The sequence below is a fragment of the Nomascus leucogenys genome, chromosome 5 (genome assembly GCF_006542625.1).
Source record: "Nomascus leucogenys isolate Asia chromosome 5, Asia_NLE_v1, whole genome shotgun sequence".
Taxonomy (NCBI): Eukaryota; Metazoa; Chordata; class Mammalia; order Primates; family Hylobatidae; genus Nomascus; species Nomascus leucogenys.
The window spans coordinates 59,765,665-59,826,612 of record NC_044385.1 but is presented as its reverse complement, the minus strand read 5'-3'; the positions used below and the strand labels follow the sequence as shown (position 1 = coordinate 59,826,612).

The window sequence follows — 60,948 nt, the reverse complement described above, 5'->3', positions numbered from 1 at the left end:
ATATTTTCTTTTAAGTTTTTTGAGAGAAAGAGGTGTTTATTTTTAGCATTTATAGGTAAGTTCAAAAATAGTGTATTTAAAACTTAATGTATTAGTTCCAATTACCATTGTGGTAATGTAAACCACAATGGTTTCCTTGTGGGGCATTAGTTTTCCAAATCATGTTAGACTTAATAAAAGACATTAAAATGCACAATTCCATCAACATACAAAGATATCTCTCTATAATCCCTGCAGAATGCCTTCAAAGAGTTCTTACATAGCTGTTGCTAACAACATTCTTAGAGTTACAGAACGTAGGTGACTTTTGAGGTTGCTAGGAATTTAATTATTTTCACTAGGAAAACATCAAATAAGACTGTGAGAGGTGATAACATACTATCTAAAATAATAGAAAAGGGTGGGTTTTTAGAGGGTCATTACAAAACAAGAAGATGTTTAGACCTTTTTGCTATGATTCTAGAAAGCAAACTGTTAAAATTTAAAAATCAAATTCTATAAAAATGTTAAAAATAGCATTAATACTGAATTTGTTTATCCATCTCATTTATTTGCAAGGTTTTACAATTTTGGACCATTCCTACTGTGAAACTCCACCTTATGCAGCATTTTTTAACTTTAAGGAAAATGATTATAGTATTTTTCTAGTATGTGATTTCAGTCGTACTGGTTGTTGAAGCAAGTTTTTATATGTTTGTAACTTAGCATTTCTTGCATCTCTCCCCATTACATGAAGTTTATCCTTGCACTTAACATTACTGCATTAATAATAGCTTATTACATGTGTTTTGCTAATTTTTGCTTTCAGTTTTTATTCTAGTTTAATTCTGAGATGCTTTGTTGTATATATAAGAAGTAATGTTAGAGTTTTATTGGTTCTTTACTCAGTATTATTATAAAATACAAAAATCAACATTAGCCTGAACAGATCCATCACTTGGATTCTTCTGCATATCAAAATATTTTCTAATAACTTAAATCTTAAAAAATTATTCCAATTTTATAAAATAAAAAATTTATCTAAAGTTTATTTTAATTTTTCTGACCACTTGCTGCCTGTGGATGGTTCAACTTTTTTAATATTCAAAAGCTCTTTAGTATTTGCGTGCCTAACAGTGCATGGCACACAGTAGTCACTTGGCAAATGCTTTTTAAAAATGCTTGATACAGGAAAACTCATTTTTACATTGATTGGTTTTAAATTTTGGTGATTACTGACAGTTTCAAAAGATTTCTAATTATTAATTTAAGTAATTTTTCTATTTCTCAGATGTTCATTTAGTTTAGCAACTCTTTTTCTAAATGTGATTTTATGGACACATCGAAGTTAAAACAATATTTCTAAGATTTTGTTTTTACATGATAGAATATTGTATCTCCTCAGAATGTTGTTGCATTATTTTCCCAAATAAAGTAGTCCTTTTTGCATCACTAAGGCAATGCTTGTCTACTCTGAATTTTAACTCTAATCAAACAATCATAATACTTATGCTAATTACTCAGAGAGCAAAGACAGTTTGATAAACTTCTTTATTATTTCATTTTTAGGCTCTATATAATTCTTCCTGTTTTCCCTTTATCCACTTAGCCAAATGCCCAGTAGTCATTTTATACTTGGAAGGTTTCAGGTACCCTCTCGAATTCTTCTAATTATTTTTCTCTTAGTTTTTTTTTTTAACTAGGTCTTTAAATATATGTGTGACTCTATACTTAGTCCTTCAGCTCCTCCATCAACAAATGATTCCCTAGTTATTTTCTTTGTGACAAAATACATGTGTTTCATCCTTAGAAACTAACAAGTGTACTTTCCTTCATACATGAACCTATTTACAATTTGTCATTGAATTGCAGTGGTTTAAATGGGCACACATTTGATTTCATTGCATTTGAGAACACATTTATTTTTATAACGTTTGAGTGCTCCTCAATTTTAATATTGAAACACCAATACTTACTGAAGGCATATTAATTATGGAAATGTGAGTGTGTCCTGTGTATTCATCAAACGGGCCTGAAGAAGTGAATGCAGCAGTATTTTCCAACCTCTAATCACAAGACTAATTTAACATCAGCCTGTCATTAAGTTCTTGTTGAATGAGTGAACTTCGTATTTGTTCGGCTTTGCTATTTTTATTGATTTCACTATATAACATTTTTCTAAAAACTTCCAACTCTTCACCTGTTTAAAGTGAGGGTTGTGTTGAAGAATGTACAGTAAGATTACAAAGTCAAGGAAGAAGAAAACATTTCAATAAGTGCTGTGTAGTCACCTTTCTTGTTGGGGCTATGGCGAGGGGAGGCAATAAATAATGCTCCTCTTCCCCTTTTGAGTTCAGAACATAGGAGTCAGACATACAGACATCAACATAGCTGCTTTATTACTCACATGTCATGACTAATAGGAGGATACGGCTCAGATGAGCAGCCAGAGTGGGCTTCTGAATACTTCAGATTAGTTTAATTCCCAGATTAGGCACTCACCCATACAGTGGTAAGTGGAGAAAACAGATGCTTAACACCTATCTCAGGAGCAGGCAGCTTACTGCAGAGCAGCAGACTTGAATTCGTATCACTGTGGGCAGACACATATTTTCTTTTTTGGGGGGGGATGGAGTCTCGCTCTGTCGCCCAGCCTGGATGGAGTGCAGAGGCACAATCTCGCCTCACTGCAAGCTCAGCCTCCCGGGTTTACGCCATTCTCCCGCCTCAGCCTCCTGAACAGCTGGGACTACAGGCTCCCGCCACCACGCCTGGCTAATTTTTTTTTTTTTTTTTTTTTGTATTTTTAGTAGAGGCAGGGTTTCACCATGTTAGCCAGGATGGTCTCGATCTCCTGACCTCGTGATCCGCCCGCCTTGGCCTCCCAAAGTGCTGGGATTACAGGCGTGAGCCACCGCGCCTGGCCAGCAGACACATATTTTCAAAGTGACACAGAGCCAAGCAAGCACACGCAATGTACTTCACACAAATTCACCCATTAGGTAACTCTTCCCTCCCCTCCAAAGAAAGATAGAGTGTAAGTTCTCACTTGGAAACTTGAGGCCAGGGAAATGAAGGTTCTCATATCATTTCTGTGTGGATTTAAATCATGATAGAAATTAAGCCAATGTCTTTGTATGTACCAACTATCAAAAACAGGTTGGATGGAAGTATACTAGAGGCCGGGCGCGGTGGCTGACGCTTGTAATCCCAGCACTTTGGGAGGCCGAGGCGGGCGGATCACGAGGTCAGGAGATCGAGACCACGGTGAAACCCTGTCTCTACTAAAAATACAAAAAAAATTATCTGGGCACGGTGGCGGGCGCCTGTAGTCCCAGCTACTCGGAGAGCTCAGCAGGAGAATGGCGTGAACCCGGGAGGCGGAGCTTGCAGTGAGCCGAGATTGTGCCACTGCACTCCACCCTGGACGACAGAGTGAGACTCCGTCTCAAAAAAAAAAAAAAAGAAGTATACTAGACAATAAAGAGAAATGTGTCTTATGTTTTCAATTTTGCTGTGAATAACCCACAATGTGGATAATTCTTTTGTGGATTGACTTTAGTAAACCAACTCTTATCTGGCTAAATATATAGTTCTGTTAAAGAAACACTTTCTCAAATTCAGCTTGCCTGGTTCAGCTGAAGTTTTCCTCCTTCAAGTTCCCTTTTCTGTAAAATATTTTTGTTTTTTACAAAATAAATTGAGTATAGTGACTGCTACTAACAAAAGATGTATTAACAGTTGTTAATTTTTATTCATAACTTTAGAAATCATAACTTAGCTAGAGAACTACCTTTTATGTCTCTTACCTAAACGTGATTGAGCTACATGACAGTTTTACACATGCATTTTCCCTGAGTTATATTTAAAAATCTGTACATTTTTCCTGAATATGCAGGAAGTAGCTGGCATAAACTTCAGGTTCAATAAGAAGACTTAAAGCCCCTTCTTGGGTTGGAGCTAATGGGCTTAATGACCATAGACAAGCTGTAATCTCTCTGAGACTGTGTTGCCTTGTACGTAAAATTACAAAGTTTCACTAAATGACTTTCATAACTGAAAATCTTTTTAGAAGAATACAATTTTTATTTATAAAAAGCTACATGAAGGAATTATACATATACACACGTATTTTATGTGTATATATATACATATTTCATAGGTATACATATAAAATACATATACATATATGTATATTACATACAAGTCATGTAAAAATGTACCTTTTACATAGTGTTCATTAATGATAATATAACATTCTTTCAATAAAGGCTTCTCCCTTTATCTGGTATTGAGTTATTACTTTTTTTTTTTTGAGATGGAGTCTTGCTCTGTCGCCCAGGCTGGAGTGCAGTGGCGCCATCTCTGCTTATTGCAAGCTCCGCCTCCCGGGTTCACGCCATTCTCCTGCCTCAGCCTCCTGAGTAGCTAGGACTACAGGCTCCTGCACCACGCCCTAATTTTTTGTATTTTTAGTAGAGACGGGGTTTCACCATGTTAGCTAGGATGGTCTCGATTTCCTGACCTCGTGATCCGCCCGCCTCGGCCTCCCAAAGTGCTGGGATTACAGGCGTGAACCACCACGCCTGGTAGAGTTATTACTTTTATAAAACCTTTCTTGTAATGCCATTGTCATGTCATTAATTTTATAAGGCCTGTCTATAATGTTATAATCACAGAAACGTTATGGAAAACTGTCTCTCAAAATATTGGGAAAGCTACTAGTCAAAAATTTGTAAAGGCATTATATATCATATTGTCATTATCACAATTTCAGATTCTTTTCTGGGCATTCAGTGAGGGAATACCTTTTGTACCAAAGATTTAAATAAAACACTCAATGGGAGACACTTGCAATATAATTTGAAGTATCCCCACAATTTCATAATTAAGTGGATAACTATAGTTAAGCAGATGTTTCAAAAATTTGTTCTAATTTCAGAAAAGCATGAAAGAGCTATATGCAAATATAGAGCTACATATTGTTTCTTTGTTTCTAATTCTAACAGGTCATGAAACAAACCAAGTTTGTAAGCTGGTTCTAATATATATTCTTTTTTCAAGTAAAATTTCCAAAATCTTTTTTTATATGAATAAAAATGTTAGTTGTAATACAGATAGAATAATATGATTACTTAATATTTTACCGGTAGAATTTTCACATATTATGACCGTACCACTTTCTTCAGGTACATATTTAAGATTCTGTCCTGAAAAGTTAATAACATGGAATGTATCTAAAATTTTAATTTTCTAAAGGAGGAGAATGGAAAGTTTATTTTAAGGAGAAATCGACTAAAATGAAAAAACAGATTAAATTCTTATAAAGGGCAGAGTTTTGCTAAGAATTAGAAAAGAATGCATTTGTTGCAAACTATGACTCGAATTGCTTAACCTTTGTAACTAGTAAAAGAAAACCTCACCCTTCTGAAAGATGTATATTCAGTAGACCAAGATTAATTGTATCTTTTATCAGACTAATGTCAACAGCATTGCACATGTATATTCTCTTTTATCTAAACTTAAAATAAGTAGGAATTTTATTTTATTTATGTAGTTAATTTTTCTATTTAGGCAATCCTCAAGTTAGGTCTTGTCTCTACAAGTAGGAGAGATCACATTGTGTAAGTGATGTATCATTTCCATGATAATTTCTCTTGTTTAACTTAAACATTATAAATATTTGTCTTATTTCAGATGCAGCAAGGGTTGATAGAAAATAAAACTAGAGAAGTAGAAGAAGGTATGTTGCCAAAATGTGTTAACTAAATTTAGATTGATTCCAGAAATAAACTATAAATAGCAAATGGCTTTCCTCTCCATTGTCTGGTTCATAAATGCTACAGTATTTTTTCTTATGCACATTTAAAGATAGAAACACATACTCATAATGAAGAGAATACTTTTGCCTCATTAATTTATCATGTTGCATAGCTGTAAAAAGGTCTCGAAAAGTCTAAGTATCTCTTTTGTTCTGGCTCTACATAGTCTTCATTTCTGCCATCCCTATGGGACTGTCAGCCAGCAAAGTCATCATCAACTTCTTAGTCATAGTAGTAACTTAAGGCCAAAAGACCAGGGTCATCTGGTAATACTTAGCCAAGCAATTACAGTTCAAAAACAGTTACTTGACAGATGACATTCTAAATCTCCAATTATTTACTTTGTCATTGGTTTACTTTTGTGCTCAGGAAATGCTCTAAGTTGCTTGGCATGCAGTGAAAGCATCTACATCAATTTGGTTCTTGTCGTTATTCAGCCTTGTCTCTTGCCACATACCCTACTCTACCCTTGTGCTCTAGCATCCAGCCAAACTAGACTACATAGATTTCCACAGTGCTCTTGCTCATCTCTTTGCATTTGCTTCTGCTCTCTACGTGTCATACTTTTTCTTTGTCCTCCAGGTATCAACCTACATAGTGCCTCCACCAAAAAGCCTGCAATATTGCAATATTGACCCAAAACTGGGATAGGTGTCCCTTCTGTGTGTTCCAATAGCGTCGTGTTGTATACCTGTCATGTTATCTACGATTCTGTAAGGAAGTTGCCTGTTTGTTTTTTCAAGTTGTAGCATATGATTTTTTTAGGAGTGAACTGATCATCTTCATCTTGTAATGCCAGTGCTTATTGTCACGTGGTTGCTGAATACAGGAATGAAGGGTGAGAAAACTAGAAGCTCTGGTACTTAACCACAGTGACAGTCAATTCAAAGCACACCTCTGGGCAGATTATATTTAATATTAAATAGTAATTTTGTATTGTGGTCATACATACATATTTTTCCTTCCTATTAACACAGATAAATTTCTCAACTTTTTTTTAACTGACTTACACTTCGCTAACTGTGAAATATTTTAGGTAAAGAACATCATTCTTTCATTTTCTTTCCCGGTGCTGCTGAATTTGAATCTGAGTCCTCTATATGGAATCTGTCCTCTTCTGCAGGATCTACTGATGAGTTACATCTAAATCAAGTTTGAAAAGCATCAAGAGAATATGCAACAATTTTTTTTTTTGAGATAGAGTTTCACTCGTTTTGACCAGGCTGGAGTGCAATGGCCCGATCTCAGCTCACTGCAACCTCTGCCTCCCGGGCTCAAGTGATTCTCCTGCCTCAATCTCCCAAATAGCTGGGATTATAGGCGAGTGCCACCACACCCAGCTAATTTTGTATTTTTAGTAGAGACAGAGTTTCACTATGTTGGTCAGGCTGGTCTCAAACTCCTGACCTCAGGTGATCCTCCAGCCTCGGCTTCCCAAAGTGTTGGGATCACAGGCGTGAGCCACCCACTGTGCCCAGCCAAAAATATGCAACAATTTTAAGAAAAATTACATAATGCATTCAGACCCATGGATTACATTTAGTTCTTGTGTCTCTTAGACTTCGTCTGGAGCAGTTCTTCAGTTTTCCCTTGACCTTATGACCTTGAAGCTTTCAAAGAGTAAAGTCCAGTAATGTAGAATGTTCGACAACTGGGTTTATCTGATGTTTCATTGTGATTAGATTTAGATTATACTTAAAAAAAAATTCAACTTTTAGTTCCAGGGAGTACATGTGCAGCTTCGTTACATGAGTATATATTGCATCATGCTGAGGTCTGGGGTACAAAGAGATTTTACATTTTTGGTAAAGTGTGTTACACAAGTGATCCTGTAATCATCTCATTGCATCTTACCATGTGCCCTACAATTTTGATTTGTCCTGTTAATTAATATCTTGTGGGAAGGTAATTTGAGACTATGTAAATATCTCCCTTCCTCATAAAACCTTCAATTTATTCATTTACTTGTATCAATATGGATTCATGGATTATTTTCTCCAATAGTTTATAATTTGTTAATTTTTAAAAAACTTATTTTTCTTTTAAGAACTGTTCTACTTTGACAATTTCAGACTTTTTAATACAATGTCATGACTTCTCTACTTCTTGGGAGCACTTCCAGCATCAATAGTGGCATTCTGTATGGGCCCTGTGGTGTTATTTGACTCCACAGTATTGCATTAAAAACAATGAAATATATGCAAGAACCATAAATCATCACTTTTTCCCATGAGACACAATTCCTTGGATGGATGAACTGCTCATGTGGAGATGATTAGCATCACAAAGCATTTTAAGGAAATACTTGCAACAGTTCTGCTTACTGCAGTAGCAACAGGTGGCTATGAAATCATTCCAGTAGTACAGTGTACCCTATAGTTAATTTTATGCAGTTATGATTTAATGCTGCATCTCTATGTTTGTTTACCTTTCTCTTGGCTGTGAATGGTGCCACATACCTTGTGTAAATTTTAATAAATCATAATTTTTTATAATAGATTATATATATATATTATGGTAGTAATGATGAAATAGATGAGTATCTACATATATATTATGCATTCATGACATAACTTTTTCTTAACTTATTTATTTCTAGGCTATGCAGTTCATCTATAAGCTGTTCCAAATTGTCACAAATCTCCAAAAATTTTGTCTATTTATTGAAATAAAAAGCTGCTTATAAGTAGACTCATGCAGTTCAAACCATGTTGTTCAAGGGTCAACTATATTTGTAATTCCCTTTTCTGACAAAACCTGGCTCCCTTCATCCTTAGTATACAGTAAGTCCTCACTTAACATGATCAATAGGTCTTCTTGGAAACTAAGTGAAAGATGTGAAACGAAATCAGTTTTATTGTAGGCTAACTGATATAAGCAAGAGATCTGTTCCTATGACATATTCCTGGCCAAAAAACATCACCAAACATGTCAATACAGACCAAAAACACTTGTAATATTAAATATTAAAATGAATGCTAGCTCTGCATACATTTAAGGAAGAGTAACAGATATCATTTATCCAATTTTTGGTGAATCAGTGAGTGATGGCGTTCGTAGTGGTGGTGAGTTAAATCAAGAAATGAATACTGGCAAGGTGCAATTTGTAAGAATCACCTCCTACCTCCATGCAGTTAGAACCAATCACAAATATGGCAGGTTCATGAAGCACTTTTGTACCAAATCGTTGTGTATTGCAACATCTGTATGATTATCATGGACTTTACAAATTTTTATTTTACAGTAATTTGCATTCATTCATTTGTTCTTTGTTCAACATGCTTATTCCAGTTCAGGGTGGCAGATGACTGGAACCTATCTAGTGGCTCAGGGCCCCAGGTGGGAACCAACTCTGGACATGCTATTGCACGGTACACTCACACACACCCACACTCACTCAGACTGGGACCATTTAGACATGTCAGTTAACCTAATGTGCCCAGCTTTGGGATGTGGGAGGAAACCAGAGTACTTGGAGAAAACCCAGGAAGACATGGGGAAAACGTGTAAACTCCATACACACAGTGGCTTTGGCCAGTATATTTTTGTCATCAATGTTATAACGAAATGACATTATTCCAGGACTTGCTGTATTTATTCATTTCATCTCCTGTGTGTAACCAATCTCTTGTGTCCTTGCCCCTACGTAGGTATACTCTTCACTCCCACTTGGGACTCTTGCACCTTTCATTGGTTGCCTCCACCAATTGTCCTTCCAAATGGATGCCATCTTCACCCCATCCTTCCTCAAACACCCTGTGCCAGGCTGCCCTCTTAGGCAGATGACTTATCCTTATCCCCCTAAGATGCTGAAGACCCATGTTCCATCCGTCTGTGGGTGGCTCCTGATATTGTTCAGTCTTTGATACCTCAATTTCTTTTGTCCACCTTGCAGGAATGCTCTCAACTGTCTTCCAGCACTGTGCAGGGTGACACTCTGACACTTAGGCCCTTCGCATTTCATTCATGCCACAATCCCTAACTCTGGGTCAACACAATTCCCTGTTTTGTCCCCATACTTGTGAGCTGAAATGTTCAGGAAGATAAAGGAGGAAAGAACTTCCTATACATTTTATAGTCAAAACGCTGAGTTTACAAAGCAAGGGTTTTGACTAGAATTGCACTGAATGTATAATTTAGAAAGAGAAGGTGTAATATTGTTTCCCCAAACTATTAACATTTTAACAGTCTATCTTATTAACTCTCAAAGTTTAAGAAATTTCTCATATAGGTTGTGCATATATTTTTTAGATTCCTAAATATCTGATACCTTTTCTATCTACTCAGAAAGCTGAGATGCGAGGATCACTTGAGCCAAGGAACTCGAGGCTTCAGTGAGCTATGATTTCACCATTTCCTTCCAGTGTTACAGAGCAAGACGCTGTCAAAAAAAAAAAAAAAAAAAAAAAAAAGCCAGGCACGGTGGCTCACGCCTGTAATCCCAGCACTTTGGGAGGTGAAGGCAGGTGGATCACCAGATGTCAGGAGTTTGAAACCGGCCCGGTCAACATGGTGAAACCCTGCCTCCACTAAAAACACAAAAAGAAGCAGGGCCACCATGATGGCAGTGTAATCCCAGCTACTTGGGAGGCTGAGGCAGGAGAATTGCTTGAACCTGAGGGGGTTGGGGTTGGGGGTGGAGGTTGCAATGAGCTGAGATAGCACCACTGCACTCCAGCCTGGGCAACAAAGTGAGACTCCATTTAAAAAAAAAAACATATAATCATTTCAGTAGATGATGAAAACAATACAATTCAACATACCTTTATGATAAAAACTCAACAAAATGTGCGAGAAGGAACATATCTCAGCATAATAATATGATAAACCCATATCAGCATATATGATAAACCCACAGCTAACATCATGATCAATGCAGAAAAGTTAAAAGCTCTTCCTCTAAGATCTGGAACAAGTGTGGTTACTTTTACCACTCTCATTCATCATAGTGCTGGAAGTCCTAGCTACAGCAATTAGACAGGAAAATGCAATAAAAGGCACCCAAATTGGAAAAAAAGGAAGTCTAATTGTCTCTGTTTGCAGCTGATATGATCATATATAGAGAAAGAACCCTAAAAATTCCACCAAAAAACCTACTAGATAAATTTAGTAAAGTTGCAAGATACAATACCAACATACAAAAATGAGTAGCACACCCATGCACCAATAGTGAAACACCTATGAAAGAAATCAAGAAAGCTATTTCATTACAAAAAAATGATACCTAAGGACAAACAACCAAAAAGGTGAAAGATCCCACAATGAAAACCACAAAACATAGATGAACGATAGTAAAGGAGACACAAGTAAATGGAAAGATATCCCACATTCATGCACTAGAAGAATATTGTTAAAATATCTATATCACCCAGTGTGATCTACAGGATCAATGCAACCCATGTTAAATTACAAAAGACATTCTTCACAGAAATAGAAAAAAAAAACTAAAACTCACAGAGAAATGCAACATACCTCAGATAGACAAAAAAATCTTGAATAAAAAGAAAAAATCTGGAGGCATCACACTACTTGATTTCAAAATACACTACAAATGTATAGTAACCAAAACAGCATGGTGCTGGCAAAAAAAAAAAAAAAAAAAAAAAGAGTGAGGGAGCAACAGACAGACATAGACAAATGACAGACAAATAAAACAGAATAGAGAACTCAGAAATAAATTTACACATTTATAGTCAACTCCTTTTTGACAAAGGCACCAGGAACACACATTCAGGAAGGACAATCTCTTCAATAAACTGTGCTAGGAAAACCCAACACCCACATGTAGAAGAATCAATCTAGACCGTTATCTCACCATATACAAAAATTAACTCAAAATAAAGATAACTTCAGTGTAGGCCCTGAAACTATGAGACTACTAGAAAAGAAAAAATAAGATAAATGCTTCATGAAATTGATTAGGACAAGGAATTTTTAAATAGACAACAAAAGCACAAGCAACAAAAGCAAAAATAGACAAATGGAATTGCATTAAACTTAAAAGCTTCTGCAAAGCAGAGGAAGCAATCAGTAGAATGAAGAAACAATCTAGAGAATGGAAGAAAGTATTTACAAGATATGCATCAGGCAAGGGGTTAATACACACAATAGATAAAGAACACAAACTACTCAAAAGCAAAAATACATATAACCTGATTTAAAAATCAGAAAAAGATCTACCCAAAACCTTTGTCCCCCACCATTATTTCCCCACCTTCTTTTCCTGACAGCCTTCAGCTCTCCTTGTCATCACCCTTTTTCTTCATCTACCCCAAAACTTTTCCCCACCATCTTTCTGCAAAGCCTTCTTTACTCTCCTGCTCACCATCCTTTTCCCCATCCATCTACCCAAAAGTTTTTCCCCACCATCATTTCCCCCTCTCCCTGGCCACCTTCTTTTTCCATCTCTGGCTCTCATCACCCTCTTTTGCTCCTCCATCTACCCAAAAACATTTCCCCCATCTTTTCCCAAAGCCTTCTCCCGACTCCTGCTGCTCACCACCCTCTTTTCCCCTCCATCTTCCCAAAAACTGTTTTCCCCATGTCTTCCCCCCCTTGCTGCTCTCTTTCCCTTCTCCATCTATTCAAAAACATTTCCCCACTGTCTTTTTGCAAAGCCTTCTCCCAACTCCTGCTCACCATCCTCTTTTCCTCCATCTACCCCCGAAATGTTTCCCCACCATCTTTTTACAAAGCCTCCCCCCCAACTTCCCACTTGCCATCTTCTTTCCCCTAACCTGCTTGTCACCCTCTTTTCCCCTCCATCTACCCCTTTTTCCTCACCATCTTTTCTTTCTCCACAGTCTTTGTTTTCTGTCCACCATCTTTTTGCAAAACCTTGTCTCCCTCCCACTCGCCAACCTCTTGGGTAGAACAGGGACAAGTAAACTCAAAATCCCACTTGATTTTGCTATTCATAAGCTCCTTATCTCCCACCTTCCCACCAAGTCATTCTAGATTTGAGAGGAGTCATTAGACTCTTATTTAAGTGGCCGTTTCTGCCAGGATGGGGAATAAGTCAGTTAACATCAGTTGAACCAGCCCCCAATATTTCAACTTAGGTTCTTTTCATTTTTCCCTAAGTGTCAGCTGGTCTGAGAAATAAGCAGAAAGAGTACAAAGAGAGAAATTTTACAGCTGGGCCTCCGGGGGTGTCATCACATACTGGTAGGACCGTGATGGTGACCCTGAGCCGCAAAACCAGCAAGTTTTTATTAGGGATTTCAAAAGGGGAGGGATGCACGAATAGGGAGTGGGTCACAGAGATCACATGCTTCAAAGGGCAATAAAAGATCACAAGGCAAAAGGGCAGAGCAGGATCACAAGGCAAGGGTGAAATTAGAATTACTGATGAGGGTCCATGTCCCTCTGGGCATGCATTGTCTTGATAAACATCTTAAAAAGAAACTGGGTTGGTGAGCAGACAACCGGTCTGACTAGAATTCACCAGGCTGGAATTTCCCAACCCTAGTAAGTCTGAGGACAAGCTGGAGACCAGGGCGTATTTCATCCCTTATCTCAACCGCATGAGACAGACACTCCCAGAGTGGTCGTCTATAGGCCTACCCCTGGGAATGCATTCCTTCCCCAGGGTTATCAATTATTAATATTCCTTGCTGGGAAAAGAATTCAGTGATATTTCTCCTACTCACACGTCCATCTATAGGCTCTCTGTGAGAAGAAAAATACGGCTCTATTTTGCCCAACCCCACAGGCAGTCACACCTTATGGTTATCTTTCCTTGTTTCCTGAAAATCACTGTTATTTTGTTCTTTTTCAGGGTGCCCTGATTTCATATTGTTCAAACACGCATGTTTTACAATTTGTACAGTTAACACAATCATCACAGGGTCCTGAGGTGACATATATCCTCAGTTTACGAAGATGATGGGATTAAGAGATTAAAGACAGGCATAGGAAATTATAAGAGTATTGATTGGGGAAGTGATAAATGTCCATGAAATCTTCACAATTTATGTTCAGAGACTGCAGTAAAGACAGGCATATGAAATTACTAGTATTAGTAATTAATTTTGGGAGCTAATAAATGTCCATGAAATCTTCACAATTTATGTTCTTCTGCCGCGGCTTCAGCTGGTCCCTCCGTTCAGGGTCCCTGACTTCCCACAAGTTAATTTGTTCCACCTTCTGCTGAAGTGTTTCTCACTTTGTCACCACATATTCACTGCCAATCTGGTTTCCTCAGTGGCATCCTAAAATTAATCTATAGGCAAGTTTCAACTCACTCTCATTTTCAAACCAAAAATTATTAGACCCAAAGCTAAAGAGCACCTTGTGTCAACACATAAACTGGAAGAACAACAAACTAAGAAAAAAAAACTCTTCTTGGCATTTTCCCTCATTACCTAATTTCCAATTGACCTGCATATTTCTTATTGCTCTCCTTTTCCCTTCCCATTTCTCCCTCTTAAGCCTTGCCACTGAGAGATGATACGTCAGTTTGTTAGAAAATTGTCAGCAGCAGCAAGATGTCCATTTATTTTAAGTTGCTTTAGTCTTGTTTGAGTTTTAAGATAAAGCCTATTTCCAGGGCATATTTTCTTTCTTGTGTTGTTTTACACTAATTAGGAAAAAAAAAGAAATAACCCTGTGTAGAAAAAAAATTGAAAAGGTTTTACTTTTAACAAATTCCCAAATATTTTCCAAAGTGCATTTAAAAAAGCTGTGCCCTTTAATGGTTCTTTAACAGTATCAATATTGAAAATAAAATCTTAGACAATTAAGTTATTTCAAAATAACTTAATCTGCACTTGCATTCAGGGAATGCTTGAGCTTCCAAATATAAACAATTGACCCTTACCTATGTCAATGTTAAAACAAATATGTTGAAAAGAAAGTTGACTGATCTATACCTTGTCCAGTGCTTCAATATTTGCATCATGGGAAAGCAATTTTTCTGCCAGTGATGTGCTCTCACTATACACAGCATATCGGAGAGCAGTGTTGTTATAGATATCCTTAAGGTTTGGATTGGCTCCATGTTCCAGCAGAATAATGGCACAAGCCTCTTCTCGGCAATGTACAGCCTGTGCGTGTTAGATGAAGAAATAGATTGTAAATTCTAAGAATTCAAAATACACATTCTACAGGTTTCACCAATTAGTTATATTTAAATGAGATCAATTTATTTTAATTCTGTATGTGTAAATCAAATCCATGTCATGCTGAGAGTTGGCTACTATATACCTATATCAAAGGCACACTCTTTTCTTTGTCACAGATATCAATCTGGCATTTTCTGTTCACCAGGAGAGTGACCACTTCCACATGGCCACTGGCACAGGCCAAATGTAGAGCAGTTCTACAAGAATAAGAGGACTTTTTAGGAAACTGTAGTGCAATATCTCAAAACATACAATCATTCATGTAATTGTAAACATTGAATAGCATGTTTTTCCTCTGCCTTCAAAAAAATACTTATTTTTTTTTAAAGGAAAGTACAATACTTATTAGCTCTTATTGCTCACTACTTTAATGAAAACAGCAGCCTATCTGAATAGAACGAGCTTGGTCTTTGGATTCATTTCAACTAGGGCTTGACTCCTACTTTAAACCCTGTCACTTACCAACTATTGCTTAGCCTTTCTGTGCCTCAACTTCCTCATTAATAAAGATGACAATAGTAGCTTTCCCAAAGGACACCATCGTGATGCTTAAATGAGGAACTATGTATTTAGAATAGTTCCTACAACAACTCAACAATTGTAATAATTGTAAGATGTGTGTTTTTTGAGACAAGATCTCACTCTTTTGCCCAGGCTGAAATGCAATGGTGTAATTCTACCTCACTGTCGCCTGGAACTCCTGGGCTCAAGTGATTCTCCATCCCCAGCCTCCTGAGTAGCTGGGACTACAGATGTGCACCAGCATGCCCAGCTATTTATTTAAAAATTTTTGTAGAGTAAGAATTTCACTCTGTTGTCCAGGCTGGTCTCAAACTCTGGCATCAAGCAATCCTCTCCCCTCAGCCTCCCAAAGTTCTGGGATTATAGGTGTGAGCCACTGCACCCAGCCAGATATTATAATTACTACTATTACTACTACTTAACAAAAACATTTTAATTAAGTAAAATGATACAATTTACCTACTTTGTAGGATGACTTAACGAGTAGTTCACATTTTAACACCTCTGATATTCGAATGCCATTTATGATTCATGATTTATTACAACTATAATTGGTAGCATTTAAAAATTATCTTATTGATATATAAAATTATGGGGCATCACACAATCCATGAGACCTTACATTAAGTAGAATATGGTATACTCAGCAGGTCTAAGGCAGTTCTAGGCAGATAAGTGGCACTTAAATACATTTTAGTTCTTAAAGGTACCATGGGGAAAGAGCACTAAAATAACAATAACACATATTTTAAAAAAATTAATTCTTTGATTTTCAAACAACTTGAAGCCAAAGGAAACTCATGATTCAAATGAATACATATGGCTCATTATATTCAATACCTATATTTACAGAATATATGCAAATAAGACTCTCCAATGATTAATATTAGTATTTAAGACCGATAAACTTTTGAAAGGGCAGTTAAAGATTATCTTCTACTATTTTCTTTTTTTTTTTTTTTTTTTTATTATACTTTAGGGTTTTAGGGTACATGTGCACAATGTGCAGGTTTGTTACATATGTATCCATGTGCCATGTTGATTTCCTGCACCCATTAACTCATCATTTAGCATTAGGTGTATCTCCTAATGCTGTCCCTCCCCCCTCCCCCCACCCCACAACAGTCCCCAGAGTGTGATGTTCCCCTTCCTGTGTCCATGAGTTCTCATTGTTCAATTCCCACCTATGAGAGAGAACATGCGGTGTTTGGTTTTTTGTCCTTGAGATAGTTTACTGAGAATGATGTTTTCCAGTTTCATCCATGTCCCTACAAAGGACACGAACTCATCATTTTTTATGGCTGCATAGTATTCCATGGTGTATATGTGCCACATTTTCTTAATCCAGTCTATCGTTGTTGGACATTTGGGTTGGTTCCAACTCTTTGCTATTGTGAATAGTGTCGCAATAAACATACGTGTGCATGTGTCTTTATAGCAGCATGATTTATAGTCCTTTGGGTATATACCCAGTAATGGGATGGCTGGGTCAAATGGTATTTCTAGTTCGAGATCCCTGAGGAATCGCCACACTGACTTCCACAATGGTTGAACTAGTTTACAGTCCCACCAACAGTGTAAAAGTGTTCCTATTTCTCCACATCCTCTCCAGCACCTGTTGTTTCCTGATTTTTTAATGATGGCCATTCTAACTGGTGTGAGATGGTATCTCACTGTGGTTTTGATTTGCATTTCTCTGATGGCCAGTGATGATGAGCATTTCTTCATGTGTTTTCTGGCTGCATAAATGTCTTCTTTTGAGAATGTCTGTTCATGTCCTCTGCCCACTTTTTGATGGGGTTGTTTGTTTTTTTCTTGTAAATTTGTTTGAGTTCATTGTAGATTCTGGATATTAGCCCTTTGTCAGATGAGTAGGTTGCAAAAATTTTCTCCCATTCTGTAGGTTGCCTGTTCATTCTGATGATAGTTTCTTTTGCTGTGCAGAAGCTCTTTAGTTTAATGAGATCCCATTTGTCGATTTTGGCCTTTTGTTGCCATTGCTTTTGGTGTTTTAGACATGAAGTCCTTGCCCACGCCTATGTCCTGAATGGTATTGCCTAGGTTTTCTTGTAGGATTTTAATGGTTTTAGGTCTAACATATAAGTCTTTAATCCATCTTGAATTAATTTTTGTATAAGGTGTAAGGAAGGGATCCAGTTTCAGCTTTCTACATTGGCTAGCCAGTTTTCCCAGCACCATTTATTAAATAGGGAATCCTTTCCCCATTTCTTGTTTTTGTCGGGTTTGTCAAAGATCAGATAGTTGTAGCTATGCAGCATCATTTCTGAGGGCTCTGTTCTGTTCCATTGATCTATGTCTCTGTTGTGGTACCAGTACCATGCTGTTTTGGTTACTGTAGCCTTGTAGTATAGTTTAAAGTCAGGTAGCGTGATGCCTCCAGCTTTGTTCTTTTGGCTTAGGATTGACTTGGCGATGCGGGCTCTTTTTTGGTTCCATATGAACTTTAAAGTAGTTTTTTCCAATTCTGTGAAGAAAGTCATTGGTAGCTTGATGGGGATGGCATTGAATCTATAAATTACCTTGGGCAGTATGGCCATTTTCACGATATTGATTCTTCCAACCCATGAGCATGGAATGTTCTTCCATTTGTTTGTATCCTCTTTTATTTCATTGAGCAGTGGTTTGTAGTTCTCCTTGAAGAGGTCCTTCACATCCCTTGTAAGTTGGATTCCTAGGTATTTTATTCTCTTTGAAGCAATTGTGAATGGGAGATCACTCATGATTTGGCTCTCTGTTTGTCTGTGATTGGTGTACAAGAATGCTTGTGATTTTTGTACATTAATTTTGTATCCTGAGACTTCGCTGAAGTTGCTAATCAGCTTAAGGAGATTTTGGGCTGAGACAATGGGGTTTTCTAGATATACAATCATGTCATCTGCAAACAGGGACAATTTGACTTCCTCTTTTCCTAATTGAATACCTTTTATTTCCTTCTCCTGCCTGATTGCTCTGGCCAGAACTTCCAGCACTATGTTGAATAGGAGTGGTGAGAGAGGGCATCCCTGTCTTGTGCCAGTTTTCAGAGGGAATGCTTCCAGTTTTTGCCCATTCAGTATGATATTGGCTGTGGGTTTGTCGTAGATAGCTCTTATTATTTTGAGATACGTCCCATCAATATCTTCTACTATTTTCTAACGTCAGAAATGCTTTTGTTTGAAAGGTGGGAGATAAAGTTTCAATGAGATTAAGTCCCGATATTCTCATTTTAAATCTCTCAGCTTGTGCAGGCAGGGAGGTAAACATGAAGTTTTTAAGGATGGAAGAGTCCTGAGAGAATACATCTGCTACGTAACAGGTACTCAGGTTATGTTTGATGAATAAATGGAATAAAAGAATGGATAAATACAGTTGGGGAGTTCAGTATTTTTAAATAAACTCCTATAAAGCAATGTTTTTGCAATAGTAATTATTTGTATGTGTTATTTTTATTTTTAAAAAATACAATTAAAATGAAATGATTAATCTATCATTGTTTGCATAAGTGGAATAAATTTACATATAAGAAAAACATATGTACGTAATAAAATATATACATAATAAAATCAGGAAACACAGATAAAAACTTTCCATTTTCACTTCTGAATAGGCTAAAAGTTCAAAGAAGATAATAACACACATGATAATAATGATGATAAAAAATAGCGAGAAATTATTTTTTTCTGTGCAAGATTTATATTCTTCTTTTCTGAAAGATTATTCCATTAATAATAAACCTATACTAGAAGTTTTGTACATGCTAACTGCAGCAATCACAGATAAGAAAAACAAAAAAAAAAACTCTGCTTAAAATACAAATGCTTAGAAATTACAAATTTTATCATATTTTTACATATTCTTTGCTAAAACAAGATCACAGTATGTTTGTGTGTATGTATAATCAAACTAATTTTTTTTCCTCGCTGGCTATAACAAAATATATCTTCGCACATCAACGCACTTCTGTATCTATTGTCACCTTCAATGGTCACACATTATTCCATTTCATGGATGCAACTGAAATTTATTTATAGGATCCATTCCGTGGGTTCTTTCTAAAATAAGTGCTGCGAAAAATAAAGTGCATGTTTCTCTATTTCCTAGGGGTATTTTAGTATAATGGAACTCATGGGTAAAGGGCATACATTTTTAAACATAGTACTTTATCTATTTGAAAAGTAATCAGCAACTTAAACTTTAAGCAGCAGTACAAAACATCCTCACAAATATTGTGGATAGAAAACAGTTTCATTCTTCTTTTAAATTCTTATACCAGAAATGCGAAGGATTTTTTCTTATGTGCATAAGTAACTTGTAGATCTGGAAAAAAGTACTTTGCCTGCTTTTAGAGTTTTTGATTATTTGATTTGAAAGAATTCCCTGTAAAATGAAGATGTACTTTTCATCTAATGTGTATATATACATGTAACTTTTCATCTAATGTGTATAAATAACTGATACATATAACACATCATATCTGTAACATATGTTATATTTATCAGTAAAATATATATCATATGATATATAATAAAGAATATAGGCCGGGCACGGTGGCTCAGGCCTGTAATCACAGCACTTTGGGAGGCCAAGGCAGGCAGACAACTTTAGGTCAGGGGTTCCAGACCAGCCTGGCCAACATGGTGAAACTCCCTCTCTACTAAAAATACAAAAATTAGCCAGGCGTGCTGGCACGTGCCTGTAATCCCAGTTACTTGGGAGGCTGAGGTAGGAGAATTGCCTGAACCCAGGAGGCAGAGGTTGCAGTGAGCCAAGATTGTGCCATTGCACTCCTGCCTGGGCAAAGAAGCGAGACTCTGACTCAATATATGATGAATTCCCTGTAAAATGAAAACATACTTTTCATCTGAATATATATATTATATAGTAAATATTTTTCAAGTATGTTCTTTTATTTTGTTAATTTTTTTCTGAAATACAGGCAGTTTTAATTTTTAGTTTACTAAATAAATCTTCATAATGTCTGCTTGTGACATCATTCTTAGGCCTTTGTAAACATAAAATGTACCTGGAAAATAAGTGTTTGTATTTTCTTCTGGTACTTTTCTCATTTGCATATATAAAAATTTCAATCTGTATTCCAATCTGTATGTTTGTGACATGAAATTTCATTAGTTTTCTTCAAACAGCAGACATTTTTTCATTAATAATTCATCCTCCTCATCAGTTCTTATGTATATCTTACATAACTTCAGTGCTTCTGGGTTTCCTATTCTGTTCCATGCCTTTATCTGTCTTTTCAGCTGTTGGTAAACAACTGTAGAAATAGTACATTTTGATATCTAGAGAAGCAGGTGTTTTTTCACTCCATTATGAAATTTTTTAAAACGTCATCACAGTAGTAAAAGACAGCAGGTATCATGCAAAAATGTTAAAAGCTTGATATTTTCATTCGGTTTATGTAAAATTGACAAACAGAAAGAGCTCACATTTTGAGAAAAATGTCTCTTCCCATTCAAGAACACAGAACCCACCTCCCACTTCCAAGTTTCTCTCTAAGAACCTTCAGTGAAGAACCTAGCTACAGAGGTGGATACGCATGTAAAACGGACAGTTTAATGAGAACTTTTTGCCTACTGAAAATAACTCACGGTATTTTTGATAGGGGAATGAGTTATCTAATTAGGCACCTCCTATAATGTATATAATACTATATTTTAAACGTGCACATTAAAAATAACAACATCGTATATGCTTAACTTTATGAGTTAAATCACTCAAATTCTCCACCAACTGCTCCAGCCAGGAAATTATGAGGGATGGAAAGCAGCTGAGGCCTGATGTGGCTCCGCGGCTCCGAGGGTGCCCGGCGCCCTCCAAGGCCCCGTCCCATGGGTTGCGGGGAAGCCGGGCCTGGGGAACCCCCCCCTCACCCTGGGCTGACCCCAGCGACCTGTGCTGCTTGTCCCGGGCGTCCAGGTCTCCGCTCCTGCGCTCCAGGCCGCGCTCCACCTCCAGCCCTTGACAGCCGCCCTGTGGATCTTCCGCAGTTCCGCGTCCCGGATTCGGTACCCGGAACCGCGTAGACGTGGTCTATGGAGCCCGGGGCCGTCTGGCCCCCGCGGCTCCCGAAGCCGAAGAACTTCTTCGTGGTGGTGACTTCTCAGACCCCCAAGCACCGGCTCCTGAGCGGGGGCTGCTCTCTGTCACCTTTTCACTGCCCCCCACCGCCGACCCAGCCCCAAATCCCGGATCCAACCCCAAATCCCCGATCCAATCCCCAAATCCCCTATCCAGCCCCCTTATCCCCGATCCAACCCAAAATCCGCAATCCAACCCCAAATCCCCAGTCCAATCCCCAATCCGCGATCCCAAATCTGCGATCTAACCTGGAATCCGCTATCCAGCCCGGTCCACCACAGCCTTCAGCAGCGACAATCGGTCTCTGACCTCTCTGACAGAGTGAGCCTTGAAAGCCCTTGGGCGCGCGCCTGCACCGCGGTGGCCGTCCAGCTCCCGGAAGCCTCAGAGGACAGGACAGACGTGCCCAGGTGGGGACTGAGGCTCCACAACACGGCTCAGCTGTGGCTGCAAACCGTGTGTCCAGCCCAGAGCCAGGCCATCGAACTCCCACTCCCCTCTCGCCGACCAGTACTGTCTCCTCCATTGCTTCACCAGGGTCTTGGGGCCTTGGGACATCTTTGGGATCTCTGGTCTCCCCAATTCCTCCCCCTGCAGCTCCAGGCCCCCAGCCTCAGCTCACATACCCCTAAGGACAGGGCGTTCACTCTGCTAGAAGCACCTCTGGCTGCTGGGTGCATCTGCTGGGTCGATCAGGCAGGCCCCACCCAGACAGCATCCACTTCAGCATCCCCTCTCTGTCCGCAATGTCAATGCATACCCCAGCTGAGCCCAGCCCAGCTCTCAGTGCCCAGGACCCCTGAGGCTCAGATGGGCAGCTCAGCAGGGGCACATGGAGCTCCCTCCTGCAGCCCCCCAGGATGGGACCCACCTGGGGAGCATGTGGGTGGGGGTCCCATCTCCAAGATCCAGAGGGGTGCAGGTGGGATGTGCCCCTGCTGCAGCATGGCCCTCTCCCAACCCCAGCCTGTCCTAACCCTCAGTGACCCCGCACCCTAGAGTCAGCACTGTGCTCTGCCCTCAGTGGAGTCCAGTGGAGCCTGGACACAGTTGACCCCCTCCGTGTTGAGGTCACCCTCGGCTGTCCCATGTCAGGGTCCCCTCATCTGCTCCCTTGTGCAGTGGTTCCTAGAGATCACTCTCAGAGGCATCAGGTGCATGGCCTAAGGTCCGCGCCAGTGCCCCTGGTGCAAGTGCCTGCTGTCCAGTCCACACTGGCCGCTCTGGCTGGCTGCAGTAACAGAAGCCTCACTCCCTCTGGCCCCCACTCCCCTCTCCCACACAGGCTGGCCACTGGGCTGGGGCACGTGGGCTGCCTGCCCTGTGCTAAAAAGGGAACCCCAGACATTCTGGGTTTAATAATACAATCCTGCCCCACAAGGCCCTCCCCATTTTCTGGGCACACCCCAAACATCTTCCATGGGAGAAATTGGTCACATGAGCCCAGGCATCCAGGAGCCCCAGGTCTGATGCCTAGGGAGGGAAGGGCTTGCCAAGGCTCTTCCCCCAGTTCCCAGGACCCCTGCCAGCACCCCACTGGCACAACTCCCCTCAGCACAGTGGGGGAGATGCTGTTGGGTGTCCATTGGGAGCCAGCCCCACGGGCCACAACGTACAGTAGCACTTTCCTGTAACCATGGCTATGCCATGGCCGTGAGTGACCAGGGCTGTTTTTGTCCAGGAGACACACTGTCCTGCCCCGTGCACTCACCCTCCTCTCTCCCTGCCTGCCCTACTCAGGCCTGGACTGGGGATCGTGAGCCACAGTGGCTCAGCCACCAGCCCTGCCAGCCGCCTGCCCCAAAGCATGCTCCCCAGGCCACCTAGACACGAGGAGCCCAAGAGAGCTCTTCCCCGGGCCATTGAACCACCCCTCAGCCTCCCTCCACCCTGCCCTGCACTTGGAGAGGCTCTGTGACCTACCCCCCACACAAGAACTCACAGGAACGCCCTTCTCTTTTTGGGAGAAAGTTCTGCTGGCATCAGGGACCACTGAGGGAAGCATGCACATGGAGAGCGCGACTCAGGTCCCCCATGACTGTGCCCCAGCAGCCCCACTGCCAGACACTTCTGAGCTGCCATGGGTGCCCGTTTCACAGGTAGGGAAACTGAGGCTCAGATCTGGGGAGCAGCAGTATGTGTGGGCCCACCCATCTTTCTCCACAAGCCCCAGGAGCCCAGCGGCAACAGTGGGGAGACCATGCCCTGCCTGCCCCCACCCTGCCACTGGCCTGCAGGCTCCCCCTGGGATGTGGCTGCCCACCTGCAAAGCTATGTCCTCGCCACCCAGGTCTGAGTCGTGCAGAGCTGGCTCCAGTGGCTGTAGGTGCCGCAGTTGCAGAGCCTCAGGTCTTCACACTCCCCATCTGTGCTGCCACAGCCAATGGCACTGAAGACAACTGTCCTCAGATGGGGCTGCTGGCCTAGGGGGTGCCACTGCCAAGGGTGAGCTGTCACCTTCCAGGGTGCTCAGGTTGGGGGAGCCTGGTGTGGCCCCAACCACAGCCCTCTCCAGCCCCTGCTGCCTGCAGCCCATCACAGGAAGCTTCCATAGGCAAGGCCCTTGGTCTGCCCCTCACCTTCCTGGTCTTCAATGTGGGGGCTGAGAGCCATCCTGAGATGGGAGCTGGAAGGAGCGCAGGACCCTAGGCCTCACTTGCATCAACCAACTGTGGTGAGCCAGCCCCTCTCCTCCCACAGCCTGCCTTGGGGCAAGGCCGCCACTACTCCCCTACCATGTCCAGTGGTGCGCCCCACAATAGGGGGCCCAGCTTGTCAGGGGAAGGACCTCTGAGGAATGGCCATGTCCTTGTCTCCAGAGGGCCAGGTGCTCGGCCTTTCTCCTGGGCCCAGGGTCAGAGCAGGGAAGAGTCCAGGGCACTGTATGGGCTTGACCTGAGGCTCACAGAGGATGCAGCCCCCACCCACTGGTGCCTGGGAGGCCAAGGAGCTGCTCCTGCAGGGGCGGTCAAACCCAGTCCTTCCACTGAAAAGCTGGGCTGCTGCAAGTCCTCCAAAGGCTCACGGGAGACTGGGAGAGATTCCACGGAGACTGGGCAGAAGCTGCACGCCACAGCTTCATCCAGCCCTGGCTTCTTCCACCAGAGGCTCAGTGAGGGCTCTGTGTCACCAAGAGTGTTGGCAGCTGATTGGGCTCCATGCAGCATGATGGCTTTGGTCTGAGCCCCAACACCAGCCTTGGCCTCCAGCCCCCTTGCCAGGCCTGCTCTGCCAGAGCTCCAGCCTCTCTACTCTTCCCTGGGGCGCCACATCCCAGGTGGGGTGGCAGGTTTGGTTTCCCCTGATGGAGAGCCGAGTGCTTCTCCATCAACAGTGGTATCAACAGGGACATCTGTCTCTGCTTCTAAGGCCACCTGCCCAACTGCTCTTCCTCTCCAAGGCTTGTTTTCCAAACAATTTGCTTAATATGATTCCTGGGTGAGTTGAACACAACTAATCTTGCTTACCCAGGTAATCCTGCTGCCTCCCAGCAGGTAGGGTTGGGAACAAGCCCAGGAAGAAGAAATGCCTTGGATGTGCGGATTCACTGCCCTGGCATCATCCTTTCTCTTGCAGAGCCAGAAACACCTTCAGAAATGGGGGCAATGGGAGCCCGGCCTCAGGACCTTCTCTGGACGAGGGGCATTGTTCTCTGAGTGCCCACGTGGGCAAAGAAAGTGCATGTGGATGCTGGTGGGCTGTGGAGCCCCCTCACTGCCCATGCCAGTGGGGTGCAAGGCCAACCTCATGGCACTGGAAAAGGCATGGATCTGGCAGGATCTCTGCTAAGGCTGTGCTCTTTGGACATGGGGCCAGCTGGGAACTTGTTCTCTGAAACGAGTGCTTGAACCTCATCCCTCACCTTCTGGGCTGAGGCCAGCCCCTCGCCCAGGGGAGCTGGGGAGCTGCCTCTGTTCCCTTCTGGCGCAGACCGGACTCCTTCAGCTGCTCCAAGTTGGCCCAGAGGCACGGGTCTGTCTTCCCTGGATGTCACAGCTTTTATAAGAAACAAGCTGGCCACTCACCATGGATGGAGCCAGGTTAAAGGGGACTTGCAGTCAGGCTATGCTGGGAGTGGGGCTCACAGCACTGGGGGTGCCAGGATGACAGGCGACTCAACCAGGCAAGTGGTCCCAGCCTTTCCCTTGACCCCCAGGCTGCAGGTCCCTCCAGGACAACCCTGGAGCATGTCCTCCCAGTGAACCTCATTAGAGGCATGTGCACTCCGAAAACACTTGGCAGAAGGACTTGCTGTGAGGGTTTTAGAGCCACTTCTGTGGATGCTGTGACCTTGAATCACTTTGGATCCTCCCAGCCTCCCTCCTACTGCTGATCCCCTAAATGAGGCTCCGCTCTGCTCTGGATACCATCCTTACCCCAGCTGGCAGCCTGGGCCTGGCCTGGGATGGGCTGCAGAACGGCTCCCCTGTGTCCTAAGCCCTAGAGCAGCAAGAAGGGCTGCTTTCTGGCCACCTCCTCCCTGTCCTCATCTAGGCCTGGGTCTGGGTGTGCTGCAGGCCAGGATTCAGGGCTTTACCCAGGCTGTGGGCAAGAGGGGTGATAAGAGCTGAGCACACCTATCTGAGCAACGGCATGAATTTCAGGGCACCTGGCTATGGGCCCTCAGGCACCTTGGAAAGAGTGGGAAGGGCCCTGGGGCACCCCAGTAGGCACCCCACAACCAATATGCAGCCACAGCGGTCAGTCCAATGGCCCCTGGAGAAACTGAGGGCCCAGGAGAAAGATTCAAGGTGGTTTATTGGGAAGCCAAGTCCTGTTTCCTGGGACCCTGTGGTGGGTACAAACTAAGATAGGGGCCCTAGCTTTATACTAGGACTAGATTTATGCTTCTCTGAAACACTCAGTCCCAGGACCAGCCCCCGGGAGGACTAAGCCCCTTCCAGTAACACTGAGCCCCTTCCAGGCTAGGCCCAGGTCCCAGGGCTCTGGGCTGCAGGGACAAGGCAGGCTGATGAAAGAGTCCCTGCCCTGGCAGGGGCGGGTGGCCAGGATACAGCCCACCTCGGTCCTTCCCTCCCCTCTTTCTCATGCCTCAGTTGCAGCCAAGGCCTTCTGCTTGGCCACCCCAGGCTGGATGCTGTGGACTCCTGGTCCCCTCCCCTCCTGCCCAGCCCGCAGCCAAGGCCAGACCCTCAGGTGAAGCAGAAGACTGGTCCCAGGGTCCCTCCCCAGAATTCCACCCCATGAGCCTTTCCACCCTCTCCAGAGGTACCCGGGCTTGACACTGTGCCCACTTGACCTATAGCAGTGGCTTCCCAGGGCAGACCCTCTGCGACACGGCCCTCAAACTCCTCTCCCATCTCTACTGCTGCCCCTCCCACAGCCTCCTTTCCCGCATTCTCGTGGTTTATGTCTCAGTCCATTGGCTGTGTTTCTCCAGCTCCTCCCACCTCACCTCTAGCCCCCTTCCTGCCTGACTTGGAGGCACCTATCATGTTCTGCAGCTCCCTGAGGAGGCTCTGGGGTCCCACGGTCCTGGAATCACTGAGTGCCAGGGGAGTGCAGGGTCCAGTGTGGGAATCACAGCCCAGTGCACATCAGGAGCACAGCCCCGCAGATGTGGGGATGGACCTGCTCACACCCCCAGCATCAGGCGAGGACACCCCCACATACTCACCCAAATACTCACATACCCCAAATACTCAAATCATCTGGGCCCTCCTGGGGACCTGATGGCCAGAGAGGTGGCCTGTCTGCCTTGAGCAACCCCTCCCAGTCACCCTGAGTTCTGGGCAGGAGTCCCTGGCCTCAGCCCCACTCACCCCAGGAGGATAAAATGAGGTGACACCCTCCTGGGACACTGCAGTGGTCAAGCCCCGTACCACGAGAATTAGTGGCTGCTGGGAGTCATGGCAGCTGGATGGTGCCTGGACGAACTCCCCAGAGATGGTCCTCGGATCTCCTTCCAGGGACCCCCACCCGATTTACGACCTGTGCTAAAGCTCATGATACCCCCTTTTCCAGAGGCTGAGGCCAGTAGCTCCTGGACACAAAGTCCATGCCCCTCCACCTCCAGGCAGAGGCTTAGTCACTGCACACAGGCTCCCCTACGATTATTCAGAAGCGTCAGAGGCTGACTTCAGCTCACCTGGAAGACCACAGGGGCCTCTTGTCTTGGCCCCTGGAAGGGACTGGGCCCTGGGGGTGGTGGTCAGGAAGGCATGTGGTGCTCTGCCCTTTACCTGAGAGGGCCTTCCATCCGCTCCTCCGAACGGCCCTGCTGCCTCCTGCCACCTTCTGTCCACCTAGCCTTTGCCATGGTGGTGCCCCCTGCCTAGTGCACCCCACCTCCCTTTCTCCAGTTAACTCCCCCATCAGCTCAAGTGACCCTTCCTCCAGGAAGACCCTGGCTGCCCCACCCTGGTTGTCCTTCCCGACTGCTGCCCCCATCACCCTTCAGATGCTCACAGGAGGCAATGGGGTTTGTCGTGTCCCCACTTTATCCAGAGGTCTGGCACACAACAGGGTCCCCATAAACACTTGCACCTCCCTGGCCCTAGCTGGTGAAGCAGGAAGCACAGCCCAAAGGGAGAGGAGGTCAGGGATCAGCCTCCAAGCAGGGCAGCACAGTTGATCACCAGCCGTTGTGATCCTCCACCAGCCTCCCGGCAGGAAAGGAAAGTCACACGTCACACCCAGTGCAGGCGCTGTGTGTGCACCTCGGGGACAAGGCTGTGTGGATGTCCTGGTGTCTGAGCTCTGCAGGGGGATCCTGCAGCACGTCTCCAAGAACAAAGGATGCCCTGCAGATTCCAGCCTGGGGACCACTCAGCAGGGGCTTCCCACCAAGGTGTCCAGAGTGAGGTCCAGGGCTGGACGGCCTGCTGTGACCGGCAAAGAGCAGCGCATGGACTCCCAGCCCAGGGTCCAGAGAGAAACAGGGAGGAAAACCCCTTGAGGGGTTTTGAGGGTGGTGCCTGAGCTGGGGACCTGGGGGTGGCTGGGCTGAGCCTCCTGGCCATAGGCTCAGGCTTCAGTGCACACTCTATTAAAACGTGGGACACATTAAAATGCAGTTTTCCCAGACACCCTAGCCTTCAAAGTGGGAGACGAGAGTGGCGCTGAGGCTTCCACCCCACGTGGGCTCACTGAATGTCACTCTGTGCTGAGCACTGGTCCAGATGCCAGGGACAGAGTAGGGACCGGAGGCCCACCCCTGCCCCATCTCCAGCATGGATCAGAAGCCACAAGCCTCGCCTCCACCCTTGGGGAAGGTGAAGATGAGGAATTTCCGTTATGTCTTCTCCTCAGCATTCCCTGCAGGGTTAGAGCCCTGTGGGGAATCCCAGGCCTCCTGAGGAGCTGGACGCTGGGCCAGGGAGGGAGGAGAGGTGGGAAGGGCCCCGAGCCCCACGAGCAGGAGGGAGCAAAGTGTCTCCCGGCCTGTGCGCTTAACTGCAGTTTCTTGCACTCCAAAAAGGTGTTTTTAGCAAGAGCTAGCACTGAAAACCCAATAAGCAAAGAGGCCAGGGACTCATCCCCGAAGCAGGCTGCACACACCCGGTTGAAATTGCCAACTCTCCTGGACACATCTGCACAGGCCCCATCGAGGCTGAGCTGGCATCTGCAGACCTTAACCACGAAGTGGCTTCACCTGTGGCGTCCCCCACAACCACTGCCTTCCTCCCTGCACGGTGACTGGAGCTGGGAGGTCATGGCCACAGGTTTGGCTTGGAAGGAAGACACTGGGCTAGGAGTGACCATCTCTCCAATGCAATGTGACAGCCTTACCCCGAACCCAATGAGACAGTTCCTTCCCCCAGTGGCCTCAGCTGAAGCTGATCTGTGTCCACCTGGATCCCTTGGGCGAGAAGCACGAGCTGTGTCCCTCCCGGACAACACAGGGTGGTTCATTCTCTGCCTGGAGGACACCCCAGGAGCCTGCCTGCAGGCACGTTAGCCAAGCGTCATTTATTTTATTCATTTTTAGAGACAGGGTCTCACTCTGTCATCCAGGCTGGAGTACAATGACACGATCATGGTTTACTGCTGGCATGACCTCCTGGGCTAAGCAAACTCCCTGCTTCAGCCTCGTGAGTAGCTGATACTACAGACATGCCCCACTGTGTCCGGAATTGGTGGGTTCTTGGTCTCGCTGACTTCAAGAACGAAGCTGTGGACGCTCGCGGTGAGTATTACAGCTCTTAATGGCATCGTGTCTGCAGTTTGTTCCTTCAGATGTTCAGATGTGTCCTGAGTTGTTCGTCCCTCCCGGTGGGTTCGTGGTCTCCCTGGCCTCAGGAATGAAGCTACAGACCTTCACGTTAGTGTTACAGCTCATAAATGTGGTGGGGACCCAAAGAGTGAGCACCAGCAAGATTTATTGCAAAGAACGAAAATACAAAGCTTCCTCAGGATGGAAGGGGACCCCAGGGGGTTGCAGTTGCTGGCTCCCGTGACCTGCTTTTATTCCCTTATCTGGCCCCACTCACATCCTACTGATTGGTCCATTTTACAGAGAGCTGAGTGGTCCATTTTACAGAGATCTGATTGGTCCATTTTACAGAGAGCTGATTGGCCTGTTTTGACGAAGTGCTGATTTGTGTGTTTACAAACCATTAGCTAGACACAGAGTGCTGATTGGTGTGTTTACAATTCTTTAGCTAGACACAAGAGTTCTCCAAGTTCCTACCCATTAGCTAGACACAGAGCCCGGCCCTGATTGGTGCCTTTACAAACCTTTAGCTAGACACAGAGTGCTGATTGGTGCTTTTACAATCCTTTAGACACAGAGCACTGATTGGTGCATTTACAATCCTTTAGCTAGACAGAAAAGTTCTCCAAGTCCCCACTCGTCCCAGAAGCCCAGCCAGCTTCACCTCTCACTGGCATTTGCAGCTGGACTTTGCGGCACCTAGCCCGGGCACTCCAGCAGCCCAGAGGGAGCTCATCCCCTGATCAAGCCTGGCAGGCGCTGGCCAGCTGCACTGAGTGCGAGGCCCACCCAGCCTGCACCCACTGGGAACCCGCATCTGCTTGCGAGGCGCTTGCGCACCCCAACTCCCACCCGGTGTCTCTCCCTTCACACCTCTCCGCCAGCAGAGGAAGCTGGCTCTGGCCTCGGCCAGCCCCAGAGAGGGGCCCCCACAGCACAGCAGTGGGCTGAAGGGCTCCTTGAGCACTGTCAGAGCAGACGGCGGGCCTAGGAGGCCCTGAGAGTGAGAGACGGCTGCTAGCACGTTGTGACCTCTCACCACCACACCCAACTCAGACCCAGCCAGCCCTCTCCACCCAAGTGCCCATTACCAACACCTCCAGCTGCAGAGCCCTGTCTGCCCCCCCACCCATTGTCCTCTACTCCATTCCTGGGGGGCCCAGGTGGTCTCTGCAACACAGACTGAGAAAGCTCGGCCCCAGAACCATGGCAGGTGTGGGGGCCCTGCTGTGCTCAGGATTCCCCAGTAAACACTGTTCTCCTGCTGCACTGGACCACGAGCAGGAAGAAGTCGCCCTCTAGAGTAGGGAGTCCAGGAAGAGGAGAATGGCCCCTTCTTTGGAGGCCACTGCTGTTTGCTGCCACCTCTGCTGCCCACCACCACCAGCAGTGCAGCCCCTGATAGCTCCCCGACCTCCCCCTTACTGCACCCCACCCCCCCTACTGCAACCCAGACAGCACCCCCAAACTGCCCCCCCGCCCACTGCCAGTATTGTAGCCCCAGATAGCTCACCCAACCCATCTCCCTACCACTGGTAAGGCACAATAGCGGACACAACCTGCCTCCCCATGCCCCCCCCCCACTCCAAGGGCAGTGTAGCCCCTTATAGGCAGCCAACCCGCCCCACTGCCTGCAATGCAACCCTGGATAGAGTCCCAAACCAGCACCCCCCGTGCTGCAGGCAGTGCACACACGGGCAGTGCAGCCCTAACAGCACCCAACCCCACACTCCGTGGCTGCCCAGATAACGCACCTACCTGGCTGCCTACCACTCTGGCTGAGCTGAAGTCTCTGTCACCACCAACCACAGCCTCCGTCACCATGAACCACAGCAAGGCGAGCCGCAGTGGTGCAGGCTCCAGCCTCCAGCATGCTCCCTCTTTGGTTCTCTAAGCCGAGCACAGAGCACTTGGTCCAGCAGACTCAGAAGAGTCTGGAATGCCGTGAGGCCTCCTCAGCATACCTTGTATACTGAGGTTATAGGAACGAGGTTCCTGGACTCTATGTTTGGATTGGATGGGAGAAAAATCTCTAGGCCTACTCTGATTGGACTTTATTTTCATGCTCTGATTGGTTGTTCTAAGACTTGCTCTCATCCAGTCAGAACATGATAATAAAGCTCAATCAGAGTAGGCCTAGAAGTTTTCTCTGATCCAATCAGAACTTGTAGTCCAGAAACCTCATTTGCATAACCTCAGTATGTATATAACGCTGAAGGCAGGCCATTCCCGGCTCTGCCTTGTCTTCCTGAGCAGCTGCTCCGCTCCTGGCATAGAGGATCAGGAGAGGGGATGCCACGTGCCACAGCTGGATGCTGGAGCCGCCCCACTGCTGCTCGCGTTGCTGTGGTTGGTGGTGGCAATGAAGACTGCAGTGTGGCTGGATTGGTAGGATCAGGGAAATAGTTTTGGGGTAGATGGAGGCGTAAGGGGGTGCTGAGTGCCAAAGGGAAAAGAAGATGACAGGGCAAGCAAGAGAAGGTGTTGCAAAAAGACAGTGGGGAAAAGATGGTGGGAAAAAAGTGGGTAGATGGAGGCAGAAAAACAGGGTGGCGAACAGGAGGGAGAGGTTTTGTGAAAAGATGGTGGGGAAAAGATGGTGGGTAAAAAGTTTTCCGGCTGGGTGCAGTGTCTCAGGCCTGTAATTCCAGCACTTTGGGAGGCCAAGATGGGCAGATCACCTGAGGTCAGCAGTTTGAGACCAGCCTGACCAACATGGAGAAGCAACCTTGTCTCCACTAAAAATACAACATTAGCCAGGCATGGTGGTGCATGCCTGTAATCCCAGCTACTCAGGAGGTTGAGGCAGGAGAATTGCTTGAAGCCGGGTGGCGGATGTTGTGAGCCGAGATTACGCCATTGCACTCCAGCCTGGGTAACGAGCAAAACTGCATCTCAAAAAAAAAGTTTTTGGGTAGATGGAGGGGGAAAAGAGGGTGGCAAGTGAGAGGAGGAAAGGGAGGATGGTGAGGGGGTGGAAACGGGGTGGAGCAGGAGGGAGAGAAGGTTTGCAAAAAGATGGTAAGGAAAAACACAGTGGGAAGAAAAAGACAGGTGGGGAGAAAGATTGTGGGTAGATGCAGGGGGGAAGAGGGTGGCAAGTGGGAGGAGAAAATAACGGGCTGAGAAAAGATGGTGCTGAGAGGGAGGGGGAAGAGAGGATGGTGAGTGGGAGGGAGAGAAGGTTTTGCAAAAGGATGGTGTGGAGAAAAGACTGGAGAGAAAAGTTTTTGGGTGCATGGAGGGGGATAAGAAGGTGGCAAGCAGGAGAAGGAAAAAGTGGGTGGCGAGCTGGAGGGAGAGAAGGTTTTGTGAAAAGACAGTGGGCAGAAAAGAAAGACCATGGAGAAAGAAAAGACAGTGAGGAAAAAGTTTTTGGGTAGATGGAGGGGAAAAAGAGGGTGGCAAGCAGGCTATGGGAAAGAAGAGGGTGAGCAGGAAATGGGGAAGGGTGGAAAAATTTGTGAAAAGTGAAAAGAGGGTGGGGAAAAATTTGGGGGGTAGATAGATAGGGAAAGAGAGGGGTGAGCAGGAGTGAGGAGAAAGCTTTGCAAAAAAAACGGTGGGAAAATGTTTTTGGATAGATGGAGAAGGGAAAGAGGGTGGCAAGGAGTACCGGGGAAAAGACAATGGGGAAAAGAGTGTTTGGGTAGTTGGAGGGGAAAAGAGTGTGGTGAGCAGCAGGAGTGGAGAGAAGGCTTTGGGAAAAGATGGGGGAAAGTGTTTTTGGGTAGATGGAGGAGCAAAAGAGGGTGATGAGAGCAGGAGGGGGAAAAAGAGGATGGCCAGGGAGAGGGGGAAATGATGTGGGGAAAAAACGGTGGGGAAAAGTTTTTGGGTAGATGCATGGGGAAAAGCATAATAATACCATCACCATTATTTGTGCAAGCCATTGGAGTGAAACTTTATCTGCATCGCTGTATTTAACGCTCATAAAAACCCTGTGAATTTGGTCTGATTATAATTTAAAGACAGGGAGGCTAAGGCTTAGAAATAAAGTACTTTGCCCTGTATTCTCGACTGCTTCTCTCAGGTGGAACTAGGGAAAATCAGCATGCAGAGATGTGACCTGTGGTCTGACTCAGCCTTGTGTGGTCTGGAGTTTGTTGCTGTGGTGTCTGACCGTACATGCAAAAAGGTGCACCCTGCCTTGTATCACATCAGATTTAATGCCCCTTGCTGGCATTGTTGCTGATAAACATTTTTTATTGTTCTTTAAGTAAGGGCATTTAGTGAGGAGGAGGCTCTTGGCATTGTCACTCACTTGGCTGTTTTTCTAGATGCCTGGAAACTCTGTTTTTATGTTAAGAAAAGTTTTAACTTTTTAAGAATTTAAGGAATTTTTGAGTAAGGAGATTATCCCCATGTGCACTTTAAAAGAGTGACCGGAGTGCTCTAACAGCTAGAGGACTTAAATGAGGATTTCCAGCTGGTTGTGGCAAGGTATTGGTGGTGTTGGCATAAAAATGCAATGTGTGCTTGCTGTATTAATAATTCATCCATATGCCCACTTCTCATTTTTATAGAAGGCTAAAGAAGTGCACATGTCCAATCAAGAATATTAAGAAAGAGTGAATTGGAGAAAGTAAAAAATTGAACATACAAGTATGTAAGAAAAAAGCTGTTCTCTCTCATAGGCTAAATGTGTTCTTAGAATGGAAAATGGCTTGTAACTAATGCTAGAGAAACAGAACAAACAATGTAGAATCACTGATGAAAGTTAGTTTTACTAATTTGTTTTATTTTATTTTTTGAAGGTGGAATCTTGCTCTGTCACCAGCCTGGAGTGCAGTGACATGATCTTGGCTCACTGCAACCTCCATCTCCCAGGTTCAAGTGGTACTCCTACCTCAGCCTCCTGAGTAGCTAGGACTATGGTGCATGCCATCACGCCCAGCTAATTTTTGTATTTTTAGTAGAGACGGGGTTTCACCATGTTGGCCAAGATGGTGTAAACCTCTTGACCTCGTGATCTGCCCGCCTTCACCTCCCAAAGTGCTGCAATTACAGGCGTGAGCCACCATTCCCAGCTGAAAATTTATTTTTAAAAGCCCTCAAGTCATGCCAAAACTGTTGTCTCTCTTTACCTATTTGTACAGCAGAAGAGAAACTGTCTTTAAAATCTGTCTGCCTGGATAAACTCAAGGGAGTCTCTACAGAAAGGTAAATGAGAAATCAAAATTTGTATGATGTAGGCGCACAGATGATTAATGTTCGCATTGAGCCTGATGTGGATGGATCTCCACAGTGTGTGCACGCCACAGGGCTGGACATGGACCATCCTGTTCTGTCAGGGCTTCTGATTCGCCCCCTTCACTTTAGAGATAAGCCTCCTGACGTTGTTTAGACTCACTGCCTCTTCTTCAGCCCTTCCTGCTCACACACATCAGTCTCTGGAACACTGCCTTCCATAACTTAGTTGTTTTCATGACAGTTTAATAATTAATTTTATTCCTGGATAAATGTTGTTCAGTGGGATTGCATATGCTCTTCTTGTTAATATAGATAGATGGATGAATCAACCTAATTACTCTACAAAAAGAAATGAAAAGCTTATTAAATAAATTCCCTTATTATACTATATATGTAAATGTACGTATAGTTTATTTTTTCTAATTTAAGAATAAGATATATACGTGCGTGTGTATATATGTATGTATGCTATAAACCTCTCATATTTAAATATGGATCACAGATCTCCCATAGTAGGAAAGTTCTTTCAACTTAATTTTATTTTATGTTAAGACTGTAGACCATTGTTATGTTATAGGTCTGTATCATAGCTAAGTTATATTTTTAAAAGTAAGCCAGTCTATGGCTGGCTGTTCTTAGCTGGCAAAGGCTGAAGCTAATTCCGAAGCACAGGGCATTTTTGTTAGCAGATTGTCCTGAGTGATGGAAATTGCACTTGGGATGAATGCCAGTTCATCTGGATTACCTGGAATTCCTTGGAGGCCCTGGTGGAAAGGATCAGCTGCTCTCTGAGAGTGTGAAACACTCTTACTCCCAGTAATTCTCTGTTGTGTGCTGGTGTGGGTCAAACATCTAAGACGCATCGTATTGACATTTGCTTTGACTCAGCTGCAGAGAACCCAAGCCCCAGTCCCACCAGCAAAACTTCTCTAGGTGGACAGCATATCTGAAATGGCATACAGGAAGGAAGGGATGACAAAGAGTCTCGAAGCTCTCACTAACGTCACAGCCTGCCTTTCCTCAGCTTCCTTGTTTTTAAAATAAGGGCTGGAGAGACATGGCAAATAAGGGCCCTTTCAGTATTAGCATTTCAGTCTTTTTCTGGAGGTATTAGGAGAGAATTAATGATTTATCACCACCTCCTTCATTACTCCTGTCTAACTCTGCTAGAAGTAAGGGAAAGCATCCTCTCTTTGTTTCAGCACATTCGCACAGGCTGGCTAATGAGATCCCACACCGAAGAAGCCTAGGACTTCCACGGACTCTCTGAAATCTAAGTCCTCATTTTTAACATACAGCTTTTAATACTAGCTTCATAAGTCCCAGATCCCTGCAAAGGTAAATATTTTATTTTCTATAACTATATTAAGAGAAACTGTTCTCTGAATCTGTGCATTGCTCCTGGCAGGAAGCAAATGTCAGCTCATTCCTGTGTAATTGATACGTGACATCTTAGTTTCAAGGTTTAGCCAAAGTACTTACTAATAGATTTTAGATGCAGATATGGAGCTTTTTTTCTCATCCTTCAGTGGGAAAATCAGAAGGATAGAACTCTGAAGTTGGGTTTTGATGCTCTTACGGTAGTTTCGGAGAGAGAAAGCTCAAAACAATGTTAAGAAAAAAATAGAATATATATATGAATTATGTTTTACTTATCTGTTTAATGAATGCAAATTTGTTGATTTGAGAGGTAAAGTGACTTTTAAATCATTTTTATAAAATTCCGTTAAACTGAGGATTATGTATGAAAGTACCAGAATGATGCATGGGGCACAGTCACTCAGCAAATGTTAATACCATTTTTTATAGCATGTATTTGAAGGGCAATTATTTGTAATAATCTCAGGAACATTTGTCTCTTCTTATGAGCTGCTGTCATGCAAATAAGGATAAGCAGACTGTCTTAACTAAATGTTGGCTAGTTTCACTCAGGGTTTTCTTAGACTAGGGTTTGGTGAAATCTAAGAGCTCTGAAGATGAATCATCCTGTTAAGGAGAAAATAGACTTGGCCCAGGTAGCCCGTTGCATTCTTTTTAGTCTGTTTTCCTTTAAATTCAGGTTTTTGAAAAGGCATAAACACTAATGTCATCAGGTGGTTTGGTCTTGAAGCTGTCCTTGTAAACTCTAGAAATCATGGGAAACGTGGGGCATGTAGTAGGTGTTCATTAGATTTGCTCATGCCATGAGCTCTTTAGAAGTAAAATATGCTTTACTCCTTTAAGGGATGGGCCCGCCTGTCTCGGTAGTTAGGAAAGCTCGGTAGTGGTTGTTATATTTTCACAAGAAGGTCTGCACAACAGAGCCTTATCTCCTGGCTTCGTAGCTGTGTCTCCTCTTGATAGTTTCCAAACAGCTTAAAATGCGGGGCTGTGTTAACTGCTGACAGGGTAGAGAAAAGATGTTTTTTGGTTTTTTTTTTGAGGTGGAGTCTTGCTCTGTCGCCCAGGCTGGAGTGCAGTGGCAGGATCTCGGCTCACTGCAAGCTCCGCCTCCCGGGTTCACGCCATTCTCCTGCCTCAGCCTCCTGAGTAGCTGGGACTACAGGTGCCCGCCACCACGCCCAGCTAATTTTTTGTATTTTTAGTAGAGACGGGGTTTCACCGTGTTAGCCAGGATGGTCTTGATCTCCTGACCTCGTGATCCGCCCGCCTTGGCCTCCCAAAGTGCTGGGATTACAGGCATGAGCCACTGCGCCCGGCCTAGAAAAGATGTTTAACTAGGCCAGGGTGACGACTGTCACAGTTTATATTCTCGGTAAAGTTTTAATTATGAAAAAGGATTTGTGAAGTTGGTCAAGCCGTAGCCAATCTGGTGTGCCTTGAAAGACTTTTCGTATGTATGGTTCTGTCTGAGAAGAGGGGCATCTTAGGATGGGATGTAGGTCCAGGACTCCACAGGCCTGCTATTGAAGCCAGCCTGGCAAACTGGGCAATGGCAAACTTTGCTGCAGCCCTCCACCTTGTTTAACTTCCTTGGGAGTGTGACCTGTAACCAGGTGGCAATGTTCTGTTTTAGCCTCTGCCATTTTACGGTGGTGACCTGGGTTCATTCCTGACATAGGGAATGAGTCCTTTCTGGTTTGATATCTGCTTGAGCTTTGCCATTTCTTGAATCTCTTTCCCTCCATGAATGACCTTGAATTTTGCTTTCTCTGAACATCTGGGAGGTTATTGTTGGTAAAGCTCAAAAGCCAGAAATACAGGCCACGTGGCGTGACTAAAGTTAGGTAATAAGGAGTTTAAAAGGATTTTCTTAAAGAGTGCTCAGCTTAATTAAAAGTGAATATCCAAGTTACAGGTATGTTTAAAAGGCCTTTATGTTTTTCTCTTCCTGGATCTTGTTTTGCTGGAGAAAGGTTTTTCCTCAGTCAACGGAATTATTTTTCTCCATTTTGCCTTGCCACTTTTAATGCACGTATGAGAGGCCCTAAGATAATTTCTCATGGCCTGGGACTCCTTGGAAAAAACAGAAATGTTGCCATGGATTCCACTGTGGGAGAGACCTCTATTTTCCTCATGGAGCCCTAGGATTTCAAGGAGGAAGAATCCCTCTCAAAAGTCTGTTTTTGTCTTCCAGCTATACCTGTTTATTAGGTCCTAGAAACTGCATGCTTTCCTAGTCTTGCTCTTAAAGGGCTCCACCTAGGGGCAAGTAATCCAACTGGGAGATTGGCAAATGAAAAATCTTAACAGCTACTGGATCTTCTGTCTGTGTAGTTATATATGTGTTGTGTGTGTGATGTCTATGAAAAGCTCCAATTAGTTGACTCAAAGAAGGGTAATCACTAGGATCAAATATTTTTAAAGGGGAAAAAAGCTATGGTACCTTTTGGTCATGTGACTTTAATCTTTGAGAAATAAAAAACAGACTTAAAGATTATTGGTTAAATGCAAATGTTGGCCGGGCGCGGTGGCTCACGCCTGTAATCCCAGCACTTTGGGAGGCCGAGACGGGCGGATCACGAGGTCAGGAGATCGAGACCATCGTGGCTAACACGGTGGAACCCCGTTTCTACTAAAAATACAAAAAATTAGCCGGGCGTGTTGGCGGGCGCCTGTAGTCCCAGCTACTCGGGAGGCTGAGGCAGGAGAATGGCGTGAACCCGGGAGGCGGAGCTTGCAGTGAGCCGAGATCGCGCCACTGCACTCCAACCTGGGGGACACAGCGAGACTCTGTCTCAAAAAAAAAAATGCAAATGTCATCAAAATGTAAATTCCTTTTTCCTGGAGTTAGATTGTTTTTAATTAGATAAAATAGTTTAAACAAGTTACTGAAGGTTTCTAAAAAATTAATCTTGCAAAAGAAAATCTGTGTGTGAACATTGACTAAATTCAAAAGGGTTATAAAAGGTTTTTGCTTTTTTTCATTTTTTTTTTCCTGAGAGAGTCTTGCTCTGTTGCCGAGGTGTGATCTCAGCTCACTGCAGCCTCCATCTCCTGAGTTCAAGCAATTCTCCTGCTTCAGCCTTCCTCGTAGCTGGAATTACAGGCACACACCACCATGCCTGGCTAATTTTTGTATTTTTAGTAGAGATGGGGTTTCACCACTTTGGTCAGGCTGGTCTCAAACTGCTAACCTCAGATGATCCGCCCACCTCGACCTACCAAAGTGCTGGGATTACAGACATGAGCCACTGTGCCCATCCTTGTCTCAATTCTTAAAAAATAAAAATTCTATTACATCATTACAGCTTTTGTAGAATACGAGTAGTTTACAATCTTGGACTCGCAGAATACCAAACTGAAATCTTTGTTCAGTCTGCCATAGATTAAGCTTTGTATGTGTTGCTACTCTCTGTGGCATTCAATGGCCTTGTACAAATATGAAATGTTGCTTAGGCATATCTTTCATCCTATGCAGAACCTTTCATTTTGACTTTTATGAAAATTGTAATTCATATAATTTATGTAAACTTTTTAAATGTAACTTTTTACTTCCACACTCAACTTTGGAGTCATTTCAGTAAAAGGCTTCAATACTCTGCCCTCTGTGCCCCCACACCTGCCTTTTTTCTCCCCCTTTTTTCTTCTTTGAGTGAAATGATATTGAGCTGTCTGGTCTACATGGAAGAATAGGTGTTTATATTCTTACTCTATCCTAACACAATAATGACATTTTCCTTCTATTTTCTCAGTTGTGAATTAATCACTTTAAAAAAAAAGTTTTGAGATAGCGTTACTCTCTGTCATCCAGGATGGAGTGCAGTGGCACAATCATAGTAGCTCACTGCAGCTTCAACCCCCTGGTGCAAGATAATTCTTTATTATTATGAATAGTTTACAATTGTTTAAAAGGAACTTTATAATGAAACAAATAGTTCGGAAGAATGGTCCAAGAACCCATGTCAAGATGAGCTTAATTGGGGTAAATAAACCTAGGAATTATGATGAGCTCATTGAATCAGGCTTGTGAAAATTAGAGTAATTTACATGACAAGTAAAACATATGTTAAAACATTTAGATATCTGCTTCTATATAGCTGTCACTTTAATAAAATATCAGTTTAGTGTTCCTTGTGGCTTCTCTAGTTAGTAAGAACTTTAACAGACTATCTGGACAAGTCTACTTCTCTTTGGGAGCTAATCTCACAAGTTGTTGTGATGCTGTAGCTGGATACTCAGGGTCAGCTGTTGGAGATGGTGCTACTTTTTCTTTTATCTTTGACTTGCAAAGATCCTCCCCTTTTTTTGGACCCAGGCACATTTTCTGGACCTTGGTTCCATTTGTATACCCACGTTCCTGTGATCCCAAATCATAGTAGATGGTGCCTTGAACCTAGCACCACCTTCAATTAAAGGCTGCCTCGTGCTCTCAGGAAAGCTTGCTGCTCTACCCACCCTAAAAGGCAGAAAAGCAACACAATCTGCTTGGTGCTTATTTGTAATTTCAAGGATTGGTTATAGATAAATATATTTGTAATGAGAGTAAATATACTCATTATGGGATCAATTTATGAATTTTTAAATATCCCCAAGTAGAATTTTTATATCTAGTCTTTTCTTATTTCGTGAATGTTTGCAAGCTGTCGCCTCCCAGAGGTGGAGGTTGCAGTGAGTTGTGATCACACCACTGCACTCTAGCCAGGGCATCAGAGCAAGACCATGTTTAAAAAGAGAGAGAGAAAAAGGTGATCATGGATTTCCTTTTCTTATTCCCTAATTGACAGGGAAGTCGTTCAATATTTCACCATTAAACAACATGATTTTCTAGATTTTTTTGGTAAATATACTTCATTTATTCCCAGTTGACTGAGTTTTTGCTTATTTATGACCTGATCTCAAATTATATAAATTACTTTTTCAATATTACCTAGAAGACTATATGGTTCTTCTCTTTTATTAATGTGATGAATTACATTGATTGACTTTATTTTCATTTTATTTTATTTTTTGAGACAGAGTCTTGCTCTGTCGTCCAGGCTGGATTGCAATGGTGTGATCTCAGCTAACTGCAGCCTCTGCCTCCTGGGTTCAAGCAATTCTCCTGCCTCAGCCTTCTGAGTAGCTGAGACTACAGGTGCACCCACCACCACACTGGGCTAATTTTTGTAGTTTTAGTAGAATGGGATTTCACTATAGTGGCCAGGCTGGCCTTGAACTCCTGACCTCAGATGATTCACCTGCCTCGGCCTCCCGAAGTGCTTGGATTACAGGCATGAGCCACCACGCCTGGCCATGTTGATTGATTTTTAAATGTTAACTTCACATTTCTAGAATAAACCCCAATAATCTTTCATTTTGACAGCTTTCCTAGAAAAGGGGGTTTTCACGTAAAGTTTATCATCACCTTAAGAAGAAAACTCTTCTTTAAAACTTTTTGGGGAGGGGTATGTCTAAATAGTTCTCCTGCTCCCATGCATTTTTAAAGGTAATGAACTGGACAGTCTCGCTGCTGCTTGTGGACTCAGAGTTGCCATTGTCACTGACATTTGTTCCATAGACGCTCACCAGGGGCCGTCTGTTCCCTGTTCTGACTGACAAAATAATAGCTATTGAATAGAATGTGTTCTGTTATTCAAAAGATATGAATATGTGTTCACTAACTATCATGGCTATACAGCACTCTGGGTTTTTATTTTTGTTGCAGATGCTATTTTTTTGAGTACTTAATTGCTTTTTTTCTCTTTCTTGCTGTTTGAGTACCAAGTATTACTTCTTGCTGCTTTTAGTGCATTTGTATTCCCACTCTCTCAATTTGATTTTCTAATAAGAAAGAGCTAACCTTGTTAGATTTGTGTGTGTGTGTCTATATTCATTTAAATTTATATCTATTTATGTAAAGTAAGAGCAGCTTGTTTCTGAGTGAGGGCATATTGGATGTTCCTGGAAGAAAAAAAAAGTGCTCTTTGTATTACTAATTGTGGCTGTGTAAAGTTTTTGTTTGCTTATGATGTGCTTTCTATTCTGTATTAGAATGCGGAGACTCAGTGTTTTTGTCCCCTAGAAGCTCATGTGTTGAATCCTAACCCCTAATATGATGATGGGAGGTAGGTCCTTTGGATGGTGATTTGGTCATGAGGGTGGAGCCTTCAGGAATGGGATTAGTGCTCTTGTAGAAAGGCTTTAATCCCATTACATATATATATATATATATATTTAACATTTAATTTTAAAATTACAGTTAATAGAGTTCTCTGGCCCCTTCTGTGTTGAGACATGGTGAAAAAGCAGCCACTATCAACCAGAAAGCAGACTCTTTTCAGCCAGTAAGTTTGCTGACACCTTGATTTTGGACTTCCCAACTGTGAGAAATAAATTTCTGTTGTTTACAAGCCACCAGTTTATGGTAGTTTGATAGAGCAGCCTGAATGAATTGAGAGGGTTGAGATTGCTGGATAAGTAAATACTATGATATGTTAATGCCATCTGTCAGGCAGTTGGACTTAATTCAAGTTCGGATAATTGAGAGTAATAACATTCAAGCCAAATACAGTAATATACACATTTTATATAAAATATTAGGGCTTTGGGAGGCCAAGGCAGGAGGATAGCTTGAGGCCAGGAATTCAGTAACAGTCTAGGAAACATAACAACACCTCCATCTCTGCAAAAATAGAGAAAGAAATTATCCAGGCATGTTGGCGTCTGTAGTCCCAGCTATTTGGGAGGCTGATGCAAGATGATCACTTGAGCCCAGGAGTTGGAAGCTGCAGTGAGCTATGGTCCCATCTCTGCACTTCAGCCTGGGAGACAGAGCAAGACCTTGTCCCAAAAAAGATTTTATATATATATATATATATATATGTGTATGTGTGTGTATATATAGACATATAATTTTATTAACTGAATATAAATATGTAATAACTAAATATAAATATATGTGTTTAACAAATATATATAAATGTTTAACATAATTTTTAAATTACAGTTAATAAATTCTATTGATAAACCACATTGGTTAGATTTTTTTAAACATACAATTCCTCAAGAATAAACTTGATGCCTTTGTCACCAAACTGAACTACCACTCAGCTTTACTTTGTTTATATTTATTTTCCTTTATACTTCTATTTACCTATAGTTCCTGGTAAGGTATCCAACCTAATCATTCACTAGATTTTTAGTCAACACTTAGTAAGTACCAATCCTTGTTTTCATCACCAGGAGTGCAAAATTGACAATGCTCCTTGAGGAATTTGGTCTAATTCAATGACTCACGTCTAAGTGATTTTGAGTGCCCTCTCCTCCCCTTGGGCCTTTGGCAATGTCTGTAGGTGTTTTTGATTGTCATAAATAGGGGTTAAGGAACAAGGGTGCTCCTGGCATCTGGTAGGTGGAGTCCAGGGATGCTGCTAAACATTCTGCTGTGCACAGAACAACCCCCTAGCAAAGAATGATCTGACTCCAAATGTCCATAGTGCTGAGATGGAGAAACATTGCCTAAAAGGAATGATGAACACAGAAACAGGTGAACACAGAAACAGATGAGTCCGAAACAAGGGGATAAATATAGTAAAAAATTGATAGCCTACTAGTAGAGTACCATTGGTACTATTAGTAGCCCTTCTATTAGTAGAAGGGTTGTTTTTGAAGATATATTCCTTCCTCTATAGTTCCATAGCTACATTAAGACATTTTTATCATGGAAAATTTTAAGCATGCACAAAATTAAAAGAGTTAATAAACTCATTTTCCACCTTCAGCCATTACCAACTTGATCAATTTTGTTTCATATGTACTCACCCCCTCCTACTTTGATAGATTATCTTAAAACAAACCTGCACATCATGTACTTTAATTGGTAGCTACTTCAAGTGTACACCTCAAAGAGATAAGACATTATTTTTAAAAATATAACTTTATTTTTAATCACAGCAAAAACATCCTTAATGCATTGATACATTCTTTACGTGACAAAACAAGAACAAAAAAGACCCCATAGATGTTTATCTCTCAGAGGACTCCATGCTGACCGATGCTACCTGGGCAGTGATTTAGTTTGCCAATTTTGGTATGTTAGGGGTTTGGACTGGTGCTTGTTTTAGTGTGCCTGGCACAGGATTTTTGTCTGACTTGGCCCCAGCCTGTGCAGTAACTGCCCATCCCGCACCCCGTGACCAAGTTTTCCCTGGATACATGATTTTTTTTTAACTGGCAGGCCCCCAAGTGATAATTTTCTCTGTCATTGTACCAGTTTATTCTAATAACAGATTTTTTCTTTGGAGACTGACATCCCTCACAGAAAGGTGGCAACTTCCCTAATGGCTTTTGAAGGGTCAACCCTTGTCTACCTTTTTAGAAAGCAAATTTTGTTCTTGAAAGATGTTCAGAAACAACTGGGGGAAAAGCAAGCAGTAAACAAATGTATAAGAGTATGCTAACAACTCAGAACAAAACTGAAACCAAAAGTTCATTTACCAGGATCAGAAACACAAACGAAGACTTTTTATCTATTCTGGCAAGTCACTTCTGGTAAAAAGACAGTTTGCATGACTTGCCAGAATAGATAAAAAGTCTTATAGTCCCAAAAGGGATACGAGAGCCTTTTACTACAGCGACTTAACCCACTCAGGTCCTAAATAAGCTCAACAGACAACTGCTATCAAAGGAAGGAAGACTGACCTGAGAGAAAATGTACCTGGGTAGAAAAAAAGGCAGTCCATTGAAGTGCAGCTCAATTGTGTGTACCTTGTCTTGTCTCAAAGGTTGCCAATCTGTTTTAAAGGTAACCTTGTTTCATCCCACTTCTGACCACAGAATATGTCAACCTAAAAAAAAGACACTTGAGCACCCTATTTCCAGATATGTTGAATTTATTCAGGAGTGGAAAAAGTGGTTCATTAGAGATTCATGGAGTGGCAACCCACAAGTGCCATCTGCTGAAAGGTAAAGGGAAGTTTGTTTAGCAGAAAGAGAGAGGTTCATGTAACCTGCTTCGGAACAGAGTTCATTGGTTCCAAGTGCGTGAAGTCAGAGTTGTCATCAGTTTATTGGCAAAGATGCTGTTATTGGGCAAGTATTCCTTAAGAGTATTTTATTGGAATTACTACAGCCCTAAAGAGTGTCTAGTAATGTACTTTTTTTGTAGTTAAATGAGATATATTATTACAATTAATTTTACCTACTTTCTATTTTTCTTTTTTCCTTTCTTTTTTTTATTTGTTTTGTCGGTTTGTTTGTTTGTTTTGAGATGGAGTCTTGCTCTGTCGCCCAGGCTGGAGTGCAATGACACAATCTCGGCTCACTGCAACCTCCACCTCCTGGGTTCAAATAGTTCTCCTGCCTCAGCCTCCCAAGTAGCCGGGACTACTGGCATGTGCCACCACGCCTGGCTAATTTTTTTGTATTTTTAATAGAGATGGGGTTTCACTGTGTTAGCCAGGATGGTCTCAAACTCCTGACCTTGTGATCCACCAGCCTCGGCCTCCCAAAGTGCTGGGATTACAGGCGTGAACCACCACACCCGGCCTTTTTTATATTATTATTATACTTTAAGTTATTGGATGCATGTGCAGAATGTGTAGGTTTGTTACATAGGTATACATGTATCATGATGGTTTGCTGCACTCATCAACCTGTCATCTACATTAGGTATTTCTCCTAATGCTGCCCACCCTGCGACAGGCCCCAGTGTGTGATGTTCCCCTCCCTGTGTCCACATGTCCTCATTGTTCAACTCCCACTTATGAGTGAGAACATGCGGTGTTTGATTTTCTGTTCCGGTGTGTGTTTGTTGAGAATGATGGTGTCCAGCTTCATCCATGTACCTGCAAAGGACATGAACTCATTCTTTTTTACGGCTGCATAGTATTCCATGGTGTATATGTGCCCCCATTTTCTTTATCCAGTCTATCATTGATGGGCATTTGGGTTGGTTCCAAGTCTTAGCTATTGTGAACAGTGCTGCAATAAACATACACAATGCATTTTTTTTTCAGACTGAATCTTGCTCTGTTGCCCAGGCTGGAGTGCAGTGGTATAATCTGCTCACTGCAACCTCTGCTTTCTGGATTCAAGCGATTCTCCTGCCTCAGCCTCCTGAGTAGCTGGGATTATAGGCATGCACCACCACGCCGAGCTAATTTCTGTATTTTTAGTAGAGATGGGGTTTCAACATGTTGGCCAGGCTGGTCTTGAACTTCTGACCTCAAATAATCTGCCCACCATGGCCTCCCAGAGTACTGGGATTACAGGTGTGGGCCACCGCGCCCAGCCTAGTGATGCAGTTTCTACAGTCATTCGTCATTTGAAGCAAATTGGAAAGGTGAAGAAGATCGATAAGTTGGTGCCTCATGAGCTGACTGAAAATTTAAAAAAAGAAAATCACCATTTTGAGGTGTCATTTTCTCTCATTCTATGCAACAACAATGAACCATTTCTGATTGGATTGTGATGTGACGAAAAGTGAATTTTATACGACAACCGGCAATGACCAGCTCAGTGGTTGGACCAAGAAGACGCTCCAAGGCATTTCCCAAAGCCAAACTTGCACCAAAAAAGGTTATGGTCACTTTTTGGTGGTCATCGGCTCATCTGATCCACTGCAGCTTTCTGAATCCCAGTGAAACCATTACATCTGAGGAGTGTGCTCAGCAAACTGATGAGATGCACTGAAAACTCCAACGCCTGCAGCCAGCATTGATCAACAGAAAAGCCCAATTCTTCTTCATGACAGCACCTGACCACATGTCACACAACTAATGCTTTAAACGTTGAACAAATTGGGCTACGAAGTTTCACCTCATCTGCCATATTCACCTGATCTCTCGCCAACTGACTACTACTTATTCAAGCATCTTGACAACGTTTTGCAGGGAAAATGCTTTCAAAACCAGTAGGATGCAGAAAATACTTTCAAGAGTTTATTGAATCCTGAAGAATGGATTTTTCTTCAGGTGGCTCATGCCTATAATCCCAGCACTTTGGGAGGCCAAGGCAGGCAGATCACCTGAGGTCAGGAGTTCGAGACCAGCCTGACCAACATAGAGAAACCCCGTCTCTACTAAAAATACAAAATTAGCCAGGTGTGGTGGCGCATGCCTGTAATCCCAGCTACTTGGGAGGCTCAGGCAAGAGAATCATTTGAACCCCGGAGGTGGAGGTTGTGAGCTGAGATTGTGCCATTGCATTTCAGCCTGGGCAGCAAGAGCAAAAGTCCATCTCAGAAAATAAAAAAAAAAGAAAGAAAAGAAAAAAATAAACTTATTTCTCTTTGGCAAAAATGTGTTGGTTGTAATGGTTCTTATTTTGATTAATAAAGATGTTTGAGACTAGTTATAGTGAGTTAAAATTCACAGTCCAAACCGCTGTTACTTTTGCACCAACCTAAAAATACTTGTATACGTGTGAAACATGCCAGACTTTCAAGGCAGGAGATGTGTGATAGATGTGAAGGGATTTCTTGGGAGGTTTTTAGGAAGCCTTTGGAAGCAGTTCTTACCTCAGACATGCAAGCATGAGCCTCCTCTTTTGTGCATTCCCAGCCCTGGTTTGTCAGGGTCTGAAAAGAGTGATTCCATCCTGGTATGTGCAATTCTCACAGCTTGTATAGATAAAATTTTGCAACTGTGCAAATATTTCTGCAGAGTAAATATCTAGGAATAGAAGAGGTAGTTCAAAAAGTAAACACATTTGAAATTCTAATAACCATTGTCAACAGCCCTCCTCAGTGCTGGTACTAATTACACTCCCAAGAGCTGTGTATGATGGGAGCTGTTTTCCCTCACCCTCACCAGAAGTACTTTTTTATATTTTTCAGTTTTCCTGCTTGATAAGTGAGCAGTGATTTCTTAGTATTGTTTTAATTTGAATTTTTTTTTATTATGAGTAAAGTCGAGCATCTTTTCTCATGATTAAAATGCTGTTGTATTTCCTTTTGTTAACTGTCCTTCTGGTCATTTTTCTATTGGATTGTTGGTTTTTTTCCTTATGGATTTCTAGAGGAAAACTGTTTTACTCACAGTTCATCTTTTGACATTATTTATAGTGTTTTCATCATATAGGCTTAATTTTTTTTTGAATCAGGGTCTTACTTTGTTGCCCTAGATGGAATGCAGTGGCACAATCATGGGTCATTGCAACCTCCATCTCCCAGGTTCAAGTAATCCTCCTGCCTCAGCCTCTCAAGCAGCTGGGAATACAGGTGTGGGGCCACTACGCCTAGCTAATTTTTGGTTTTTTTTGTTTGTAGATACGGGGCTTCACCGTGTTTCCCAGGCTAGTCTCGAAATCCTGGGCACAAGTGTTTCACCCACCTCAGTCACCCAAAGTGCTGGGATTATAGATATGAGCCACCGTGCCCAGCCAACAAGTTTTATAATGACCTCTGGATTTTGTGTCGTACAGTTGGCCTCTGTGTCTGTGGGTTCTGCATCCAAACTATGGATTGAAAATATTCCAAAAAATCAAACAATAAAAATAATGCAAATTTTAGAACCATACATTATAACAACTATTTACATAGTACTCACACCATATTAGGTATTAGAAGTAATCCTTATAAGTATAGAGATGATTTAATATTCATAGGTTATATGCAAATATTGCACCATTTTATATAAGAGATTTGAGGCCAGGTGCAGTGGCTCACGCCTGTAATCTCAGCACTTTGAGAGGCGGAGGCGGGTGGATCACGAGGTCAGGAGATTGAGACCATCCTGGCTAACACGGTGAAACCCTGTCTCTTCCAAAAAAAATTGTAAAAAATTAGCTGGGTGTGGTGGCGGGCACCTGTAGTCCCAGCTATTTGGGAGGCTGAAGCAGGAGAATGGCGTGAACCCGGGAGATGTGAGCCAAGATCACGCCACTACACTCCAGTCTGGGCAACAGAGCAAGACTCCATCTCAAAAAAAAAAAAAAAAAAAAAAGAAAAAAGATTTGAGCATTGTGGACTTTAGTATCTGAGGGAGATCCCGGAAAACATGTGCCATGTACACAGAGGAACAACTGTAATCAGAAAGGCTTTTCCCATTTGCTATGGTTTGAATGTATCTCTCAAAGTTCATGTGTTGGAAACTTAATCCCCCGTGCAAGTGTTGAGAAGTGGGACTTTTAAGAGGTGATCAGGCTATGATGAGTCTGCCCTCATGAATGGATTAGTGGTGCCGTTTTGGAATGAGTTCCTGACAAATAGACGAGTTCACCTCCTTCCTCTTGTACTCTCTCGTGTGTGCTTTTGTGCCCGTCTATCCTTCCACCATGGGATGACACAGGAAGAAGGTCCTAGCCAGATGCAGCCCCCTGATCTTGGACTTCCAAGCCTTTAGAAGCATGAGCCAAATATATTTCTGTCTATTATAAATTACTCAGTCTCGGCTGGGCGTGGTGGCTGATGCCTGTAATCCCAGCATTTTCGGAGGCTGAGGTGGGTGGATCACCTGAGGTCAGGAATTCGAGATCAGGAATTTGAGATCAGCCTGACCAATATGGTGAAACTCCATCTCTACTAAAAATACAAAAGTTAGCTGGGCATGGTGGCATGTGCCTGTAGTCCCAGCTACTTGGGAGGCTGAAGAGAATTGAAGTGGTTGCAGAGGATGCAGTGAGTTGAGATTGTGCCACTGAACTCCAGCCTGGGTGGCAGAGTGAGACACCTGTCTCAAAAAAAAAAAAAAAAAAATTAAAAAGCAAAAAAATAAAATACTCAGTCTCAGGCATTCTGTTATAGCAGCACAAAACAAAGACACCACTTTAAAATTACAACATTATCTTGTATTTACTTCTAATGGTTTTATGATTCCATTTTTAAAATTTAAATCTTTGATTCATTTTGAATTTATCCTGTTGTGTATTATAAGATATGAATATGACCAGGTACAGTGTCTTACACCTGTGATGCCAGTGCTTTGGGAGGCCAAGGCAAGCAGATCGCTTGAGCCCAGGAGTTTGAGACTAGCCAGGGCAACATGGTGAAATCCCATTATATGGTTTGGCTGTGTCCCTACACAGATACCATCTTGGGTTGTACTTCCCATAATCCCCATGTGTTGTGGGAGGGACCCAGTGGGAAGTGATTGGATCATGTGATTTCCCCCATGCTGTTCTCATGATAGTGAGTTCTCGTGAGGTCTGATGGTTTTTTTTTTTTAGAGACAGAGTCTCGCTCTGTCGCCCAGGCTGGAGTGCAGTGGCGCGATCTTGGCTCACTGCAAGCTCCGCCTCCCGGGTTCACGCCATTCTCCAGCCTCAGCCTCCCGAGTAGCTGGGACTACAGGCGCTCGCCACGACGCCCGGCTAATTTTTTGTATTTTTAGCAGAGACGGGGTTTCACCGTGATAGCCAGGATGGTCTCCATCTCCTGACCTCGTGATCTGCCCGCCTCGGCCTCCCAAAGTGCTGGAATTACAGGCGTGAGCCACCGAGCCCGGCCCGAGATCTGTCTGGCATTTCCCCTGCTTGCACTTCTCCCTCCTGCTGCCATGTGAAGGACATGCTTGCTTCCCCTTCTGCCATGATTGTAAGTTTCCTGAGCCTTCCCCACCCATGCTGAACTGTGAGTCAATTAAACCTCTTTCCTTTATACATTACCCAGTCTTAGGCAGCTCTTTATACCAGTGTGAGAATGGACTAATAGTCTGTCTCTACAAAAAAATAACAAAAATTAGCTGAGTGTGGTGGCATGTGCCTGTGGTTCCAGCTACTCAGGAGTCTGAGGTGGGAGGATCACCTGAGCCTGGAATGTCAAAGCTGTGGTGAGCCAAGATCACACCACTGCACTCCAACCTGGGCAACAGAGTGACACCCTGTCTCTGAAAAAAAAAAAAAAAAAAAAAAAAAGATATGAATTCAACTGTATTTTTATTTCCAGAATACTATCTATTATCCTCAATCCATTTATTAAATAATTTTTTCTCCCACTCATTTTAGATGAAATTTTTACTGTAAATTCTTGTATGTATTTGGGTATATTTCTGGACTTTTGTTTGATAACATGTTTCTCCTGTTTATAATTATAGCGATTTTATGTTTTAATATTTGCTCTTTTTCAAAATTTTTCTAATCTTGTTTGCTTTTCAACATGAATATTAAAACTAGTTTAGCAAATGAAACAGCAAGACAATAAAATACCTGTTGGCATTTAATTTATGAATGAACTAAGAAAGAATTGCCATCTTTATTATGTTGAGGTTTCTTGTTCAAGTACACAAATGTCTTTCCACTTTCCATTTGTTTAAGTATTTTTGTTTTGATTTTGATGTATTATTTATATAGCTAATGTGATTTCTCGCTTATTAATTCCAACGGATTTTTTGTTGTTGCTATTGTGGCAAGTGGACTCTGTATCAGTAGGAGTTCCAATAGGGAACAAATGACTCTATTTAAATTGGTTAACTAGAGAGATAAAAAGTGATACTCACAAAAATATAAACAAAACAAAACAAAAAAAACAAGGAAAAAGAGTAGTACCTTTGAGCTAGTAATAGTAGTCCTGGTCCCCATTTTCACACCTAGGCATGAATGGTTGGAAGGAGTAGTTGCTGTACTCCAGAGACAGCACTCTTATTGGAGAGGCCAACTGATAAGAGCTATACATTGCCCTAGCCCACTGTGATCCCTCCAGAGAGAATACGGATAAAAGGAGATCTCCATTCCTTAGATCTGCTGGGGCTTCCCAGTGGCCAAACCCAACCAGAGGCAAGAGGGCAAGAGAGTCCCTTGCTAGGATCAATATGCCAAGTCTTGCTAGAGAGAGAGCAGAAGGGAGTCCAGTGAGAGTTAATCTGGAGGCAAACAGAGGACACCCAACACTGTGTCCTTTCTCCCACTGAATCTTCTACTGGCAGTTGTTTTTCATATTTGAAATATACTGATTTTTACTCTTTGAGACAAGTCCTCACTCTGTAGCCCAGTCTGGAGTACAGTGGGGCAATCACGGCTCGTTGCAGCCTCAACCTCCCTGGGCTCAAGCAGTCCTTGAGGCCATCTCAGCCCCTGGAGTAGCTGGGACCACAGACATGCACCACCACGCCCAGCTAATTTTTGTTTTTCTTGTAGAAATGAGGTTTAACCATGTTGGTCAGGCTGGTCTCGAACTCCTGAGCTCAAGCAATCCGCCAGCCTGGGCCTCCCAGAGTGCTGGGATTACAAGCCTGGGTCACCGCGCCCGGCCTATGAATTTTATTGAATGCAAATTGTACCTCAAAAAATGCAAAATATAGGCCAGGTGTTGTGGCTCATGTCTGTAATCCCAGCACTTTGGGAGTCCAAGACGAGAATAACCTGAGATCAGAAGTTCAAGACCAGCCTGAGCAACATGGTGAAACTCCGTCTCTACCAAAAATACAAAAATAGCCTGGCATGGTTGTGTGTGCCTGTAATCCCAGCTAGTTGGGAGGCTGAGGCAGGAGAATTGCTCAAGCCTGGGAGGCGGAGGTTGCAGTGAGCCAAGATGGTGCCATTTCACTCCAGCCTGGGCAACAGAGAAGATCCTGTCTCTACAAAAAGAAAAAAAAAGAGAAATGTGTTTTTAATAGGATAAACTTCCAACCTGTTTTTCAAAATGGATGTTAGTTACAATGTAACTAACCACTAAGAATAGATGAGTATTCCAGTTGTTCTACCTCCCAGCACTTTAGGAGGCCCAGGAGGGTGGACCGCTTGAGCTCAAGAGTCGCCCAGCCTGGGCAACATAGAGAGACCTCATCTCTAATCTATAGCTGGGCACGGTGGCTCACGCCTGTAATCCCAGCACTTTGGGAGGCCAAGGCGGGCAGATCACGAGGTCAGGAGATTGAGACCATCCTGGCTAACACGGTGAAACCCCGTCTCTACTAAAAAAACAAAAAAATTAGCCGGGCGTGGTGGTGGGCTCCTGTAGTCCCAGCTACTCGGGAGGCTGAGGCGGGACAATGGCGTGAACCTGGGAGGCGGAGCTTGCAGTGAGCCGAGATTGCTTCCCTGCACTCCAGCCTGGGCGACAGAGCAAGACTCCGTCTCTAAAAAAAAAAAAAAATTAAAAAAAGATACTGGCTATTTACATATATTCTCTTGTGAAGGGCCTGTTTAAATCTTTTGTCCATTTTTGATTGAGTTATCTTCTTATTGGTAAATTGTAATAGTTCTTTATCTGTGCAAGACACAAGGCCTTTGTTGGATACATGTTTTCCAACCTTTTTTCCTGTTTTATTTTCTGAAGAGGGTTTTTTGAAGAGCAAAAGATTTTCATTTTAATGACATTTATTTTTTTGTTTCATGCCTTTATGTCTTAATAAGAAACTTTTTTCCTAACCTAATGTCACAAGTATATCTTTCTATTTTTTTCTGACTTAAGTTTTAAGATTTTAGCTCTTAAATTTAGGTCTATGACCCATTTTGAGTTAATTTTGATATACAATAAAAGTGTCCAGAACCTTTTCCCCCCACAATATGGAAACTATTCTAGTGCTGTTTGTTGAAAACACTAGCCTTTCATTCACTGAATGAAAATTTGGTGCTTTAATAAACATGAGTTGACTATGCATATGTGTGTCTACTTCTGGACTGGACTCTGTCCCACTGATTGTTGTGCCTTTCCTTATCCCCATACCACACACTCTTGATAACTGAAGCATTATAGTCAGTCTTCGTATCAGGTAGTTTAAGTCCTCCAGCTTTCTCTTTCTAAAATTGTTGAGCTGTTGTGAGTCCTTTTTATTTTCATATCAAGTTTAGAATTACTTGTCAATTTCTTTCTTTTTTTTTCAGATGGAGTTTTGCTCTTTGTCGCTCAGGCTGGAGTGCAGTGATGCAATCTCGGCTCACCGCAACCTCTATCTCCTGGGTTCAGGTGATTCTCCTGTCTCAGCCTCCCAAGTAACTGGGATTACAGGCACCTGCCACCACACCTGGCTAATTTTTGTATTTTTTTTTTTTTTTTTTGAGACGGAGTCTCACTCTGTCACCCAGGCTGGAGTGCAGTGGCGCGATCTCGGCTCACTGCAAGCTCCGCCTCCTGGGTTCACGCCATTCTCCTGCCTCAGCCTCTCCGAGTAGCTGGGACTACAGGCGCCCGCCACCACGCCCGGCTAATTTTTTGTATTTTTAGTAGAGACGGGGTTTCACCATGTTGGCCAGGATGGTCTCAAACTCCTGACCTCAGGTGATCTGCCCCCCTTGGCCTCCCAAAGTGCTGGGATTACAGGCATGAGCCACCACTCCCGGCCCCAATTACTTGTCAGTTTCTAAAAGAATGTGCTTGCTATGATATTTATTAAAATTGCATCAACTCTATCATAGATTCAGGAAAAATTAATATCTTAACATTATTGAGTCTTCCAGTTCTTAAACATGACCTATCTCTCCATGTACGTAGGTCTTTTAAAATTTCTTTATCAGCGTATAGATCTTCCACATCTTTGGTTAAATTTATTCCTGAATATGTTTGTTATTTTGAACGTATTTGGTTTTTTTCTATTCTATTTCCGTTAAGTTTTTGGGGAACAGGTCGTGTTTGGTTACATGAATAAGTTCTTCAGTGGTGATATCTGAGATTCTGGTGCATCCATCATCTGAGCAGTAAACACTGTACCCAATTTGTAGTCTTTTATCCTTCATCCCCCTCCCACCCTTTCCCCACAAGCCCCCAAAGTCCACTGTATCATTCTTATGCCTTTGTATCCTCAGCTTATCTCCCACTTATGAGTGAGAACATACTGTATTTCTTTTTTAAATGTCATTTTCAATTGCTTGCTACTGATATACAGAAATAAAAAGTGATTGTTGCATATTGATCTTTTATCCTGTGATCTTGCTGTAATCACTTGTTCTAGGAGATTTTGTATATTCCTTTAGGATTGTTTATATACATAATTATGTTGACTATGTAAATAAGACAGTTTTACTTCTTCCTTTACAAACTGTGTTTTTTTTTCTTGTCTTTTTGAACTATCTTTGTAAGAGTGGATATTTTTGTCTTGTTTCTGTGCTAAGGTAGAAAGCACTTAGTTTTTCACAATTAAGTATGATGTTAGCTCTAAGTTTTTTACAGATGCCCTTTTTTAGGTTGAGGAAATTTCATCCTATTCTGAGTTTGCCGAGAGTTTTATCATGAATGGGTGTTGAACTTTGTCAAATAGTATTTTCCTGCGTCTGTTGAAATGATCACATGATTTTTCTCCTGTATTCTATTAAAATGGTGAGTTATATTAATTGCTTTTCATATCAAAGCAATATTGCATTTGTTGGAGAAACACCAATTGATCATGGTACTTTTTTAAAAAAAATTGCTAGATTCAATTTCTTAATATTTTGTTTAAAATTTTTGCATTTATTTTCATGAAAGATATTAGTCTATAGTTTTCTTATTATGTCTCTGTCAAGTATTAAACCAAGGTATTGCAGGCCTCATAAAATGAGTAGAGCAGTATTCCCTCTTCTTTTACCTGACATAGTTTGGGAGAGATGGCTATTTGTTAAAACATAATTTTTTCACTTAACATGTTAAAATTTAAATGTTTCAAAAAACTTAAAGCATTTCATAAAATTCACCATGAAGTCATCAGAGACTGGGGTTTTCTCTGTAGAAAAGTTTTTATTTAAAAAGTAATTTTTACTAATAGTCTGGGCACAGTGGCTCATGCCTGTAAGCTCAGCACTTTGGTAGGTTAAGGTGGGAGGATCGCTTAAGCCCAGGAATTCAAGACCAGTCTTAGCACCGTAAGGAGACCCTGTATCTACAAAAAAAAAAATTTTTTTTAACTAGGCTTGGTGGTGTGTGCCTGTAGTCCTAGTTACTGAGTAGGCTGAGGTGGGAGGATCACTTGAGCCCAGGAGGTCAAGGCTGCTGTGAGCCATGGTCAGGCCACTGAAGTCCAGTCTGGGCAAAAGAGTGAGACACTGTTTCATAGGAATCATAATAGTAATTTGTTACAGGACAATCTAGGTCTTCGGGGTTTTTGTGAGTCTGTTTTTGTAATGTCTGTCTTTCAAAGAATCTTTTTTATCTAAATTATTGAACTTTTTGGCATAGTGTTGCTCACAATATTTCTTTATTTTTTTTTTGATAACTGTAAGAACTGTACCAATAGTTCTTTCCCATTTCTGATATTGACAATTTTTTCTTTTTTCTTTTATTATTTATTTAGAGACAGGTTCTAGCTCTGTCACCCAGGCTGGAGTGCAGTGGTGCAATATCTGCTGACTGCATCCCTTCACCTCCTGGGTTCAAGCAATCCTCCTGCCTCCGACTCTGGAGTAGCTGGGATTACAGGCATGCATCACCACACCCGGGTAATTTTTGTATTTTTCGTAGAGATGGGGTTTACCATGTTGGTCAGGCTGGTTTCAGACTCCTGACTTCAAGTGATCCACCTGTCTCGGCCTCCCAAAGTGCTGGGATTATAAGCGTGAGCCACCATGCACCTGGCCTGTGGCCATTCATTTTTAATTGACCAGTTTGGCTAAAAGTTTATCAATTTTGTTGATATTTTCAGAGAGCAAGCTTTTGATTCCATTGACTTTTTAGTGTGTCCGTTTTCTGTTTCATTGATTTCCACTGTTATCTTTATTATTTCTTTCCTTCCACTTACTTTGGGATTATATCATTATGAGATGATCTTGTTTATCTCTAGCACCACTTCTTTCTTAAAATCTCTGTGATAATGCAGCTACTCCAGCTTTCTTATGCTTTCTTATGTTTCCATGGTATGTGTTTTTTCATTCTTTTACTTTTGACTCATTTGTACTTTTGCATTTAAACAGCATCTTTTGTAGACAGCACATAGGTTCTTGTTTTTATTAATATATTCCACCTGCTAATCACTGTCTTTTGGTTTGACTGTTTCATCTATTTATATTTACTTTTTTTTTTCAGGGATGTAGTTTCTCTGTTGCCCAGGCTGGAGTGCTGTTCACAGGTCTCCTAACATTCTCTATTTGTCTTTTTTTTGTTTTGTTTTTGAGACAGGGTCTCATTTTGTGGAGTGCAGTGGTACAGTCACAGCTCGCTGCAGCCTCAACCTCCTGGGCTCAAGCGATCTTCCCTCCTCAACCACTGGAGTAGCTGGAGTACAAGCATGCAGCACCACACCCAAGTAATTAAAAAAAATTTTTTTTGTAGAGATGGGGGTCTTGCTATGTTGCCCAGCTGCTCTTGAACTCATGGCCTCACCTTGGCCTTCCAAAATGCTGGATTACATGCATGAGGCACCATGCCAGCCCTCTATTTCTAAACTGAATACTTTCTATTGGTCTATCTTCAGGTTCACCGATGAATTCTGTCACCTACATTCTGCTACTGAGCCCACATAGTGTGATCTTTTATATATTGTTATTTTCTAATTTCCTTTGTTTCTAATAGTTTAACAATTGATTATCTTGGGATATAATTATATCATCTTCCAATCATGATAGTTTTACCACCTGCTATGGTTTGAATGTATCTGCTAAAGTTCATGTGTTGGAAACTTGATTCCCACTTCAGTCAGGATCTCTTTGAAATTAAGAAGTGTGTGTGTGTGTGTGTGTGTGTGTGTGTGTGTCCTTGCTGCCTGAAGGTGGAGGAAGAAATTGTGAACAGGAATCCTGTATTTGCTTGTCTGTGTCACCACTCTTTCTCCCACCCTATTCGCCTCCTAGTGATCCCTCCCAAACGCTTATACCCCAATTCTTTTCCTCTGATCCTCAAGCCTGGGAGATTTAAAGGAGATGGGAAACGACCCCGCCTTCTTATGAATATGCAACAGTAAGGGGTTGGGAGACGCGGGAGAGAAAAGGCCTGCAAGAAATTCACCCCAGGTCCGCCTGCCCCGGGCTCAGCCCGGGCCCCCCACCATCCTACCCACGAAGAACAGCAAACAATAGCACAGCCCCGGCCCTGGAAGCCAAGCTGGCCGCAGAGGGTGATGCGGAACTGCTCATCGCCAGGGAAACGCGGCATCCGGACAGTCCTCCAGAGCCTGTCTGAGTTCTGCTGGGCGGGGAGCTAGAGACTGATTCGCCGCGGTCCTGGGCCCAGCGGCTGGGAGGTCCCGCCCTGGCCGAGGAAATGAAGAGGGCGCAGGGCATGGGGGCGGCGCGCACCCGGGACGGTTTCCACTTGGCTTCTCCGTGACCTTCCTCCCACTTCCAGCTCGGAGCGGGATGCTGGGATCCCTCCAAGGACCCTCTGCGGACGCGGGAGGGATGCTGAGACAGGCAAGTGGGATTTCTCTACAGATTGTCACCTCGCCCGCACTTTTGGAGAAGGTAGAGCCAAGCAGCATTTGGCCTAAATCCTGTGCCCCTGGAACATTTTTTTCCTGAAGTGGGGGTGAAAGTTGATCAGCGGCTCTGGGTAGGAGAAGGGATAGTGCTACAGGTGCGGTGAGGTTAGAAAAGTTGCCATGGCCGAGCTTGCAGTGAGCCGAGATCGCGCCACTGCACTACAGCCTTGGCGACAGAGCGAGACTCCGTCTCAAAAAAAAAAAAATAAATAAATAAATAAAAAAGAAGAAAAAAGAAAAGAAAAGTTGCCGTGGCCCCAGCAGGCTCAGGGGGCGAGCGCATAGGGGCGCCGGGGCAGTAGTTGTACAAAGCCAGCCTGGCGGTCGCGTTGCCATGGCAGCAGGGGCGGGGCCGAGCCGAGCCGCAGCGTGGCTGTGTTGCCGGGCGACGGAGGGGCCGCGAGGGAGGCCGGAATCTCCCGGTGCTCAGCGTCGCTGCGTGAGCCCCGGAGTCTGATGCTTCGTAGGTGTGTGTGTCTGTCCATGTCAATAGAACAGTCCGCTGGCACCCTTGTCACTTGGTTAGGGAATAAACTATCACCTACTTAATACCTTAATGCTCTACTTTTGAAAATATTTGGATTGTGGTGTTATGGAAGACATGAACAAGAATAGTACTCTTACTTAACGAAGTTTTGTTTTGTTTTCTTTTGTTCGTTTTGAGACAGTCTTACTTTGTCGCCCAGGTTGGAGGGCAGTGGCGGATCTTAGCTCACTGAAACCTCTGCCTCCCGGGTTCAAGCGATTCTCCTGCCTCACCCTCCCTAGTAGCTGGGATTACAGGCGGCCACCGCTACACAAGGCTAATTTCTGTATTTTTAATAGAGAAAGGGTTTCACCATAATGGCCAGGCTGGTCTCAAACTCCTGACCTCAGGTAATCCGCCCACCTCGGCCTCCCTAAGTGCTGGGATTAGAAGCTTGAGCCACTGCGCCTGGCCAACAAAGTTTTTTAAAAAATACATTCTATTTCCTCGTTTTTAAGGTAGCATCTACTGACTGGAGTTCCTTAATTATCATTTAAAAAGTGAAGTACAGAACCAGATTTGGATCCACGAAACGAATTGTTCCTCAGCTTTTCAAACATACTAACCAAAAACATTTGCAAAAGAAAAATATATAAAGCATGTAGCGGTACTAAATATTAGGCCCAGTACTAAAAATGCAGACAGTTCTACTGTTGGAAAGATGGCGACTTTCACAAAGGACTAGAGAGAATCAGCCTCATTTTATTTGTATGGGTATTTTCTTACATGGAGATGTGCCAGGTAATTTTGTCTTACTATGTCAAAGATTACTTGTTTTAGCCATATACCATAGGAAAAAAAAATGTCAAGGGGTTTGAATGATGTTTTTTAGAGCAGTTTTTTTGTAGCTACAGTAGTACTTCCATTTTACAAATGATGTTATTTGTTTACTCAGATACTCATTCATCAAACATTTATTGAGGCTCTACTATGTGCTGTGTACAGTGCTAGACTTGAGAGCAGAGAGATAAGCGGTGAGAAGAACATACAAAACTGAATTAGAAAAACTCAGTTTAGGGAGCCGGAAATGCTAGGAAGCAGTTGTAAACCACTGTGGTACATTCTTACCGTGAGACGCCACCAGGACAGCCCCTGCTACTGGCCAGGGGAGGTACACAGACCGCAGCTGAGCTTGGAACTTCATTTGCGTTGTGGGTTTTGCTCTTTCAAGGCACGCATTATTGGACCCATTTAAAGCAGGAGGAGTCCAGCACTCAGAGAAGTGCCGTGATAAGCCTCATGTCTCACAGCCAGTCAGGCTTAACATCCAAAAGCCACTGCTATGACATACATTTTGGAACATTCGCCCTTTGATCATTAAATCCTCACTACCTGAATGACCATATTTTTTGACCATTCATAATGGTAAGTGAATTTCTTAACAACAATAACTATAATGCAGTTTTCTTTTTGGTTGAGATGTTTCTGAAGTCACCTATTTCTAAAATCAGATACCGATTGCATTCTGAAGATGTGTTCTTCCAACTGGAATGTTGTCATTGTCAATAATATTTTTTCCAGGGGTTCCTGGGAAGTAAATGAGAAAATTTAAATTTGGTTATTCATGATTTTAAAACATGTAAAGATGTGTTTGTTTTAAAGTACTGTGTTTAATAAATCGCTATAGCATTAGGTTTGTTTAAAGCAAAATACACTAGTTATCATTTAAGTTTTTATTAACTTTTTAAATGTTTTGTCAGATTTCTTACTTTCCACTTGCAGCCACATTAGAGAGGTCATAGGAAAAATTTCTATCTGGAAAGTTGTCCTAGAAAGTTCAGGTATGGACCTGGCTGGTCCTGCATGAAGACTTAGCTATACATTTGCCACTGCAGCCTGGGAAACCTCTTTGAACTAATTTTATAAGCTATTTTACTCTCAAAATTTTATT

At 43.0% G+C, this 60,948-nt stretch overlaps 1 pseudogene; it reads right to left on the bottom strand.

Moving 5' to 3' along the window:
- Positions 1 to 15,064: 15,064 nt before the first annotated feature.
- LOC100607512 lies at positions 15,065 to 22,102 on the bottom strand (annotated as a pseudogene).
- Between the last annotated feature and the right edge of the window lie 38,846 nt (positions 22,103 to 60,948).